At 38.4% G+C, this 72,089-nt stretch overlaps 3 protein-coding genes, 2 long non-coding RNA genes and 1 other non-coding gene across 9 annotated transcripts; 2 read left to right on the top strand and 4 right to left on the bottom strand.

Annotated features, from left to right (window-relative positions):
• Window positions 1–24,691: 24,691 nt before the first annotated feature.
• On the top strand, window positions 24,692–27,234 carry LOC145094518 (uncharacterized). Its single transcript, XR_013703392.1, has 5 exons — window positions 24,692–25,029; window positions 25,253–25,379; window positions 25,576–26,567; window positions 26,669–26,717; window positions 26,814–27,234. It is a non-coding gene; the product is annotated as an uncharacterized LOC145094518 (long non-coding RNA).
• Window positions 27,235–29,596: 2,362 nt separating this feature from the next.
• Window positions 29,597–30,949, bottom strand: LOC145094517 (uncharacterized). The gene is made up of 2 exons (XR_013703391.1): window positions 30,191–30,949; window positions 29,597–29,854 (listed from the first exon to the last, which is right to left on the bottom strand). It is a non-coding gene; the product is annotated as an uncharacterized LOC145094517 (long non-coding RNA).
• Window positions 30,950–33,915: 2,966 nt separating this feature from the next.
• LOC145092642 (putative UDP-3-O-acyl-N-acetylglucosamine deacetylase 1, mitochondrial) lies at window positions 33,916–36,313 on the bottom strand. 2 transcript variants are annotated; one of them, XM_079030603.1, is made up of 7 exons: window positions 36,188–36,313; window positions 35,795–36,100; window positions 35,501–35,707; window positions 35,258–35,365; window positions 35,118–35,182; window positions 34,890–35,031; window positions 33,916–34,652 (listed from the first exon to the last, which is right to left on the bottom strand). In XM_079030603.1, the coding sequence occupies exons 1-7, from the start codon at window positions 36,248–36,250 to the stop codon at window positions 34,578–34,580; spliced, it is 966 nt and encodes a 321-aa protein (XP_078886729.1). In that variant the 5' UTR covers window positions 36,251–36,313; the 3' UTR covers window positions 33,916–34,577. The 2 variants fall into 2 exon arrangements, with proteins under 2 accessions (XP_078886729.1, XP_078886728.1); XM_079030602.1 differs by having other exon boundaries at window positions 33,920–34,652; window positions 34,890–35,034.
• Window positions 36,314–37,411: 1,098 nt separating this feature from the next.
• LOC145092641 (E3 ubiquitin protein ligase RIE1-like) lies at window positions 37,412–39,370 on the bottom strand. Its single transcript, XM_079030601.1, has 5 exons — window positions 38,795–39,370; window positions 38,361–38,480; window positions 38,123–38,255; window positions 37,869–38,033; window positions 37,412–37,770 (listed from the first exon to the last, which is right to left on the bottom strand). The coding sequence occupies exons 1-5, from the start codon at window positions 39,283–39,285 to the stop codon at window positions 37,609–37,611; spliced, it is 1,071 nt and encodes a 356-aa protein (XP_078886727.1). The 5' UTR covers window positions 39,286–39,370; the 3' UTR covers window positions 37,412–37,608.
• A 1,616-nt stretch (window positions 39,371–40,986) lies between these two features.
• Window positions 40,987–44,939, bottom strand: CPSF73-II (cleavage and polyadenylation specificity factor 73 kDa subunit-II). Of its 3 annotated transcripts, none has more exons than XM_079030599.1 (14): window positions 44,659–44,939; window positions 44,180–44,403; window positions 43,917–44,094; window positions 43,752–43,824; window positions 43,559–43,673; window positions 43,405–43,478; window positions 43,184–43,320; window positions 42,772–42,835; window positions 42,615–42,680; window positions 42,467–42,536; window positions 42,273–42,377; window positions 42,047–42,188; window positions 41,875–41,971; window positions 40,987–41,798 (listed from the first exon to the last, which is right to left on the bottom strand). In XM_079030599.1, the coding sequence occupies exons 2-14, from the start codon at window positions 44,202–44,204 to the stop codon at window positions 41,052–41,054; spliced, it is 1,893 nt and encodes a 630-aa protein (XP_078886725.1). In that variant the 5' UTR covers window positions 44,205–44,403; window positions 44,659–44,939; the 3' UTR covers window positions 40,987–41,051. The 3 variants fall into 3 exon arrangements, with proteins under 3 accessions (XP_078886725.1, XP_078886724.1, XP_078886726.1); XM_079030598.1 differs by having other exon boundaries at window positions 44,180–44,327; XM_079030600.1 differs by having other exon boundaries at window positions 44,180–44,238.
• Window positions 44,940–64,947: 20,008 nt separating this feature from the next.
• LOC145096643 (small nucleolar RNA R71) lies at window positions 64,948–65,054 on the top strand. The gene has a single exon (XR_013704016.1). It is a non-coding gene; the product is annotated as a small nucleolar RNA R71 (small nucleolar RNA).
• Window positions 65,055–72,089: the final 7,035 nt, after the last annotated feature.

The following is a 72,089-nucleotide window of genomic DNA, read 5'->3' as shown; positions in this document are numbered from 1 at the left end:
GGCAGCTGCGGTGGCAACAGGCGGTGACGAGTTGGAGGAGATAGTGGTAAAGTTTTGGTATAAGTTCCTCGAAGATTGAAAAAAAGTTTGAGGGAAAAAAATCAACAGATCTTATTTTTATAAATGATGTTATTGTTTAAATGTTAATGCTTTAAAATGACCATAATGTCCCTGTTGTTTTTGGCATTTATAAAAAAAATGTTAAAAGAATAACAAAAATATATCAAAATAGGTGGTTCTTAGAGTTCTTAACTTTTAAGGGTTCTCATTTGAACCTTTACCTATATATATATATATATATATATATATATATATATATATATATATATAGAGAGAGAGAGAGAGAGAGAGAGAGAGAGAGAGAGAATGGAGATCAACAGTTAGAGGAGCAATCCAACGAAACAACTAACTACTTCAATATCGTTTATATTAAAAAAATCGATTTCATAATAAAACAGAAGGCATTGTGATTTGATTTGGGTTTCTTTTGTTTTGTTGTTAAGGCATTGGAGGCACACTACCAATCTTCATTAGCCATCTTTTGTGTAACGTCCCAAAATTCAAGACTAAAAATTTCTTTTAATAAAACATTACTTAAAGCAAAATCATCAATCCAAAACATAATCAGAGTATTAATTTCCAAAACACATGTTTGTTATCAGAGTAAAACATTCTCAGGCTGTCTAATCTATGGTGTGTGCTATGCGATCACCCTGAGCTCTTCCCTCCGCTACCGGAAGTTCCTGAAACCAAAACTGAAAATCGTAAGCACGAAGCTTAGCGAGTTCCCCAAATTACCACATAGCATGCATAACCACATACTGCACATACTGGGCCACGCCCGCTATTCTGGGCCTCGCCCCCTGCCTCGGGTCTCGCTCGCTACAATGGCCCCGCCGGTCCAGGCCTCGCCTGGCTTCGAGCCTCGCTCGGATACAGATCTGTTTCACTTAGGCCTCGCCTGTCATTGGGCCTCGCCCGCCAACAAATACTAACACATAAACATATCGCAACAGATACACACTAAGCATACACTACCGAATCCTGTTCTAAAGGCCTCTCCTATCTCGGGTGTCGCCCATGTCCTGCAACTGGTGAGTCATGGAACCCCATCCACACTCCTACTGGTAGTAAGATACGGGCCCAACCCACACTCACTGTTTCCCTAACTTGGGAGTCGCCCCTGTTCTGCTGCTAATGAGATGTGGAACACCATCCACACGCTGCTTTTGGTGAGGTACGAGACCTCGCCCACACTCACCTCCCTACCAGGCACATACATGTATCACACAGACAACAAGTATAAACTATCATATAAACCATTCCTTGGGCACCCGCCCGCTATCATTGGACCTCGTCCTGAATATCATACTAGCATACTATGCCTAGGGCTAACCCCCGGGTCTTCTACTCATAACTACATGGGCCGGCATTGTGGCCTTAGACCCATTCACACAAAGGGAAACTCACCTGCACTTGCTGAACTTGCTGATAACCCCTCTAGCTGCTGCCCGGCAACTCTCTGAACTCCTGCTCTACTAGCTCCCCGAGCTACCAATATAAATGCAACACTTAGTCTAACTGTCCCTCGAAAGTCAACTAATTCAACTCTGGTCAACATCAAACTCCTGGTCAAAGTCAACCTTCCAGGTCAACCCCACTCACCGAGTCTGCCTACTGACTCGCCGAGTTCATATGCTCAGAGTCCTTCCATTCGCAACTCGACTCGCCGAGTCAGTCCATGACTCACCAAGTCCACCGATTGCTGAGTCCTGACCTGTCCAACTCACCGAGTCCCCACTCAACACACTGATCTGAGTCTTAACTCGAAGGGTTTGGGGTTTCGCGACTTGACTCGTCGAGTCCAAGAACACACTTGCCGAGTCCAAGGCAATCTTCAACAGACTCGCCGAGTAGTTCTTCCAACTCACCGAGTTCCTGCCCAACTTCAACCAACTCGCCGAGTCCACCCATGTAACTCGCCGAGTCGCTCCAGTTCTTAATCCATACAGTGGCTTTTCGAGCCATTCAGGGGCTCCAAATCATAGATCCATACTTCCAAAGCTCAATCCTCACGTAAAGTTGCAAACTTTACGTATAACTAAAGAGATCTAGGCTCAAAACACTCTAGGGCTAGATTTAAGGACAAAAGGGCTTCACCAACCACTCATCTTCTAATGCTTTACGACATATTGGACCATCCCAAAACTAGATCTGAAGTGACAATAACATATCTAATCCCCAAACTCGAATTGGGTCTCAAACAACCATAAAACCCCCAAATCTCAAAACAAAAATAGATCTAGATGCAAAGGAGGGAAGATAGCAACTTATTACCTCCAAGATGAACACAAACTGAAGTAGATCTCGGATCTACACCTCTCCTTTGAAGCAACCTTCTTGATCTTCAAGTTCCTTACCAAATTTTCCTTCCTCCAAAGCTATTTCTCCCAAATGATGGAAGCTCACACGAAATCTAGGGTTTACAGGTTCTCTAGGATGATATGGAGGCTGAGGGAGGGACATAACACCCTTTATATAGGATACAACTCCTGGGATTAGGGTTTTCCTCGTTCAGACCAGACTCGCCGAGTCCCCTTAGCCGACTCGCCGAGTCGGTCACTTACTCCTTGACCCAGATCACGCTCGGACTCGCCGAGTTCCTCCTTGGACTCGACGAGTCAGCCCTTTAACTTAGGGTTTCCTATCCTTTCTTGGCCTTCTTGATTTTGGGTGTTACAACTCTCCCCCACTTAAACTAAACTTCGTCCTCGAAGTTTGCTATGGCCAACCGCCTGCGATCTGCTTCCAATACTCTACTTATTAATCCAACACCCGCTGCCTACCTTTGCTGGCCTTTCGCCCGGTCCTCCTAACGACCATTAATCCTTGCAGATAATAATCTCGGGTCAACCTTGACCCTGAACATTCTGGAAACACAACTTACTCAACCGACAATCCTTCTGGTACTCTCCGAGTACTGTAACTGAACCCATAGGGGTTCACCCCCTCTTTCCTTGTGCGTTTTCTCGCCTTCCCAAGGCGATGCTCCATAACCAACTATTTCCTTTGTCACTGTGAAGATCCTATCCTTCACCAAATCCATTACTCCCGCTACCTCCAGTATGGGTCATTATCGCCAGTATCCACTGGGCATTTCTTTCTATTATAATTTGGTGTCGAGCACCCCACAATCAACTAACTGAATTCCACCATAGACTGCTTAACAGCACTGCTACTGACTGAAAATTTCTGCCGACCCTTATCTGACTTCCGGATGAACCGAGACCACCCTGGTCCCTACCAATCTATCAATATCTAGATTACCGGCTCCCACCGGTCGCTAGCCCCAACACAACTCCTAATCGCTCCCAGCGACTTTCGAAGAAACTTCGACCACCTATAACTGCTCAATCTATTCTGCCATTCAGGCCTTACAATCCTGGGATCCTTGATCCCCTATATTGACACTGAGGTCCCTACCAGGTCCCACCTGTGCTGCTAAAACTCACGGGCCTCGCCCACGGGTCTCACCCGCCTCTATCCTTCTAGTTCCACTTGTCTAACCACTCTTGCTCGGGCCTCGCCCATGGGTCTCACCCAACCATACTACTGAGCAACCCTGCTCTCAGGTCTCACCTATACTGCTACTCTCATACGGGCCTTGCCCACGGGTCTCACCCAATTATATCCAGGAGCGGCCTCTCCCAAGGTCTCACCTCTCTAAGGCTATACAGACAAACTCCCAACCATTCTCGTCCACTACCCATTCCTGATCCCTATCTGATCACTAGGAGATAAGGGCCTCGCCCCAACTCCGCCAATGAAGCTACTATGGAATGCTACGGCTTACCCGCAGTCTTACATCACCTTCCATCACGGACTGCTAGTGGATGCTACGGCTGCCCCGTAGTCTTACAACACTTTCTACCACTGACCGCTAATACGAAAGCACCCCATGCTATCAGTTCTCAAGATCCTCCTTCCGACTCACTCGAGTCCTACATGCGATCCTCCAACCTGAATTCCCAACCCTGTACTAACCATCACCATTACACGCATTAACTGATGGGGAGTTTCTCAAACTCCCAACCCTGAACTCCTCGATCCATCAAACGTTGTACTACTTATTTTCCTTCTCAAAGATCGTGTACTCATTTTGGATCTGCGTGCTCTTACCCTTGTACACTCAGAGGATTCTCCCCCACTTCGATCCTGCTTACACCTCGCTGCTCAATGCTCGAAAAGAAATCCCAATCCTTGCTACCATTCCATAATCAGTCTGCTGAGGAACCCCAAGCTTACCATAGCTAGGGATCTAGCCAGTCCATTTCTAAAACTATACGGCTCCGAACTAGCGAGGCATACCAAGTCCCTCCCAGGCATGCTACAGTTACTGCATCCTAAGTAACCTTCTCCAATAGAGCCCATCCCTTAACTACCATTCAAATATCCAAGGTATGCAGATGGCATATAACTCGATCACAATCAAGCTACACAAAAATAAAATACTCATACCGATAATGATGCAGAACCATAACAATATAATCATGCATAAATAAATGAACTGAAAACGAAAATCGCATACCTGCAACGTCTGATGCTGCTCGCGTCTCCAAGGTAGTCATCTGAAAATCCCTACCTCCTACCGCAGGCGCCTCTGCTCGGCCCTGACGGCCGTCCGTGATCCTCAAAGTTGCAGGGGTAGGTGCCATCACCCGTCCTGCCGGAAGCAAACTGGGGCACTGGGCCTTCTTGTGGCCCCACTGATTGTAGTGAAAACATAGCAGGTCGGATCCCTGAGTGGTGGTAACAGTACAATCCCTGCTAAAATGACCAGTCTAACCGCACTTGAAGCAGCCAGACTCACCACCGCTACCACTCTTGCATGCGCCCCCGTGCGCCATGCCACACTTCCCGCACCGACTGCGGTCCTAATAATCCCTCGATCTGAATCCGATCCCCTGGGCCTTTTGCCCGAGCCCATGGCTGCCTGAACCTCATCCGACTTCCTCTTTCGGATCCGCTCCAAATCAATCTCTCTCTCTAGCTCGCGCGATCATATCCTCCAACGTTTTGCAGCTGGACCTGCTCACAAACTGCCTAATGTCATCCTTCAACATCTCATGGTATCGGGCCTTCTTCATCTCCTCATCCGCAACATACTGCGGTACAAGAAGAGCCCTCTCCCTGAACTTGGCGGTGATCTCCGCCACAGTCTCAGTGGTCTGCGTCAAATCCTGAAACTCCCGTGCCATCTGCTGCACCTCAATAATTGGCGAAAACTCCGCCCTGAACCTGGCCGAGAAATCGCTCCATGTCATCGCGTCCAACGCGACATCATCCCCCAAAGCATGACCGATCTCCTCCCACCAATCCCTCGCTCTGTCCTTCAGAAGACAGGAAGCGAGTCTGACCTTGTCCCTCTCAGGACATCGACTCGTACGGAATGCGTTGGCAACATCAGCCAACTATCTGCTGCTAGCGATGGGGTCCCTAGCCCCATGATAATCTGGTGCCGCGCAAGCCCTGAACTCTCGAAATGTCAAGGTACATTCTCCCATCAAAGCCATCATCTCGGTACGGAAGGCTCCCAACCTCTCATCCAAAATCTCCAATATACCCTCCTTGACCGTGCCAAAGATCACAGGAGTCTGATCTAGAATACTGCGTGTAACCTCCACTGATATCAACTCCCTCATTCGTTCCTCGAGCTGCTCGACTGCCGAACCCGAGCCTGATCCCTCTCCGGTGCCTAATCCGCCCACTGGTCTCTCTCGCAACGTCACCATGATGAAAATATCATACATCCATTATCAGAATACTTATCACTGCTGCGAGACCAAACACACACACTACCAGGTTCCCGGTCTTGTCTCGGCCTTTCCCGAATCGAGTACGGATCCTCTGCTTTTAGTAGTACGAGCCCATACTACCTTCCACATCTATCCGTACTTTCCTCAGGAATTGCTTCGACTCCACCAGGTCCCTTTTCCATTACTACTGCTCCTAGCACTATCTCATCCTAGGCTTACCCTAGGGAACCTCCGACTCAACTCAAACCAGTCCTCAACTGCTGAAGGCCTCCTTGTGATGCCAATTACCATCACCTGAATACCATCACATGTGACGAGGCTCAGATAATCCTTTGAGTAAAAGACTCGTCCCTACAACGGTTGGACTCAGACAAGAGCTGCACAATAGGGCCAAATCCAGTACTCTGAGATTATTCAACCCTGATCACATGTGACGTGACGTATTCACCTAATGGCTAATTCCCATCACTCAGAATCCCACAATGCACAAAGCAAGCAACATTCAGACAAGGGAAAATCTAACCATAACATACTCAAGCAATCATATCCTCATAGCAAGAATTTGTACTAGCATGCAACACAAACTCATAAACTCAGGCATAACCTAAACATACTATCCTACTACTGTCTAATCAGCACTATCATGCAGCTCAAAGCACATATAATAGGCATATAAGGCATCCTCCCTAGATCCTTAGTCCTAATCTAGCATGCTGTTCTACTAACTGATAATCATAACATAAACTTGTATGGGTATTTTGGGGTACTTACTTGAGCTCGGTTGATTGCATGCACCACACCCTTTTTCTCCTTTCAAAATTATTTTCTTTCTGAGTTCTTTTGCTTTTCTAAAACTGTTATCTTTCTCAAACTCTTTTTACAAAACTGACTTTTCATTTTGAAAACTTCCATACCAATTCTTTAGTTTGAGTTCAGACACACCCGAGAGCATGTCCGAATCCCTCAAACCAAGGCTCTGATACCAACAACTTGTAACGTCCCAAAATTCAAGACTAAAAATTTCTTTTAATAAAACATTACTTAAAGCAAAATCATCAATCCAAAACATAATCAGAGTATTAATTTCCAAAACACATGTTCATTATCAGAGTAAAACATTCCCAGGCTGTCTAATCTATGGTGTGTGCCATGCGATCACCCCGAGCTCTTCCCTCCGCTACCGGAAGTACCTGAAACCAAAACTGAAAACCGTAAGCACGAAGCTTAGTGAGTTCCCCAACCTACCACATACCATGCATAACCACATACTGCACATACTGGGCCACGCCCGCTATTCTGGGCCTCGCCCCCTGCCTCGGGTCTCGCCCGCTACAACGACCCCGCCGCTCCAGGCCTCGCCTGGCTTCGAGCCCCACTCAGATACAAATCTGTTTCACTTAGGCCTCGCCTGTCATTGGGCCTCGCCCGCCAACAAATACTAACACATAAACATATCACAATAGATACACACTAAGCATACACTACCGAATCCTGTTCTAAAGGCCTCTCCTATCTCGGGTGTCGCCCATGTCCTGCAACTGGTGAGTCATGGAACCCCATCCACACTCCTACTGGTAGTAAGATACGGGCCCAACCCACACTCACTGTTTCCCTAACTTGGGAGTCGCCCCTGTTCTGCTGCTAATGAGATGTGGAACCCCATCCACACTCTGCTATTGGTGAGGTACGGGACCTCGCCCACACTCACCTCCCTACCAGGCACATACATGTATCACACATACAACAAGTATAAACTATCATTTAAACCTTTCCTTGGGCACCCGCCCGCTATCATTGGACCTCGTCCTAAATATCATACTAGCATATTGTGCCTAGGGCTAACCCCCGGGTCTTTTACTCACAACTACATGGGTCGACATTGTGGCCTTAGACCCATTCACACAAAGGGAAACTCACCTGCACTTGCTGAACTTGCTGATAACCCCTCTAGCTGCTGCCCGGCAACTCTCTGAACTCCTGCTCCACTAGCTCCCCGAGCTACCAATATCAATGCAACACTTGGTCTAACTGTACCCCGAAAGTCAACTAAGTCAACTCTGGTCAACGTCAAAGTCCTGGTCAAAGTCAACCTTCCAGGTCAACCCTACTCGCCGAGTCTGCCTACTGACTCGCCAAGTTCATATGCTCAGAGTCCTTCCATTCGCAACTCGACTCGCCGAGTCAGTCCATGACTCGCCGAGTCCACCGATTGCCAAGTCCTGACCTGTCCAACTTACCGAGTCCCCACTCAACACACTGATCTGAGTCTTAACTCGAAGGGTTTGGGGTTTCGCGACTTGACTCGCCGAGTCCAAGAACAGACTCGCCGAGTCCAAGGCAATCTTCAACAGACTCGCCGAGTTGTTCTTCTAACTCGCCGAGTTTCTACCCAACTTCAACCAACTCGCCGAGTCCACCCATGTGACTCGCCGAGTCGCTCCAGTTCGTAATCCATATAGTGGCTTTTCAAGCCATGTAGGGGCTCCATGTAACAACCGAAAATTCCAACCAATTTAAATTTTTCAAAAACAACCTGATTCCATTTAAGTTATTACAAAAAGGTTTTCAATACAATTTATTTAAGGTATTCCCAGAATCACTTCACAACAAAAACATGAAGAGCGGTACGATCACGCCTTCGCCTTGCCACGGTCTCCTGAAGAACCTGAAAAACATTAAACCACAACTGTAAGTCTGAAAGCTTAGTGAGATATCCCCAAAATACCAATCACATATACCATACACGCATAAGATGCCAACATATCCGATCACAGAACAACCATGCACTTCGGGTCTACTGTGTGACTGGTCCGCCGCACCGGCCAACAGTCCACCTGGTCCACCCTCCGAGTCTAGCCATATACCTCGAGTCTACAGTGTGATTGGTTCGCCCGCACCGGGCCTTCAATCCACATGTTCTACTCTCTGAATCTAACCACATACATCGAGTCTGCAGTGTGATTGGTCTGCCCGCACTGGGCCTTTAATCCACCTGGTCCACTCTCTGTCTACAGTATGACTGGTCCGCCCGCACCGGGCCTTCAGTCGGCCTGGTCCACTCTCCGAGCCTCGGCATGTCTGGTCCGCCCTCTTGGGGCCTACAGCCTATCCGGACCGCTCGTTGGGCCTTCGGGACAACCGGTCTGCCCTGGGTATCTTGGCCTACAACACAAAGCAGGACCCGCCTCAACCCAACTCCAGTCCAACAACCATGTGCACATAAACATACAATCATATAACAATTCACAGTCAACAAACCGATCAAACAGTTCACATAGCATATCATCATCCTAATCAGGATACCGACCTAACCGGTCACTAGTATAGCATCACCCTACATGAACCCATGAAGAAAATAGCTTAAGGAAATGGTTCCTTACCCTTGGAATGAGCCCAACCAACTGTAGTTTGCTGTTTCCCCCAAGCTTCCTGATAGAAGCCTCCAATCTTCAAGCTTAAAACACCAATATCCTTCTCCAAGCTCTAATTCACTCAATAATGGGGTTTCCTCACGAAATTAGGGCTTATGGAACTCAAGGGATGATAAGGAGGCTGGGGAGGAGACATAATGTTCTTTATATAGGGCTCAACCTCCGGATTTAGGGTTTTCTCCACTCAGCACCAACTCGCCGAGTCCACCCATGCTACTCGCCGAGTTGGTCACTTAACACGCGACTAGAGTCGCGACCCTACTCGCCGAGTCCACTCGTGGACTAGCCGAGTCGCTCTTTCCCATTTTACTCTTTTAGCCCTTCAACTTTACTCTTGCTATTTCGGGACGTTACAATTCTCCCCCACTTACATTAGGCTTCATCCTCGAAGCCTGCGGCAATTCAACTCTAGAACCACTCCCGCAATGCACCACCTGGCATTAACCAGGCCAGGCTCCTTAACGCACAACCATCGAAACCAGAACTCACTTTCTCCTTTCTTGCGGTGTCCTGACCACCGTCTCAAGCCGGCCACCAGCTTTACCCTCTGATAACTCCACTTAACAACTGATACTACTCATGATGCAACACTGCTCCAAATTACAACCATCACTCGACCTATATGAGCTAGAAAATAACCATGCACCACCGGATTCCCGATCAGAGTCCAACTCTAACCATTCTGCTGACAGAAAGACACATTCTTCAGAGCAACTCCCATGAGTTCTCCTCTAGCAATCACATACACATGCTGAACTAGCTCTAGCACCCTCAGGTTGGGAAAACCCGATACACTGATGACAACTCCAAACATCCCCCAGGATGAACCACTACTACATACACAATTCCCTGATCAGAATCACACTGAGAGCCCAAGACTCCCTCCCTGCATCCCTTCCGAGCCTCTTGGCTCTACACCCGCGGAATTCCTTCCGCGACCTTAGCAGACATCCCAAACCGGATGTGCTTCCATTCCACTGCTGCAAACACGCTGCTCAATGACCATACTTGGATCACTCTAATCACAACTCTGCTATGCCGCTTTCACTTCCGTGAACTTGCACTCCCTCTCGGAGTTACACTCCTCTTTCTTTCCTTTACCAAGGAAATCCACTTGGCCACCTTGTCACTCCGACAAGTGCCACGGTGCTCGCCCAACGCTACACCACTCCTTCATAGCGTAACCGTTATCCATCCAAAACACATACTCTGACTCTAATCGCAGGGACTCTCAAGCCCATGCACTATCTCAACTAATCAAGATCACTACTCGGGGCCAGACCTTCTAATGCTATCACACTGCAACATACATAATCCATATCCTCAAACTGATCCAACAATACCTGCAGAGTCTTCAGCATGACTGGACTGTCTCACCAGGCCTCCAGCCAATCTGGACCACTCTCAGAACCTTCAGCCAATCTGGACCGCTCTCAGTGCCTTCAGTTTAGCTGGACCGTTCTCCGAGCCTTCGGCCTGACTGGTACGCCTACCGACCTTCACTCTATCCGGACCGCTCAACTAGCATTCATCATTCCGAGCTATCTCTCTGGGAAATCCTCCCATGCATACCATTCTAGCCCTCTAGGGGTTCCGAACTCTATCTCCATCACACATAATCGATCCCGGCCTGATCCCCAGGCCCTCCATAATCAAATGCCCTAGGTCTGAATCCCGCCCCGCAAGCCCGACACTTGCTCCTACCAGCCTACACTCTGGGCTGATAGAACACTGCTGAATCCAAACAGCTAAGCACCCTCAAATGCTCATCGATCTTCCAGAGAATTTTCCAATTCTCCCCCACTTGTAGCACTGACTATCAAACACCGGTGGCCATTACCGACCACCCAAACAACCCTGCACAAAACCAACACTTACACGCGGACTGCTTCCCACAAGCATAAACAACCTTAACAAAATCCCATATCATCACTGATTAACCCGCTCGAAAGAAACTCAATCTGCAGCTAACCACTCCCCAGAAAGCAGATGTTACCCGGCCTTTAGACCAATGCCAGGTTTCCACTAACAACCCCTCATAAATGATAACCACGAAATTCCCAATACTAACCCATAGCCATGCCATAACCCTCAAAAGAACAATGAATACCACACCGAGAACCACACAAAGATACTAGCACATAAACAATACTCCACAATAATCGCAAGATAACAAGACAACAACAAAGAAACATACTCGCAGCTGCATCCGGCACTGCTCTGACCTCCTCTGCTGTAAGCTGAAAAGCATGACCCTGAGCCCTTGGGGGCTCCGCTCCACCCTGACCTCCACCCGTGATCCTCAAAGTGGCCGGTGATGGAGCCTGCACCGGTCCTGCAGCGAGCTGTGGACAGTTGACCCTCAAATATCCAACCTGATGACAATGGTAACAAATCCTCAAATCCCGAACCGACGCTGACTGCCGACAATCCCTCGCATAGTGCCCCTCCTTTCCGCACTTGCGGCATGCACCACCGGACCTACAAACTCCGTTGTGACTCCTCCCACACTTCCCACAAGTGTGGCTGCTCAGATCTCCCACTCTAGCATCAACGGTCTTGGACCGTTTCGGCGCCGGCTGCGACTGCACCGGAGCCTGCCTCAGCTCACACAACTGCAACTCAATCTCTAACTCACGCCGCCTGGCAGCCTCCTGCAACTCCAACAAGGTCTCGCACCTCTGCGTAGACACAAACTGTCTGATGTCCCTCTTGAGCATGCTCAGATATCGAGACATCTGAGCCTACTCCGAAGCGAACTCTGGGCAGAACATCGCCCTCTCAGTGAACATCCTGGTGATCTCAGTCACCGACTCTGAATCCTGCTTCAGCTCAAGGAACTCCTGAGCCAATCTCTCCCTCTCAACTTGCGGGACATAACGAGTGCTGAACATCTCTCTGAACTGATCCCATGAAACTGCAGGCCTCTGCGCATCTGAATATGACCCCGTGGTCAATCACCACCAATCCTTCGCCCCGAGCCTCAATAGGTTCAGAGCACACCTCACCCTCTGATCAACAGGGCATGAACACGTGAAGGAACACCCTTCCACGTCCGATAACCACCTCATAGAAACAATCGGGTCCTGAACTCCATCGAAGGTGGGAGGCTTCGTATTATCGAAGTCCCGATACTAAAAACCCCGACCAGCTCCTCCCCCTTCCGCTGCTACGGCCGCTGTAGCCGCCGCGGCATCCGTCTCTGTGAGAGCTGCATAGCGCTCATCAAAATACTCAACCATGGCGGTCTTGATCGACCCAAACAGTTCCGACAACTCGGCCTGGAACAACGCAGCAACCTCATCATGCAAGATCTCACGAATCCTCGCATCCAACTCGCATGTGCTCATCTGACCAATAACCTCGGGCGGTACTGACCCGCCTGGAACTCCCTCTCTTGCTCCCGATCCTGATCCGGATCCACTCCCAGCATGCCTCAGAATCTCCATACTGAAAAATACTACAAAATCTCAGACACTTCCCACTATCCCGTGAACCAACTCTCTCAACCCCACCCTAGAGGTCATGGTTTCCCTGATACGCGTATGGGTCCTGTACTTTCAGTAGTACGGGCCCATACTACCTTCCACACCTACCCATATTTGTATGAAGTACTATCACAACGCCCTAGAGAAAACATACAAATAAGCGCTCAACCCTCACCACTAGAGGAACACTGGAAATCTCCCACAAGGAACCCTAGGCTACAGGCATCACAATCAGGCAGCATTATCATGAAATCCTGAAGATCCCTAGCCTAACACTAGCATGCTGTTCTATCAAAGCTCAAAAACAAATATCATGTATGGTATTTTGGGGTTATTTACTGGCTCCAGCTGATCGTACCTCCGCGTCCTCATTTACTCATTTTGAAAACCATTTTAAATTCTCTTTTGAAAACTCTCCTTGATTTGAGACTGGAGTCACACGAGTGTTCCTCCAATTCACTCAAACCAAGGCTCTGATACCAACTTGTAACAACCGAAAATTCCAACCAATTTAAATTTTTCAAAAACAACCTGATTCCATTTAAGTTATTACAAAAAGGTTTTCAATACAATTTATTTAAGGTATTCCCAGAATCACTTCACAACAAAAACATGAAGAGCGGTACGATCACGCCTTCGCCTTGCCACAGTCTCCTGAAGAACCTGAAAAACATTAAACCACAACTGTAAGCCCGAAAGCTTAGTGAGATATCCCCAAAATACCAACCACATATACCATACACGCATAACATGCCAACATATCCGATCACAGAACAGCCATGCACTTCGGGTCTACTGTGTGACTGGTCTGCCGCACCGGCCAACAGTCCACCTGGTCCACTCTCCGAGTCTAGCCATATACCTTGAGTCTACAGTGTGATTCATCCGCCCGCACCGGGCCTTCAATCCACTTGGTCCACTCTCTGAATCTAACCACATACATCGAGTCTACAGTGTGATTGGTCCGCCCGCACCGGGCCTTTAATCCATCTGGTCCACTCTCTGTCTACAGTATGACTGGTCCGCCCGCACCGGGCCTTCAGTCGGCCTGGTCCACCCTCCGAGCCTCGGCATGTCTGGTCCGCCCTCTTGGGGCCTACAGCCTATCCGGACCGCTCGCTGGGCCTTCGGGACAACCGGTCTGCCCTGGGTATCTTGGCCTACAGCACAAAGCAGGACCCGCCTCAACCCAACTCCAGTCCAACAACCATGTGCACATAAACATACAATCATATAACAATTCACAGTCAACAAACCGATCAAACAGTTCACATAGCATATCATCATCCTAATCAGGATACCGACCTAACCGGTCACTAGCATAGCATCACCCTACATCTCAGGATACCGATCTCAAACAAGTCTCTAACGTACACCATCCTAGCTACCAGGATGCAACATATCAAAGCAATAACATAAAACAAATACCCGGATCTCAATCCGATAAAGGGCCGGCCTTGGTGCCTTAGACCCTGTTGATATAGTGAGGATAACTCACCTCGAAACTGCCGACTGAACAGATAAGATCCCGCTGCTCCAAACTCCGACACGAACTCCTCCACTGAACAACACCAAAGCACTGAACTCAATAATTACCAAAATACCCTTGGAAGACAACTGGTCAACCCCTGACTGACTCTACTCGCCGAGTCAACCCGATGACTTGCCGAGTCCCCATGCTCAGAACTTTCCCCAATCCGCGACTCAACTCGCCGAGTCACCCCGAGACTCGCCGAGTTCGACAACTCTGAGTCCACTCACACACAACTCACCGAGTCATCCCCTTGACTCACCGATTCACGGCTCAACCAGAAAAGATTGGGACTCTTTGACAAGACTTGCCGAGTCCAAGAACAGACTCGTCGAGTCTAAGGCTATCTTCAACCTACTCGCCGAGTTGTTCTTCCAACTCGTCGAGTTCCAGGCCATCTTCATCCAACTCGCCGAGTTGTTCTTCCAACTCGTCGAGTTCCAGCCTATCTTCATGCAACTCGCCGAGTCCACCCATGTGACTCGCCGATTACCACCGGGTCTGAATCCATACAGAGGCTTTCCAAGCCATGCAGATGATCCAAACCATAGATCTACCCTTCCTAAGGCCATCCATCACGTAAAGTGGCGAACTTTACGTGAATCCAAGGAGATCTAGGAACTTTACACTCTAGGGCTAGGGTTTGGGACAAATTAGCTCCTTCAAACACTCATCAACAGGGACTTTATGACATATAGGACCATCACAAGCTCAGATCTGAAGTAGCATCCTCAGATCCAAGCTTCTATCTCACTTTAGATGCCATACCAACCACCACACATGAACCCATGAAGAAAATAGCTTAAGGAAATGGTTGCTTACCCTTGGAATGAGCCCAACCAACTGTAGTTTGCTGTTTCCCCCAAGCTTCCTGATACAAGCCTCCAATCTTCAAGCTTAAAACACCAATATCCTTCTCCAAGCTCTAATTCACTCAACAATGGGGTTTTCTCACGAAATTAGGGCTTCTGGAACTCAAGGGATGATAAGGAGGTTGGGGAGGAGACATAATGTTCTTTATATAGGGCTCAACCTCCGGATTTAGGGTTTTCTCCACTCAGCACCAACTTGCCGAGTCCACCCATGCTACTCGCCGAGTTGGTCACTTAACACGTGACTAGAGTCGCGACCCTACTCGCCGAGTCCACTCGTGGACTCGCCGAGTCGCTCTTTCCCATTTTACTCTTTTAGCCCTTCAACTTTACTCTTTCTATTCCGGGATGTTACACTCCAAATCATAGATCCATACTTCCAAAGCTCAATCCTCACGTAAAGTTGCAAACTTTACGTATAACTAAAGAGATCTAGGCTCAAAACACTCTAGGGCTAGGTTTAAAGACAAAAGGGCTTCACCAACTACTCATCTTCTAATGCTTTACGACATATTGGACCATCCCAACACTAGATATGAAGTGACAACAACATATCTAAGCCCCAAACTCGAATTTGGTCTCAAACAACCATAAAACCCCCAAATCTCATAACAAAAATAGATCTAGATGCAAAGGAGGGAAGATAGCAACTTATTACCTCCAAGATGAACACCAACTAAAGTAGATCTCGGATCTACACCTCCCTTTTGAAGCAACCTTCTTGATCTTCAAGTTCCTTACCAAAGTTTCCTTCCTCCAAAGCTATTTCTCCTAAATGATGGAAGCTCACACGAAATCTAGGGTTTACAGGTTCTCTCGGATGATATGGAGGCTGAGGGAGGGACATAACACCCTTTATATAGGATACAATTCCCGGGATTAGGGTTTTCCTCGTTCAGACCATACTCGCTGAATCGGTCACTTACTCCTTGAGCCGGATCCCACTCGGACTCGCCGAGTTCCTCCTTGGACTCGACGAGTCGACCCTTTAACTTAGGGTTTCCTATCCTTTCTTGGCCTTCCTGATTTTGGGTGTTACATTTTGTCTTCAACGCACGATAGAGATGAACATGAATAAGTCAAATTTATAGGCTAAAGATCCATTTATCCAACTCCCTGATGATCTGTTCATCTTAATCCTAACAAAATTCCGTCAACAAGATTTCAAATTCTTGTCTCCGTGCTCTCTGATTTCAAAACATTTTGCTTCCTTGATACATCTTATGCCTTTTATTTCTATCTCAATATCCCCGCCAAATACTCCAAATCCCACTTCAAATTTCTCCAAATCATCATATATTTCTCCAAATCATCATTACACGACGTCGTCGATCGGTTTATTGACCGAAAAATAGACTACTTGACCTCCCTCCGGCCTCCCATCCAGAAAGCTCTAATTTTTCTCAAAAATTTCACAATTATATCCTCAAAGGTTTTTCTTTTACTCCTCTACTTCATTTTCCAATTATGGACATTGGGATTGATTACCCCTTTTAATTAACCAAACCTACACGATGTTTGTAATCGATCGATTTCTGGAAACCTTGTTTTGTTAATCTTATATTTAGCTTGTTATTAGTCAATTTTAATAAAATTTTGTTTATTTTACTGCTATAGTATGCCCTAAAATTTATCTGATTTTCACTTCCAGATTAATGTTTAACTTTAGTGACCACTGGCTAGGATTAATTAATTATTCAAGACTCCATGATTTGTTGTGCCTCTACATAACTATTTAGGTGAAATTTGAATTATTTGCATATTTTGTTTATGTTTTCTAGTGATATGATCAAACAAATGTTTAATTGAACACTTATGATTAAATTCGGAAATTTAAAAAACATGATAATGAATCAATATATTTCATATCATAATACTATGTTGTCTTAAGGTAAGTCTTGGCCTTTTGTTGCATGGTTAGCATACCATTCAAGACTTTAGAGTTGCAGCTCTATATAATCAGTAGAATTTTCAACATTCATTCTTTTAGTTCCATTCATGTTGTTTTCCATGGCTGGACATAATAAAGGAGGATAACATTTATCACCCCTAATTAAAACTTGTATAGGCCAAGCATATTCTGCATTAGGAAGAAAAGACGATGATGTAATAGTGTGGGAACAAGGTTATAAACATGTTTTTCATCAATTTGTAGATTTAAAGCAACTGATCGAGCTACTAGAGCTTGTGACAACTGCAAAACAAAGTATGGTTGATGTTAAACATTTATCTAAGTGGTCTGTATCAAAACCTTAGCCTAACAATTCAGTCAAATCAAATGAAACCTTTAATAATCATACAATGTCAAATATTGGTTATGAACCTCGTGGTCATTCAAGGGAGATAAAAAGCAAGCAAAATCATGTCAATTCCAATGGAAATCATTACAAGAAACAAAATGAGACATACAACATATTTGTTGACTTTGGTTCAAGATCTAGTACATATGACAGTCGCAAAATATATGATCTGAGCACTAAAATTTCATTAATTCCTAGTAAGTCGATCGATTGATAATGATAAATCTGACATGAACAGTGAACCAAGTAATGATGCTAAGGGGAATAAAAGTTCTCTGTTACTAGAATCTCAATGGCCAAGTCAATAAATGTAAATTTTCGACTGTCACTGGAAATTGCTCACGCTGCTTAAATATCCATGTTTCTTTATTTATTATTTTTCTAATATCTATATTATTCTTCTTAAAGGATCTAGTATGAAGTGAGCATTCTGTTTTTCTAAGTGAACAAAGGGAAGTATGCTCCTGCAATATCCATCTTTGATCATTTTAACTTCTTTTGAACTTAATTTCAATAAGTTAGTCTTCATACCTATGTGAATATGGAAAGCCATCATACATGTACCGATGATTTTGTTCTTATATCTAATAACGTTTTGCTTTTTTTCTCTTTATCTCTTTCTTTTTTCTTTTCATTTATCTGGTTGCAGATACTGAGAGAAGATCCTACATACCCAATTATAGCAATATTAATTGCTTCCTAAGTATATTTTTCAAAGTGTAATATTTTAATAATAAAAACTGAATTTGTATATTTCATATAATTATTCTTATGCATATATATATATATATATATATATATATATATATATATATATATATATAAGAATATGTCAAATACTTATTCTTATGCATATGCATATATGATGCTTTAATAATTATGAACTAGTTTATCCTACTAATGAAACTAATTATTACCTAAGGTAGTGTACCTTGTTGAAACTATTATATCTCAATAGATAGGTATCGAACACAGGGAACAAAATGCTTAGCTAATTTTTATCTACTACTAACTAAGTTATTAATAAATTTAGAAAAAGGGTTCTCTCTAGTTTTGCAAGACTAGAAACTTAATTAACTAAACTAAATAACTATCAACTATTAAGGCAAATATTAAAACTAAAAACAAGAAGCACAAAAGGCGAATTAAACCAAGGTAATTGAGAGACTTTCGTTTAGCTTCAATTTACTTGCTATTATGGTTGATTTATGGAAGTGCAATGGATTATTGTTTCATAGGTTACCGGTTCCTAAGATGACTAGGTTAATGTTCACTAAACCTAATCCTTTAGCAAACAAGCTCATTCATACGGTGAGCAGGCGGAAAAACTACCAAGTTTCTAGTGTTCAGTTCGAGTTAAATTAGATTTATAATGATTAATTTGGTTTATTAGCTCAATTCAATATATGATTGGTCATCATATATTATCTCCTACGATTATTTACCCACTTTTCTATTTAACCCTGGGTTTTGGTCAAAACTCTAGTCCTACAATTTTGTTATTCACAAATATCATAAAATTCAAGTTCAATTAAGAAGATGGCCATATAAACTGAATTAAACGCAACAGTAAATAGTGAAAGCAGTTATCATAAGCATAAAAGGTTCTTTAATAAGCTAAAGTAAATAACCAATAAAACTTAATCCTAACCATAAATGAAACCATAATAAGTCAAGCAAATCAACACTAAACGAAAGTCATAGGGTTTTAGCCCATGATTCAGCAATCAAACACAGAAAAACGAATTTCATAGTAGTAAACATGATTAAGCTAAAGTAGAAAGATGTAATTAAGAGTTGTATTGCCTTAATGCTCTCAATTCCCAAGCTATGATCGACTTCTTCACTTCCAAGCTTCAAATCAAATACTTGGCCTTCAAAAATCGACAGTAGCTTCCAACAAAAGTTATAATTTCGGAGGAGAATGACTTGTATTTATGCTTTTCCTAAAAACAGACCACCATGACGTGGTTTTCGTGGTTATCCCGTATTCAGCATGTCTTCTAAATCAATCGGGAATGTTCAAAACACCACGTCGTGGGAAAGTTACCACAACGTGGAGAGTGTATTTTTTCTTCATTTTGAAGTCTTGATTCAAACTCCAAGCTTCCAGCTTCCTTTTTGTTCCAAGCATGTCTTTTACCCCTACAACACAATACATAACAAATAAAGTACCTTTTGTTCTATAAAGGACATAAAAAATAATTAGAAATATTAAGATATGATGTAAAATTATACGTATAGATATGCACATATCAATATACTTATTCTTATGCATATACTAATTTATATGTATATTCATATACTTATTCGTATGCATATGTATATACTTATTCATATGCATATGCATATAGTTATTCATATGCATATGCATATAATTATTCATATGTATATGCATATGCATATAGTTATTCATATGTATATGCATATACTTATTTTTATGCATATGCATATGCATTATGCATATTCATATAATATATACTATATTATAAAACATATTTATCATATCTTGAATTTTAAGAGATATAAGTTATAAAGCTTTTTATATAAATCAATTATGCATAATAAATCATTAATACCTGTAAAAAATATAAAGATGTGAATAAGGAAGATTATTAATAAATTCACTTTGTAGCAAAATAAAGTCATGTATAAAATTAATTTATATTTCTTAAACTAGACATTGTTATATCAAATTACATCAATAATATAAATAGGAAATATACATATAAGGTCTAAAAATAAATATTTTACTAAAAAGTGGTAATTTTTTATTACTTAATAACTAATAATAAAATTTAATAATTATTTCTCCGTACGAAACTATTCACCAATAGGGCTATTTGTCGTCACCGCTTTGTTTGGGCACACATCTAGTATGCATTTAATTGTTTTATGTATATATTTATTCTTATGCATATCTGTATTCTAATTCATATGCATATACATATATTTATTCATATGTATATGCATATGCTTATTCCTATGCATATAGAGGCATTATCTTGTTATTTAAATGTGCATGTGCATATGAACATGTTTTTTTTTATTTTAAATATGCATATACACAAAAATATGAATATAAATTAAAAATGCATTTTTTTGAAAAAAAATTAATATTAATTTCGAAATCTAAGGAATATTTTTGTCAATTTAAAAAAAAAATTAAAAAAAAATAGAAAAACAAAAAAAATCGTTTTTTTCAAATAAGCAAAAATATACCTTATATTTCGAAATTAATATTTAAAAAATGATTTTTTTTCAAAAAAAATATATATTTCTATGCATATATTTATTCTTATGTATATCTTATTCATATGCATATACTTATTATTATGCATACGCATATACCTATTATTATGCATATGCATATATGTTATGTATATACATATGCATGTATTTATCTATATGCATATGCATATACTTATGAATCATCATACAATTATTTATATGCATATTTAATATACTTACTCTTATGCATATAAATATACATAACCATAATCATATCTATTTAATTGTTTATGCATATACTTATTCTTATGCATATGCATGTGCATATACATATTCATATGCATATACATATGCCTATTCTATAATTAATTCTGAAGGTCTCTCCCTCAATTTAGTTCTCCATTGATCTTCTCTCTCTCTGCCTATATATATATATATATATATATATATATATATATATATAGAGAGAGAGAGAGAGAGAGAGAGTTAGGTTCAAATGTTTCTACTATCTATTGTGTGCATGTAGGATTGATTATGGACCAATCATTTTAGTTATTTTAAGAAAGTAATTAATGCATATTAAATGCTAAAGATTTAATTAATACTCATTATATTTTCAACATGTAATATGTATTAATTACTTTCTTAAAATAACTGAAATGATTGGTCCATAAATAATCATACATGCGCATAATAGATAGTTAGAACAAAATAACATAACCCTATATATATATATATATATATATATATATATATATATATATATATATATATATATATATGGAAAAGTGAATATACCCTTAAGGGTATATAAACTTAGGTACCCAAACTTATTATAATACGATGTTTTGTTTGTTATATTCATTATAATGTTCTTAAACTTCAACATGTAACTTGATTTACTTTCAAGATTTTCAAAATTTCATTATTATCTTTCTCTCACATCATATTTTTTGTTGAACACCTACTACGCTATATATAATATAGTTGAAAATGAAAATTATATAAGAGGAATATAAATGTGAAATTTATAAAAACCTTGGAAGTAAATCAAGTTAGTAGTTGAATAATAAGAACATTGGAGAGTTACAATGTATATATGATACAAAACGACATAGTATGATGAGTTTGGGTACCTAAGTTTATATACCCTTAAGGGTATATTCGCTTTTCCCATATATATATATATATATATATATATATATATATATATATATATATATATATATATAGGGCTAGGTTATTATATTCATACATCTATTGTGTGTTTGTAAGCACAATTCTGGACCAATGGATGAATATAATTAATGATAATGATCTGAAGGTCTATGATATTATAATGGGATATTATGTACCATATAATCATACAAATTTCAACATAATGATATTTTGGACAATTAACTACATTTAAAAAAGAAATGCTTTTGATTTTTGAGGGATAATTAATTCTCATAATTTTAAAAACCTATTATTTTTAAAACAAATTCAATTTTAATTCTACAGTAATTCTATATAATAACTGAATTTATCCTGATAGAATGACAACCATAAACTAGTAAAGGTGTTTTCGATTTTATTCTTCCATAATATAGTTTCAATTAAGATATTTTTGATAATTAACCTGGTTTAAGATATCTACACGTTCTTCATATATACATCCAAGTCAAAATGACGGTCTATGATTTTATTCTTCATATATATCCGAACTTAAATACAAATTCATACATATTCTTAAAGACTAGTAGCCTTATACATTTCAATATAGTTACACATATTCTAATAAAATATCATCAAAAATAAATAAAATTCTTAAAAAATAACATTCTTAAATATACAATTATTTAACAAATACACTTGTTATTCTTCAATTGTCCAAATAATCCACTTGATTCCAACTATTCTTACAAAATGTAATGTACTATTGTAAGAAAGTAATTCTTCGCAAATATATTTGTTGTTGAACTTGATTCCAAGTCTTTCTTTTGTTTGATCAATATTTGATTACTTCTTCAAGTCATTCTAAAAGAATAACATGCATTACTCATTAGTATTATCAATTAAGCAATTACTTGTTGTTAACATACATTCTTAAAGACATTCTGACAGAATGCATTTATACATTCTATGCTTTAGAATGTTTATACCATATTGATCTCTATGAAAAAAGGACGAAAAATCATGAACAATAGTATATTTGTTTTTTTTTCCGATAAAAACACGGCCTAAAAAATTAAACGAAAAAAAGGAAGTGAATTTTGTTATAATCTTGTGCATGTGCGTCAATTGTAAAAGTCTACAACCCTTTATTTTGTCGTTGACCGCTTTAAATTATGACGTTTTAGATTGGTTTCTTGGTTACGTGAAATTAATTAATGGCAATGCTACATATGTTTTGCATATTGTGTTCATTTGTACCAAAAAGTAAACTCTACTAAATGTGAATGTTTTTTGTTTGTTTACCAAAGCTTTAGATACATCCCCTCTCCTGTACATATCCATAAATATATAGTAGCCCGTCTAAAATCCAGATTCTTCTTATTTATTATTAAACTTGTTCGTTTCCCTTTAAGAGATCAATTGGAGCTGTCACCGTAGATGAAGAAAGAAATAAAATTTAAACAAAAAACCTAAATTAGAGGGGAAGAAAAGATTAGTAATACCTTAGTACTCCAGACAACTCCATCAACTGGTCTTTGGCGACTACAGAGACTAACCATCATGCGAGTGAGTAAAGCAGTGGAAATACAATTGCAATATAAACGGCAAAAGCATACCGGAAGAAACTTACGGTTGACGCAACTGAGAGACGAATGAACGTTACCTGCAATCACCAAACGAAAACAGAAAATGCATCTATAACAAAAGAATCGAACGACAATAGAAACTAAGGGTGCGTTTGGTTGTAGAAAATTTTCCAGTTTTCTTGGAAAATTTTCCAAGAAAAACAGAAATTTTGAAAATATGTTTGGTTTATTCAATTTCCCAAAGTTTTATAAGAAAATGAAAATTTTCAGTTTTCCAAATTGTATGTAAATTAGAAAAGTGATTTTTACAGTTTTCCAAACTCTTTCAAATTCGAATATGGAAAATGAAAACTCCACCGGTTCCAACGAAACGCGTTTTCTAAATTTTTTATTGAAAACTGAAAATGAAAAGTTAACTCTATTTTCTGAAAACATTTTCTTAAAAAATGAAAACAATTTTCCACAACCAAACGCACCCTAAGAAACCCACAAAACAATAACAAAACTGAAAACGTATAAATGTAGGAAGAAAACCCTAGAGAATTTTAACGTACCAACCGAGAGCGGAACAATGGCGAAATAAAGAAAGCAAAAGGAACGTTAGGGAGGCTTTGAAAGACATGAACGACGAACAAAAGTTACAAAAGACACATATAGAACCAAAACCAGTCTTTGGAAACAAAAACCCCCCAACAAAGCCGACTATTAACAAAGAGTGACTCCCTCCAACAGGGTGGTAACAGATCGACTTCAAACTTGATCTTGTTCATAAGCTGCAGCCCTTTGTAATATGTAAAAGAATTTTGGGGATTTTTAGACTTTGGTTGTCTAGAATTCCTAGTTTGCTTGATATTTTAAAGAAACTAAGAACAAGAAAGAATGGGGAATTTTTCATTTTCATAATTTTGTTAAAGACAATTAACACTTACTAATCTTGAACAAACCTATAACAAATAATTATCACGTGTTAATATAAGTCCACCAAGAATTTAGATTGTTTAGATATTGATTTTTATTTTACTAATATATATATATATATATATATATATATATATATATATATATGAACAGTGAACTTCCGTTTTTTTGGCAGAAATGGTCCCTCTATTATGCTTTTGGATGTAAGGGGTGTTTTTTGACATTATGTATATTCTTTCTCTATACGTGTTAGCAATCCACCGCGTCTTTGTCTTCCCCCACTGTCTCTCTCATCCGGTATCTTCTACAACCTTCTCGATTTTCTTTCCCTCCTCTCCAATGAACTAGTTGCCTCCCACCAACATCCGACATTTCTACTTCTTCTGATAATCATCAACCTCTACCAAGTCCTACCCTAGAAAGCGAGAATTTGCTATAGCCAATGCCAGCGACTTCGCTTCCATTACAGAGGGCTCTGAGTCTTTCTCTATATATCTTTTTTCATGGATGTTTGCTGATTGGTTCCACTTCCCAATCCGAATGACCGTCAGCTACTCGATTTCTTGTCGTCGACGTTATGTTCCGTTCATATGTTTAGATGTTTTCGTTCTGATTGTCGTTCATCTTTTCTGTTTCCCAGTTGTTCATCATCGTAGTTAGCCCTCCTCTGGAAATCGTCGTCGCCTCCATCTTGTCAGGTAGCTTAATGGCTTTTAAACCCTAATTATCAAAATCAGCTTTTCGAAATGGTTGTTGATCTGTGTCTTACCCACCAATCATATATGTCTAACTGTGCGTGTGAGAGAACACATGTAAAACGGTACAAATGGTCTGTTCATTTCTATATTTTTTCTTGAGATTTGGCCACATCTCAACGTCGTTCAGTACAACGTTTTAATTTGTGTTGGATTTTGCTTACAGATTGCAAGAGGAGGAATGTCAGGAAGGAGAAATATAGGGCTTCTTCCCGACAGAGTTTAAAAGGGTGCGATTAAAGCAGGAGAACACATCTGCACTTACAGAGCTTAGTTTTCTTACTCTCCCCATGGTATCAATTCTCCCTCGCTCTCTTTCCCTGTATATGTTTGTACGTCAAATATGTTGTTGATCCATACCATAGTTGACAAATTTTTACAATTTCTCATCCATTTCGATTTGGAATGTAGGATTTGTTATAACTTTTGATGACACGAGTTTCCATTGTGTACTTTATTAGTTATTCACTTATGGTAGTGAATGTGCAGATGCTTTTAAAAAGAATAGGATGTGGTTCAATCGAGTTGGCAGTCCAGGTGTTCGTTGAAATGTAGTACAAATGCATTTCTCTTTTTCCTGCCATTGAACATTCTGGTAACCAGTAAGTTTCCGTTCGTTTTCTAGGTATTTTGAAATATGAAGTTTGTGTTCTAGATTGCCTTTTAATTGATAAGTTTTTTATGAAATCTCTCTTTCTTTAATGTAAATATGGGGTATCTTGTATAAATAACCATCATGAAACTGATGTATAAATAGGTATGACGATTGATACCAACAGTAGTTTCTAAGGTGTTCTTTTTTTTCAATAATTTTCATCATAATGTGTGCCTTTTATTATTCATCTAATCTTTTTATTTGTAGGGTTCCGGCGAAGCAGTAACAACAGGTATAATTGTTGGTTTCTTGGGTTATGAAAAGCTTAAAGAGCTCTTTAATTGTTATAAAATGTTTTTGAACATTTCAACACACTTCCATTCTTAAAGATTATACTTTTTATTGGGATGTAGGTATGTGAAGCACTTTTCACAATTTTGTTCTTAAAAATTACCATTTTACCCCTATCTCTATGTGTCCACTATGTAGACCTGCCGCCTTACCTCCCCCATCAGGCAACATATGAAGTTTAAATGATTTCTCTTCAATTTACCGAAATCGCATAATTGTTATTCCTGTTCTTTAAATCAATGTTTGTGATTTTTAGCCTTTTTTCCCCAAAACTTACCATCTCTATTATCTTTTTTACTGGTCATTCACAACTCACCAGATTTTAGGGTTTTTTTACAGCTAAGGAATTTAATTAATCCCTGCCAAGGTAATGCATATTTTTGCATTTTGTGAAGGTTGTTATTGACTTTTTTATGTAATAGATATGAATGAAATTTGTTTTAACATATTGGCACAGGCTGCAACTCTTAACTTTGAGGATTTCTACAATATGCAATATGTAAACATGTATAACATATTCATGGTCCAATTGCAGGTATATGCAAATGTTGGATGAATTTATCTACATTAACTAATTCTTTTATGTCATTATTGTGCATATGTTTATGTATAGTCATTTTTCTGATGTATTCTCAGACAACTCTCTTCGTGATTATCAGATTACATCTTCTTCCAATAGTGATGGGTAATGTTTTTTTCCTTTGTTCTTACATTGTTAAATAATATGAAGAAAGGCATTATCGGATAGATCATTGAAGCTGGTTTCTGTTTTTTTTTCCAGTTTATTTCTTAGGTGGGAGAATCCATTAATGGGGTGGACATTGACTGGAGACCCGTATGCTAATTTTGGTGAAGCAGGACTCAGTTTTGAAAGTGAGGATGCAGCCAAAGCATTTGTTGAGAAGCATGGCTGGGAATATGTGGTACATATGCTCCTACCATTCTTCATTTATTCAAAATAGCAAAAAATAAAAGTATAATTGACTGATAAATGTAAAAAAATAGCAAGTTGCTTTTGTTGACATGTTTGTTACAACATAACACTTTCTAAAATCCATCTAATTATAGCAATGTCAATTTTAATGTCCTAATAAGAAGAAATTAGGAAATACAATGTATGCTTGAACCAAGTTTTTCAATATTTATTTGGAACCTTTTAGATCATTTAAAACCTCATAAGGATGGAAACAACTCAAATCTGTCTTTTGGTCCATTTTTTACACAAACACCCGAAGATATGTTGGGGGTTGATTTTGAAATTAATAACCATGCCCTCAAAATTTCCAAAGTTCACCTTCACTACAAAACACTTATGCTTGAAAATTCTAATTATACGCTTTTAATTATCATCTTTTATAGTTAGTAAATCATATAGATCATTCCATGAATTTAATTTATAGTTTATATTGAGGAAAACTTAGTGTTCATGTTGCAGAAACACAACATTTAATGAATGGTCTTCACTGGGCAGTCATTGACTTAAACCCTGGTCGTAACCGAACCCTGCGGAGCGGGGTGCCCCAGCTAGTTAGTTTTATATTTTTATAAAATTGCACTATGCTACACAACTAGGCAAGTGTGCCTATTCGTATAGTAGTATAGGAATGACAAGTGTGGGTTGTCGTATGGGTCACCTCCAATGCTCCCATTCATAGAAAAGTAAAGTGTCGCCTTCTAGAGACCTCACAACAACTTCCATCGTTTCTTCATCCTCATATGATAAGAACGACCTTTCCACATTACAAATCCACTCATTTGTGTTAGTTCCATCAAACAAGAGCATCTCACAATTTTGAAATTTATGGTTGGTCCCTCCCCCCTTAAGAATTGTTTCTCTTTTCCCTGTTTCAACTTCCGATAGTGGTGGCGGCAGCGGCAATCTATAGTTGTTGTCTTTACCACTTTTCTCTGAAAAAATAGAACAAGCCCTCTTGTTCTTACTGGTCATCTGATTCATTTTCTCCACAAGTAGAGAACATTGATTGTTCATAAATCGGTTAGAGCTGATTTCACTCCTTCCCATCCTTCTTTTGTTGCATCTATTGTTTGATCCACAGTAACAAGGTTCATTGCTTTGATACTAATTGTTATGAACTGGATTCTAAGAACAGATTCAATAACATAAAATAACCAAATGATTTTAATATTGATTGAAAATGGTCAATAATACCCAAAATGGTTACAAAAACTAAGGATAGATTAGCTGATTCGAGATAGCCACTCTCCCATAGGAAATAATTCCAGATTTCACACAAAAGATAGATACCTCTCTCTACGGGGCACGGTGCGGTTCAGTGCGGTTATTAGCCAAAACCTCACCACTAATTGCAAATGCGGTTAATCCATTTTCAAAACCGCTTGGTGCGGTTATTTTTGCGGTACGGTTTTGTCTTTTTTTTGTGTGTATGGATTTGGTGTGGTTATTTTGTGTGGTTTTTAACCAAATTTTAGAGCTCAAACGGTTTTAAGAGTTCAAACATATTACCTCTCTCTAGGGGTGCGGTGTGGTTCAGTGCGGTTATTAACCAAAACCTCACCACTAACTGCAAATGCGGTTAATCCATTTTCAAAACCGTTTGGTGCGGTTATTTTTGCGGTGCGTTTTTTTTGTATGGATTTGGTGTGGTTATTTTGTGTGGTTTTTAACCATAGTTTAGAACTCAAACGGTTTTAAGAGTTCAAACATATTACTTGTAATAATAATAAAAAACCATAAGGTATAACACAATTAACTTAAATCACAAACAATTAATATCTTAAAAACATCAAATCAATAGTAATTAACAATAAATATCTTAAAATTGTCTAATTTCACCATTTTTCAAAGTTAAACATAACAAAAAACCAACACTTGTATATAATATATTAACAATTAATAAAAAAAAATTGTATATAATATATGCGGTGTGGTGCGGTTTTTTTTGCGGTTTTTGAAAACTAATAACCGCACCGCACTGCAAATTTGCAATTTTTTAAAAACAGAAAACCTCACCATCGGTTTTTATTGCGGTTGCGGTTTTTGCGGTTAATTTTAGTTGCAGTGCGGTTTTTGTTAACCCCTACCTCTCTCCCTTTCCCACTACCCTCTTACACTATTTGACATAACAAACTAAATACTATAAAATGCCTAAAATGCCCCCTTAACCCTTGCAATAATAAGACTCTCTTTATTATGTTGATTAATGCATAACAGTTATCTAATGGATAACATACAATAATGCCTTATAAAAAAATCCATTTACTCTTCTTTAAAACTCTATATAAGCATAATCATCGAAGAGACTTGTTTTTAAATTTTTTTTTTACTAAAAACCACTCTAAAAGAGTATTTCAAGGTCATAATGTACGCAGTAACAGATAAGGCTGCAAAAATATTAAATTTCATGTTGCTTCAAGGGGATGAGTTGTATGCATTGTTTCCCCACAGGCTATCTATCCCATATACCAGAAGGTGCACCTATTGATGTGATTTTGTTGGAACCATTTAGATCGATGTTATGAAAACACAAAGCATTCTTCATAGCTAAGCTAGGCAATGTCATTGAAACACAAATCACATTTCACTGCTAGAATATCAACATACTTTTCATCTATTTGTTTATTATAACATCCATTCCTGTTACAACATTACACTTAAAAAAAATTAAATTACATGTAATTAAGAGAAAAGAAAGTAGAATGCTGAATTATCGCATGCCAACACAAATCATCTGGTATTATCTCAATCTCCAAGTGTATTTCATCTTGATCTTCATTCTACATGTAAGAGATAAACCAACAATAATGAGACATCTCCTTAGCCATTCCTAGAACTCCTAGAATCTGTTATATTAAAGACCAAAATTAATTAGGAGGTGAAGCATAAACGGACAAAACTTATTTAAGAGTCTACTTCAAGTTCAACACAAACATTATCCACATCGCAGCATCCTTTATGACTTGTAATATAATATTCTAAAGTTTATTAAAATTCCAATTCACTTTGAAAGGCAAAAGTTCTACCGCAACCAGTTTTAGCAAAGAAAACAACATAACCCCAACATAGGGAGATCATCGTACTCTATGTCCATCGTCTCTCATAGCCCCAACAGTACCATCCCTTCAAAAACTAAGGCCAATTAGGGTTTAGGAATAAAGACGGCGATAATATTTGATTACCTTTGGATGGCTGCTTTAATCGGACACAGTTGCCTTAGTTAATAAATAGCAGATCTGCTTGATTCAATATTGTGAGCGGGATTGGCATGGGAAAGTGAAACGATGGCCATCGTCCCCATCTTCTGCCGAAAGACATTGAGACAGGCGAGGTGGCGAAGCTTAGTAGAATGACGACAAGAAGATCGATTGAAACGAGTGTGAAATCTTGATGCCATCTGTAGTATTGACTCAGAAATTGGAAACGGAAAGAGATGAATCAACAATTGAATAATCTTGAAATCGACTGACGAAGACTATCGATTCAAATTTGAAAGAAGATAATTCCTGATTTATTGGATTACATTGCTGATTTTATAATCAAAGGGAACTAAGAATAAATCGGAGAAGAAGGGCAGTTTAGGCATTTCAAGTAGAAAAAAAAAGGAGCGGGAAAAGATGTTGGAGGGGCGTAGAAATTAACACGTGGATAATAGGTACTCTTTTATTGTTGGTGGATCGAGTCTTGAGTCATCCTTACTTTCCGAGGTCTTCTCAACAAATTGCACGTGAGACATATCCATATCCAAATTACTACTCACTCCATTTCACCGATTGCAACCCACATTAATCTTATGCGCCGATGGATTTCCACACAATGCATTTCCGTATAGAGCTCTACAACACCGCTGGCGACATTACTAGCGACCTCATATCAGTAATTTTCTCCCTCATTTATCTATGTTTTCTAGGGTTGTGGGTCTTCACTTGCCACAAGAACTAGGCATATGTTCACCGAATTCATATATTGATGGGTGCGTTGATTGCTATAGTGACTCTTGACATGATATTTGGGCCCACGGATTCACAGTGTGCGAAGCTGACAAGTACTGCTCATAGTTGTAGTGTGGTAGTTGTAATTTACATATTTAATTTACATATTCACAGTGTGCGAAGCTGACAAGTACTGCTCATAGTTGTAGTGTGGTAGTTGTAATTTACATATTTAAGTTTATGAGGGTTGTGCTTTTCTATACCGTGATCGTGTTGATGTGTGCGGGATGGTCTTTTTTTAGGCCAATTATACAAGTAAAAGAAATGATGATTTTGATACTGCTTAATGTAGCTTCTATATTAATAAGGGAAACCAACCCATTTCATATAGACATAAGGACTTGGTGGGGTTGGTTTTTTGTGGTGGAAAACATCGGCTTGTGTACATTTCTCATTACCGCTATGGGCACGGGTAAATGGTTAGATAAAGTTTGTAAGGTCGATGATGGCGGGAAGGTTGCCAGGAGTTTTGCAAAGATTGCACAAGCTACATGGATAGATGATGCTCCTAATTTGGCTTTAGTGTACTTTCATTTTTGGAGATATGCTGTCTTCTGTGTGAAGACCCTTCCAGATATAAAGTACACGCATAAGCTGGCTAATATGACGGAGGAAATATTCTATCTTATGTTTTGTATGGTATTGTTTTACATGTTTAGGCCAGCTGTTGAACATCAATATTGTTTTCTAAACGTTCAAGATGAAGTAGAGGTAGTAGTGACTCAATGGGATTTAGGTCCGACCCTAAACCGATGTAAAAGGAGAAAAACAAACCGAGGTCAGGCAATGATGTTGAACCATCCATCCCAAATAAATACCATGAGCCTTTGCGAATAGATGCTAGTACTTATGCTACATTGACAGCCTACAAGCTTTAAGTAGTTTGAGTTTTATTAGTTTTTGTTTGGTGTAGCTTCCATCAGAAATTTAAAACATTCAAGATTTGTCTTGAAAATATTAGGAGACATGATTGAAAATCTCATAAGTACTTGTGAATAATGCTACATTTTCATATTGATACTATTCATCAAAAATAACATTGTACTAACCGGTGTTATAAAAGATGTGTTATGACAACAAGACTAGTGGCGTAGCCAGGATTTTGTTTAGGGGTAGGCCAAATAATTTACAAAATATGAACGGTAATAAAATATTTCAAATGATGACAAAATATAACAATATATGCAGCAAAAGGTATTCTATTTATGTATAATTTGAAATTTTTAATAAGTAGGCCATATAGCAATTCACTTCCTCTAGTCTTTGGTAATTAACAAAATATAACAAAATACCCACATTAGTACAAGGGTGGGCCTTGGCCCACCCAAATAAATTTAAGGTTATATATATATAATCTTAAATTTATTTGGGTGGGCCTTGTACTAATGTGGGTACGCCACTGAACAAGACATTTCTCCACCATCATGTTATACTCCATCATGAGTTCACGGCTTTATAAGGAAAGGTGTACAACATGGTTTCTCATGGTGCTAAATTTTTGAGGCATTTGTTTTTTTAGTGGTTTTAATCGTGGTTTTTATTTTAATTATTTATTTAGGTTTTTTTTAGAGGGATTTGAACATTTTTTAGAAGTTAATAGAGTTTTTTTTAAGGTTTCTAAATGGAATTTTTAAAGGTTTTTTAGATGCTTTTTCAAGTATAGTTTCTAATATTTCTTTCATTTCATACATCTAATCTAGTTTAACATGTTTTTGTAATGTTCTATCGGTTGTATTAGAAGAGAACACTAGAGTTTTGGTATCTGTATATGTTGATTGTCAATAAGTTACTAAGTTTTAAAAAAAATATACATATATGACACCAATAAAATTTTGTTAACTTTTTGTTATTACTTTTCGTTGTTGATTTAACATATTTATCAACTTGATGTATTTGATATAGATATATAATCACATGATTTTTTTATGCATTAAAATTGTTGAGTATAACTTATACTATAACTAATAATAATAATAATAATAATAAATTTAAACAAAACTCAACACTTTAAGTTACACCTTAAAAAACAACGTTGATGGTCGTTTAATTTATAACTCCTACACAAAAGTTCATATACACCAAATGTGCAAAAATGCTTACACCTACGTCCGCTTAAGTCAAATTTTAAGCTTAGGGCAAAAACAAGAAGAAGACCATCTTAAATTACCAATATATATAGTCAAATTCTCAAAATCCCATCCATTCCTTTTTGAATCATTTCTCTTTCATATTGAATATAAATAAAGATGATCTGGTAGTACTACAGATGAGTATTTGTTGAACCTTGTAGCTATATTACATATTTTATGCTTCATACTCTAAACAAGACTACAAACAACCAAGCACCAATATAATAGTTTAATACTCAAGAAACTGTCAATTTTTTTTGTAAAATTATCAAAAATTATTTACAGCTGAAATGGTAAAATCACAAGCATTAAAAATGCAAGATTCAAGCAACTATCAATCCATATCATATGCATCTTCTCTATCGAATGTAAACATTAGTTATGTAAGTGGGTGTTTTAGGAAAAAGTACATGGCAAACTTGAACATAAAATAGCATGATAGTTAGAGAGAAATTACAAGAAGATATTACTTCCAAGAAATGACCTTGATTTCCATCTCAACCCGTTCTTTTACTATCATACAATGCAATACTTGAAATTCGTTAGAAACTTTGAACAAACACTCATACTAAATTATAAAATGATAATTTGTTTCCTATAACCAAAATACCAAAGTCAAACAAACCAAAAAGATAATCCTACAAACTTTGGCTATGTTTGACGAGCCACAATTAGCTTATTTTTCAAGTTATTTTATTTTGTCATGTTTGGAAAACCAAAAAACAGCTTAAGAGCCAACTTTTTCAAAAAGTTACTTGAACTAGTTTTAAATTTTTTTTTTCAAAAAATACCCTTAATTAATTATAAACATCATATTTTTCTAAATGATATTTTATGTCATCTTATATATTTCAGCTATCTTATCAACTAGTTCTTACCAAACCTCTTTTTTTATCAACTAGCTCTTCAGCTAACAGCTAGTTTTTCAACTTTCAGCTAACAACTAGCTTTTCAGATAGGATGCTAAACGTAGCCTTTATCTACACAAAAAAACTAATCCAAGATAACTCTTTCATGATTTTATTGGTAAAGTAGCTAAAAGGCTAAATAAAATGTGCAACTTAAAATAAACATCATCATAATATATACAAAAGTTATTTGTGCTCTTCTCTTTAATTTACACATATAAATGTGGCAAACTGGCAAAGAAAGTATATGATTATGGTGAACGAGCTAGACAGGTTGTTCCTTACTAGAAATTAATCAATTGAGTACAAAATCTATCTTACTACAACAATGATATAAGTTATTTGATAGTTATATGGATAATCTTGTAAATTTTTATAATCAGGTAGAAGTTTTTTGTTAAACACTATTTGAAATAACTTTTTGATTATGAATTTTTTGTTTAAATTAAAAGCTAAAAACTACTACTTCCAAAAGAAAAAAAAATTGAGCTTTTTCTTAAAAGCTAAAAATATCAAGCAATTCTCTATCATTCAACTGTCTTATCTTACACTGTTGGAGATACTCCTGAATCCAGATAGTTGACGAACAAATTCGGCATGTAGTGCATGTCCTCCCTGCATTGTGTATAAAGTCAGTGTAATTTCACAAAAGGATACAAGCTTTATAAGGCTATTTTGAATGACATAAGGGCATTTATGTCTTTTGCACAGACATAGATCGACAGCGAGTCCCTATCCCACATTGTTCTATATTTGTTGATGCATTTTTTGTCTCATTGAGATCAGTCTTTCAGTTCCAGGCTAATGTAAGTCAAACACAGTACAACCTGACCTGACATGACACAGACATACCTTATAAGCTATGATATTTGCAACAGGGAGGCCTTGACTACCATTGCGAGCAAAAAGAGAAACATCGCCAATAAGATCTAAAATCTTGTGCCTGCATGGCTCTTCAGGTGAACGCAAACCTGGATTCATCAACCCTTTACTTCTACTAAGAAACAAAACATTAAACTTCATCATTCATCATTCACAAAACATACTTCAAAATCTTTAACGAGTCTTATGATATCTCACCTAAAAACAACGGCATTCTCTAAAGAACCACCCTTGATGAGTCCTGCATTCCGCATCTTCTCCACCTGAAAATGCAATATAATTCTTCTATTTAGGAAATGTAAATAAAGGCAACATGAACCCATTCAAATGTATAATACCTCTTCATAAATGCAGAAGGTTCTTGAAGGAGCTATTTGCTTAGAATAGAAGGAATCATCGGTGGTGGAAAAGACTGAAGAAAACCATTGGAGGCTTAGATCTGGTACCTGAAATGAACCCTAAGGGGTGAATATATATATATATATATATATATATATATATATATATATATATATATATATATATATATATATATATATATAGTGATGTTAAATGTAAAGGATCAAGAGGTTTAGGTTTACCTGTGGAAAATTGATTCCATAACTGATACTAATTTGCTTAGAAGGGAATGCTGATATTACAGAATCTCCTTTTGAGACATGAACAGGTTGAGTAAGATATGGTGCTAGTTTCTCACAATTTCTGCCATTGGAATCCATAGCAACTGTAACCCCAACTTGCTCAATAGCTTCCACCCATTCCCTTGCTGATCCATCGAAAATAGGAACCTGTAATTTCATATGAAACCTATCAATCTGGCTGAAGATTTACGTCCAAAGTTGAAATCACGAATTAGTTATGTTTTCTGATCATACTTCGGCTGAAGGATCATTATCAGAGTTCACGATCTCGATTCGACAATTATCGACGCCTGTTCCCTCCAAAGCCGAAAGCAAGTGCTCGACAGTTCGAACAGTGTGCCCATCTTTACGAAGCGTAGTACAGAGCGGCGATTCTTCAGCAAAATCAATGGACGCGGGGATTAAATTGGAACTAAAATCGAAGTACCTCCCTTTTCCGGCGAGCTCAGGCCAAATCCTGACAGTCGATTGGTTTCCGGAATGAAGCGTTCTCCCTGTCTTTTCTATACAACCACCAATCGTCTGCTGCAACTTACCAGTCTGCATTCATCAAGTATTTACAGGTATTATATATATGTTATAAATCATCAAACTTAGAGATAGAGATGGACAGGGAATGAAGCATACTGGTCTCCATGAAATCAGAGCAGAGGATTTAAAAGCTTCGACGGCGGCGCCACGGAGTGTCATTTGAGTTTTGACGATGACTTCGAAGTGCAAATATTTTGCGTTTGGTTCATTTGAATTTAACGTTGTGCACCAAACTTAATGTTTTTACGGTTTACCCTCAAAACTTTATATATTCCCATTCCTATTACTATTAGAGTGAAAATGTAAAATGCGCTAGTTGGTTTGGAAACCATTTCTATTTCTATAGTAGAACTCGCAACTTTTGGGATGTGTTTTGAATCATGTAAATTGTTATGGCCTATGGGACTGAATATTGAACTAAAATTTTGCACGTGTTCATATGTTCGTGAGTTTTTTAGGAAAAAAAAATAGAAGAGAAAATTATTTTCAAGTTTTGTCAAGCAAAGAAAAGATGGAATTATAAGAAAAAACGTTTATTCGAGTTTTTTTTTAAGGAAGAAAAAAGAAAGAATCGTTAGGGATAATTTTTCCTTTTCGCCTCCTGAAAACAAATTTTCGTTCCATTTCTTTTTTTTTTTGCCCGAGAACACAAGTACTTTTTTCCTTCCTTTCTGTTCTCTTTAATGCCCTTATTTGTAAAACTCAAGAACAGCAAGTTGATATAATAAATTAATAATACAGGTTGACAAACTTCATACCCGACCTCAAATCATTTATAGTTTTAAAATACTTATATGCTAATACTTTTTGTTTCAAAATTATATATTAGTATTATGTGATACTAAAAATAAGATATTCGTTTTTATTAATTATGTTGTGATTTCTATTAGCTTATAACGAATTTCAGATATTTCAAACTTTATATGGTGATAACTGAATTTGTGTAATTTTTATTAGATATTAAACTTGTTAGACATTGAAATAAGTAGAAAATTTAAGCAATTCTTTGAATGAGATAACAATTAGGTTTTAGATAATACTAGAAATTACAACGAATAAACTTTATCCTATTATCCTATTAAAATTATAAACTGTGATACCCAATTCTCTTCTCATCGCTACCCCTACATATACATCGGTTTGTGTAATGATTATGTTTGGCCTAAAACTAAAACAAAACCAAACTAGAATAGTTTCAGCTTTTTGGGTTCTAACAAATCGAAATATAACCAAAGAATTTTTCAAGAACAACAATAAATTAAATCAAGAATCAGTGGAAGTGATGTCAACAACATAATAGTAATAGTTTAGACATCAACATGACAAAATACACTTGAAATTAATTAATGGCAATGCTACATATGTTTTGCATTATTTTGTTCATTTGTACCAAAAAGTAAACTCTACTAAATGTGAAAATTTGTTTGTTTACCAAAGCTTTAGCTACATCCCCTCTCCTGTACATATCCATAAATACATAGTAGCCTGTGTGAATTCCAGATTCTTCTGATTTATTATTAAACTTGTTCGTTTCCCTTTAAGATATTGTATTTGCAAAGAGGACAGGTGGCATTCATCTTCAACCATTTCACTATGCATGATGCATGAAAATGATGGTTGCATTGTAGCGAATGAAGCTCTGTTCCATCTTCATATTGGCTTAAACATATGCAACACTCCTAAAAAGTAAAAAACACAAAACATTTCTTTCATATATCAAAATCAAAATTGCAACATTATATCTATTTGGAATTATGAGATTATTAATTAAACTTACAGCATCCTCGGGTAGAAGAACACGTTCAACAGCTAAATATCCAACATTTGATTCAACAGGAACCATTCTACCTGCTCCCACATGAATATCAGGTTTGTTTTCATCATTGGACACCTGAAATCTGTATTTTGGAAGGACACTTAAGTCTGTTTCTGATGCACCTTCCTGGATATTATTAAGCATATAATATGTTAAAAAACTTAATGAAACAAAATATAAATTGTAAAATCTTGAAAAGAGAGTCATATAATCACCTGGCCAGCAACTGCATACAATATTGCAATGATGCAGGGCAAGCAACAACAAAGAGCAATTCCTATCAGACATGCTAAAACAACACAGAAGATAGCAAAGAACACATCGAATGCCAAAAACACCACACTCAACCTGCAATCATTCATATAAAACAGAAAACAAAGAATTGTAGGTGAATTGAGTAAGAAATGTTAGTTCATTCCACATGGAGAATATGACATATGGTTCAAGACATACCAGTATAAACGTGGAGCATTATGCAGAAGAATCTCTCCACCAGAAACCATCCAGTAAAAGCCAACTAGCCACCAGACAAATGATACCATCGTATTAAGATTCTCACATCTTTTGGTGTAACTGAAAATCCCAAAATGTTATGCATCAGTGAAAGAATCAATCATGTATACAGTATACAGAAGGTAGAAATGAAACCACTTTCTAGCATATACTAATTTTGATCCCATAACAAGTCTATTGTGATTTACCCGTTTTTAGATGATAAGGCAAATGCATTTGATCTAATTATACAAATGGGAACATATCATTGAGCATTCAAGCAACCAGTGATGCTAAAGCTACAATGAAGTCTCCTATGGAAATGGAAAACAATAAGATTCATAATTTTAAGCTAAATGAATTCAAGTTCAAGTGTATGAAACATTGAAACGGACCTGATTCTGTTAGAAGTCAAGAAAGCCCCAATCCTTCCATCATCATCCTCACTGTCGTTGAAACTCAAATCATTTCCCCCTGTCATTTCGTCTTCCTGTATTCTCCGGCTTCTCCGACTATATTCCAACCACACAAGCACCGCATGCACCGCGCACTGCAACGCATATCCGCAGATCCAAACCCTAATTGGAACGTTCGGTTTCTCCTCTACCGTGCAAATCAATAAAACCACCGAAACCGCTACGAAGGCGAGGTTCCATGTCATGTCTAGGGCAACAACTGGTTTTGAGTAGCCCCAGTCGGCTCGCCGCTCCTCCAGTTGTCGCGCTGCAGTCTCGCGCACCAACATAGACGCTCCACGCCGTCCCGAAGCACGGCCCAGGAGAAGGGCGAGTGTAGTCGGCCTTGCTCCTTCTCCTGATTGGGATTCGACGGTGTCCTGTCGTGGTCTGAGTAACGGCGCTGTCGTCTCCGTTGACATCTCCGCCATATTGAAACTTCCACAGGTGGATGGGAGGAGTGTGACGAGTTGTTCTTGATACTTGATAGGCTAACAAAACACAGTCGTCTCCTTTTTTATTATTACTATTTTCTTTATGGCAACTGCAACACGTAGCGATATGCTTTTTTAACTTTTTATTCCTTTTTTATATTATAATACTTTATTTTTCAATTATTTTTTGATGACTTGACTTTATACATTAATGAATTATCATTTTTTATATTTTATATAATTTCAATATTTGTATACGATTTATTTTGTATTGTTGTTTAATAATGTCAATTTGATTTGCTAGTCTATTATTAAGAAACCATTAAAATCATATTTTTATGGAGTATGATTTACAATTAAACTAAATTTTATATACTTTTGTAATTTTCATTATTTCGACAATAATTAATTTTCCGACCCTTCTCCTTGGACAACACAAATCCAAAAAAAGAAAAAAAAAACACCATTTCACATGTTAGATTTTTAAAAAAGATTGCAAAACATATAGTTTTTTTTCTATTCCTTTCCGACGACCCCACCATCTCTTTGTTATTGTCTGCATTTATCATGTCGTCACTCACACATTTACCTTCTTATCTCCCTCTTGTTATTTTATGAAAACCACGGTTCTCACTCACACGGTTTGAATCGACATGAAAGCCTTTAGGTTTGTCAAGTTTTTCTGTTTTGTCCATGTGACGATTTCTTGTTCATTTATGTCCTTATGTTTTCCAAAAAAAAAATCATTTTTGCCTTTTTTTTACATACAATAGTAGATTTCCATATTATCATGAAATTTTAATTTGCAAAAAAACCTTAAATTTATAAATATTTTATGCTTTTTTACCCTAAGTATGTTTTTTTGTCATATTATAAATATTCATACAAAAAAAATGTTTATACACAAAAAGGATTTTAACCAAGCAACATATAAATATGTTTTTTAGAATTATAAATACATAATTTCACCTTTTTAGAAGTATAAATACTACTAATATTATTATTATTACTAATATGTATTTTTTTTTTATGTTTTTAGAACTATAGATACACTTTTAGAAGCATAAACACATGTTTTACGTTTTTTTAGAAGTAAGGTTTTTTTGCAAATTAGATTTAATGGTAACATGTGAGATACATTTGGGTGGGTGTGGGGTGGTGGAACCTGCTTATTTTATTAATATTTACATTTAATAAAATAATAATAATAAAATAGTTAAAGAAATTTAGCAATTACAAATTAATCATTTTATATCGATTTGGAACTAAAACCGCAACAAAAACGAACAACGATATCAGAATGAAAAAAAAATGACTTTTGACATGAAAGTCTTTTCTTGTCGATCGCCACTAGACCACTCAGCCTCTCGATCAATCTCTTCTCTTTCCCTATCATACTTGGACTGTTGCCGGTCAATGGCTTCTCAAATTCGAAGCCAACTACTACGTTTTTTGTTCACCTCCTTCAGAATATGTATGTTTATGGTTTGCATTTTTATGACTTCCATTAATTGATTTTGGGTTTGTGACTGATTTGTGAAGAGGAACAAATAATTGAGTTTTTTTTTCCGTAATTGACAGCTTTTAACCTTGGGAGGCTTACTTCATAGGTTTGGGGAACATTAAGGTGTTAGGACTTGGATTTCAATGCCTTATGTAACCCATTGCAATTGGTTTTTTGTAAGGTTTGGGCTTAAATGGGTGAAATTGTTGTTACATCACTAAATTCCACAAACTTGTCTCCAAAAATACACACGTCCACATTACAAATCCATGTTCTTCATTACACTTATAACTCTCCAAGCAATACTCTTATCTAAAATCGACCAATTACAACAAAAAAACACACATTCAAGCCTCTCACTTAACTCATCACTATCAACTCTATGAGGACAATCATCATTCTTACATACCCGAACACGAAAAGAGTTCACCTCAAGACTTCCTTTACAATCCCTCACTCCCAATTCCCCAAATTCATCCGAAAGTTTCATATTCAAAACACCAAGCAACGAGTCATCATCATTAGAAACCCTAACCTCTTTGCTAATATTCTTTAAACTGCTTAAATTTAACCCAAAACAATACCCAAATTCCACTTCTGTTTTTCCACCTCCAACCATTGTTACAAGCTCATCTTGATGTATAACCTTGACTTTTTGACCTTTCCCCATTGTCAAAATCCCTTCACTCACTCTCTCATCGCAAACATGCAGTGAGGGCGTATCCGTAATTTCATCTTTTGGGAATTTAAAGTTGGGCGTCAATGAACTACGGATAAATGCGTTTGAAGCATCGGATTTTATAAAATGGGTTGAAGGGAAAGATACGGTTTCGGTATTTGCTGGATCAAAACATTCTATTCCTAATTCTGATTTGATTCTTGATTTAAGCAAATCCATTTTAGGTTTCTCACCATGTACAAGTATTACGTGTTTTGGGGACAGAAATTTCACAAGATCCATTATTCCTTTTGCATCCGTATGTGGGCTAAATGACAATTGATGAATCTGTAAAAGAAACAACTTTATACATATTAGTAAAAAAAAACATATTAATTATATAATAAAACGGATAGAAAGATACCTGGCAACGAACATCAATCTGTGTATCTTTATCCAAATCAACTTTTGTAGGCTTACCAGACATCAATTTGTGTCCTACGGTTCCAGCAACACAATACCTATGAAGAAAATAGAAAAAAGATAATTAATAAAAAAAGGAAAAAGATAATTACAAAAAGAAGTGATAAAAATACCCTGGAAGTGTGATGAGATTTGATTCACATGGAGCCCAATGTTTAAAAACTTCAAGTGAAAAACCACCACTAATCATTCCTGGTGTGGCAAAAAGAACACAAGGTCCAGGAGCATCAAGTAAAGTCCGGTCAAACTGGTGAACTGCATCAAGTCAAGATAAACATAAATAAATAATAATAACAATTGTAGAGAAAAAGTTATCAGAAAATGATTTTTGTGAGATACCATTTTTAAAATCGAATGCGTTTCTAGTAGCATATGTATCTTTCACCTTCTGGCTAGTCCAATTAATTAGCACTTTGTAATACAAATTAGCTTGGATTGTTAAACCTGAAAGAAACAAATAATAACTCTTTATCTGAAAAAAAAAACACATTTAGTTTATAGGTGATAAAAGAAAAAGAATAAAAGATGAGAACCTGCTGAAAAGTAGATAGGAACCTTAAGATTCATCCGCTCCCAGTAATCATCCAACAATATACAGAGTTCCTATTGAATAATTCATAAATAACCATAAGGTATATTTTTTATAATAATAATAATAATAAAAATAGGACAGATAAAAACCTGAGCTCGTCCAAGAGCAAATGTAGGAATCAGCACCTTTCCTCCATTGGAAACACATTTATGAACCTGTAATCACATTTCATCACTTGCATGTAATAAATATTCGTTAATAATTTTTAAAAGAAAAAAAAAATGGGAATTAATGAAGCTTACATACAGCCTTAAGGAATTCTCTCTCTCGAGCATATTTTGAGTCACGAATAGTTGTCGCATATGTCGACCTATAAAAAGTCAGCTGTTACTTAAGATACAATAATCTAATATACACAAAATTTTCAGTATTTAAATAATCACGAGTGCAAGTCATCCATTTAGCTAATTAAAATAATTTTATTGCAGACATTACCATGGTTTCAAAGCAAGTTGAAGCTAAATTTTTGATTCTCAACTTCTCATTGAGAATCATCACAGAGGTAACAACCAAAACAAGGTTACTACAACGACAACCAAAACCAAAGTAAATGTGGCTTTGACTTGCTTTGAAACCATTGTAATTTTTGCAATAATTTTATTTCCATTAGCTAAATTGAAGGCGTGCACTCTCATTTACTAATGGAAATGTGTGTTACTCAGTTATAAGAAGGTCTAATTGCAATCGATCGATTTGAGCAGCTCCAAGATGCCTATCAGGTGTCATGTTATAATCTCCTGTATATACCATAGCACTATCCCCCACACACGCATAAAACATTGCAGCTCCAAGAACCTTAAAAACACAATCCAAAGTACAATTTAAAAACAAGTTATTAAGATTTTTAAAGTATTCAGTCAATCAATTCTAGAAGCATACATGTCCAGCATAGTAAGCACGAATTTGAAGGTCTTTATCAACTTGCACATTTTGCTTAAGATCCACTGCAGTAACTGAAGAAAAAGTAGAAAAGGAGTGAGTTTGAATGTTTGATCATATCACTATTATGGCTGTTGTGAATTGAATTTCATACCTTTTTTCATACAATCAATGATGTTTTCATAAGTGAACTGCTGTTCTTCCCCCCTTCCAACCATTACTTTCCTGTAATCTTCTAACATAAGTGGAGCCAAGGCTTTGGTAGGATACTGTAAAGAATAAATAAGTTAATTGCAGTTGAATTCTCAGATATGAAATCACCATTAAAGACAAGTTGATGGATATACCGTCATGTAAATTGGTCCATTGTAACCACAAACTTCAGTGAAATATGGAAGAGCCCCAATATGATCCAAGTGACTGCAAAAATAGAGCCCATACTAATATCAGTTTTAAAAATTTTCTTTCTTATTTGTAAAAACTTCGGAGATATCAGGGTATTACAAGCTTACAAGTGAGTAATAATGATGCAAGAAAGGGCGTTATTGAAATCTCCAGATTTTGAAATCAGAGAGAAATCAGGGTAACGGTTGTGATCAGTGTAACCCATGTGCATCCCACAATCAAACATGATCCTTTTTCCATTTATAGATACAACCACGCAGCTCTTTCCTACCTCCTGTCCTGCGCCTGATTGTTTTATATTCTAATCAGATAACTAAGAAACAATTCCGATATGGACTAAAAAAATCAAAGATACGGAAGAAAACAGTACCTAGAACAAGACAATCAATCGCCATGAACTTTCTTCTGTAATAACTTGAAAACGAAAACCTAAAATGGAGAGTTCAAGTATCTAATTCTGGGAGCAACAATGGTGTGATTGCTAGTGGCAGCTTGAAGAGGCAAGTAGTGGCATTTAACTGAGCACATGGTATGCATTTCGTTAAATGCCAAGTATAACACACACTCATCAATTATTTCTTTCCGATATACAAACTACTAGAATGATATGAATTAGAAGTCAAATCGCAGCATAGAAAGAAATAAGAAAAAAAAATGCATACTTCAATCAAATTGCAACAAAGAAATTCATAAACACTCAAATGTTTAATAACCAAACATCATGGAACAATCGAATTGTGTTGACCAAACAACAGGAAGAAGAATTTCTTTGAAGTTTTTCTTGGCCGAAAAAAAACACACAGTTTTCGTCTGCATCGCTTCAGTTTCGTGAAAAAAAAAATTGCTTACCTGAGGAAGACGACAGCGAGGCGGAGACAGTGGCGTCGGCAGAGGAAGGAAACGGTGAAGGGAGCGACGGCCGGAGGAGAGTGTTCCTTCGATGGAGGCGTGCGTGTGTGCGTGCGTTCCTTCCTCCTCTGTGTGGGATTTCCAGAATCGCTACAGAGCAAAGGCAAAGACGGGAAATAACATTCCAAAGGACCCAGCTAAATTTTGATTGGATCGGATGGAATTGATGTTTTCGTTGGACCGGTCACACAGAAATCAAACGGGCCCTTCTCCCACTCGAGATCCTTTGATATCTCCCACTCGAGGAGATATCAAATATTTTTCGTCTTGAGTCTTTGTAAGTTAGCATGTTTCCAAACGGGTCTTGAAATAATCCGGTCTTGAAACATTTCAGTTTTTTTTCAGGCCGGTTTCAGACAGTATTAGGACGGTATTTTTTTGAAATGTTCTTTTTCGGTTCAGTTTTCGCGGTTTTTGTGTGCGGCTTTTTCAGTACAAGGTTTTTTCGACTCAGTTTCGGTCTCGTTTTAGACTGGTTTGGTCACGGTCCTTTTCCAAGATCAATCCAAGACCAGTCTTTTTGTTCATGGACCTACCCAATAACATGTATGCGTTGTGGATTTGTGCTTATTGTGGAAGGTTGGCCCAATGTTCCATTTGGGTTTTGGTTATCAAAATTTCAAAATTACAAAAATGTTTCTAAATGAAAAATTCCTTTTGGTTTACAACATAATTAATAATTTGCCAATTTTAACATGAATATTACATAAAATTTTTGGTTGTTACGAACAATTCGTTTTATTTCATTTGTTGGATTTCACTGGAATTACGATTCAAGCTCATAATCTCCAGAAGAAGATGTATTGGGATCACTTTGACAAATCGATCATAACCATCAACAATTAAACAATTCTCAATCTAGTGATCAATGATTTGGATCCTTAATTAAGGATTTAAGCTCATGTACAAGTTTGCATAGCTAGTGTATAAGTTCTCACGAATTAGGGCTCCAAGTCTTCAATTCCATCCTTAGGAATAGAATCACCTATTTTAATGATGTTATGGTATTACATCAATTCTTCAATTCCATCATTCGGAATCGAATCACATGTTTCAATGATGTTATGGTATTACATCAATGAATACTAACAAACAATTATCATCGAAACACACACAAAGCTTAGAATTGTAACACCGAAAATTTCAAAACAATTTTTCATTTAAAAATAATCGTTTATTTCTTAAAAACACTCTGCTTAAAATCTCATTCATAATCGAATTACAAAACATAACTCCATTTTCACTTGCATAATAAACCAGGATTCTCAAAACATGACTCTTTCTTTGGTGTGTACAATCGAGCCGGTGCCGTCCCGTGATCCTGACAGAAACCTGAAACACATAACACCAAAACACTGTAAGCACGAAGCTTAGTGAGTTCCCCAAAATACCACATACAACACACATTAGCCACTCGAGGCTATAACTCTGTTTGACCCTCTGGTCAATGTGTCTCAGTGAGACCCTCTGGTCCTAAGCTCGTTGGACCCTCCGGTCCGGTCTGCTTGAGCCTTCAGGCTCATGAATCGTTGGACCCTCCGGTCCGGTCTATAAACTCCGCATAGCATAAATCACAAAGACATAATGCATAGCATGTCACATACAATAGGATAACATAATACTCAATGTAAGCACATACGACCTTCCGGTCACACATAACTACCACTCAAGGTAACGTAGAGTGAGAGGACTCACCTCGCGTATCTCGGTAACTCGTAAATCTCTTAACCACTAGTGCTTGATCTCCTGAGCTATCGTCCTCCTACAACACAAGCATATTTCTACTTAATACTACCTTGACTCTGGCTGACTAATACCACGAAGTCAAACCAGTCAACTCTGGTCAACGGTCAACGGTCGACCTGACTCGCCGAGTCTGGCGTGGACTCGCCGAGTCCCTACTGGAACCCGATCCCTCTGAATCTCTTCCGACTCACTGAGTCACTCACCCGACTTGGTTACTCAACCCCTGGTTCGTAATCACTGAACAACCCGCACCAACTCGCCGAGTCTGGGAATGGACTCGGCGAGTGCATTGCATGCACAACCCCAAACGACCTTCTGAGGTCAGATCCGCTTCACTAACTCATAGATCCAGTCTCCTTAAGCTTATTGACCACGCAAAGTCCAAGTCTTGGTGCTCATTAAGCATCGAATAGCTCATGAATGGTGTTTTAGCCTCAAATACATTGATCCCAAGCCAAAACCTCCATGGATGCATATAAAGCTTTGGTAAAGAGGTTCTCTGGACCTCTATGGGTCCAGATCCAGGACCTTAACTCGCTAAGGGACCATGAGGACACTAGATCTAGCCACAAATGGGTTCAAAAGCCCTAAATCTACATGAACATCACAATAACAGAGAATAATTCGGAATTGTACCTCAGTTGTGATGTCTTGGACTTCAGTTCTTTAGGAATCCACCCCTCTCTTGCTTCCTCTTGGCTAGATCTCCTCTTTCCTTGCTAAGGCAATAACTTCAAGATTAATAATGGCTCCTTCCCTCACTTGAATCGCTCAAATGCTCTAGGGTTTCACTCTGGGGACTGATGAGCGCAAATGACGGCCATAAGGCCCTTTAAATATGCCTCAAACCCGAGAAATTAGGGTTTCATTTAACAGCACAGACTCGCCGAGTCTACCAAGGCGACTCGCCGAGTCCGGGCATCAATCCGGGTGAGAAATCGCGTCTCAACTCGGCGAGTCTACGCACCAACTCGCCGAGTTCTTCCACAAAACTCAAAATAAAAAGAATAATTAATATACCTGAAATGCCGGATGTTACAAGATTAATGATTAAATTCAGATTTCCACTCCATAATTAAAGTTTATGGATTAGCTAAGTTCATAAATCCATCATAATCAATAATATGTAGATTAGAGCTTAGATTCATGAATTAGTGATGAATTAGAGCTAGAGAATCTATAAAAACTCATCAATATTCTAAAGTAAATCTCAAATTTGATTTGGAACCAAAATTATAGATTTTATAATGTCCATATAAAAAAATAATAATAACATAGACTCTTTATAAAACTTGATAAACAACTACTTTCACAAAACTTGATATATAAGATATCATTCTGACAATTGTTCGACATTAAAATATAACCAAAATCTTCAAATTCATTAAGTTTTTCAGTTGAAGTCTTATAACGTAAAACAACAAAAGAAAACGGTTCGCAAGAAAGTGTGAAGTGTCGTTAATTTAGCTAATTGAAACTTTTTCTATGGTTTCAAAGCAAGTCAAAGCCATAATTACCTTAGTTACGGTGGTCGTGGTTGTAGCCATGGCTATAACCTCTATGGTGATTGTCCAAGCTCTTTTTTGATTGTGAGGGATGATAAACATTCTATTGGGCAGGCTAACATAACCGTGCCAATTTCAAGCTTTTATTGTTCTCGTTAGTGTATCATTGTTTTTATACCTCATAGTTGGTACACTCTACACCATGGCAGATATTATTAACGAAGATTCCTAGATCATGACAATGGTCGCGATATAGGCAGTATGTATAGTTTTTTTTTTTTTGCATTTGATTGACCAAATGTGACACATAGGAACAAGGATGTTGTATTGAGAACAATAAAAGCTTCAAATTGGTGCGCACTAGTCGAGCTAGCCTGCCCAATGCAATGTTTATCATCTTTCGCGAGCGGAAATGAGCATGGGACAACTAGCACAGAGGTAAAAACTAAGGTTACAATAACAACAACCAGAACATAGGTAAATGTGGCTTTGAATTGCTTTGAAACCATGGAAATTTTTGTAATTAAAAAATTTCTATTAGCTAGATTGATGACTTGCACTCTCATTTATTAATGAAAATGTGTGTTACTCGGTTACAAGAATGTCTAACTACAACCGATCAATTTGAGCAGCTCCAAGATGCCTATCAGGTGTCATGTTATAATCTTATGTATATATCGTAGCACTACCCTCCATATACACACACACATAAAATATTGTAGCTCCAAGAACCTTAAAAACAGAATGTCAAGTATAATTTAAAAAACATGTTATAAGATTTTTGAAGTATTCAATCAATCAGTTCTAAATGCATGCATAAATGTGTGCATAGTAAGCATGATTTTGAGGGTCTTTATCAACTTGCACATTTTGCTTAAGATCCACTACAGTAACCGAAGAAAAAGTAGAAAACGAGTGAGTCTGATCATAGCACTATTATGACCGTTGTTATGATTTCATACCTTTCTTCAGTATAGTCTTTAAACCTAGATATATGAGTTGTTGTTTACGAGTTGGTTGTGCAATGATAATGCGTAACGCATCAGTAAATTGATGTTATAAAACATATTGTTGTGTACGATTTGATGAGAAAATAGTACAAGCACATAAGTCGAAGTTTATCTATTCCTTTTATCCTACGAGAGTAAAAGCAATATCTTGGGCCCTTCGATGATTTTGTTTTGACTTATGTGTCGGACCCGGTCATGACTGAATTGATGTGTTCAATTAAGTTCTATGTCAGACAAATCAGAGATCGAGAAACAAACTGTTGGACAATAAGTATGACTATGTTCCATGTAATTGTCCACACGATATATTGAGAACGGAGGACTATACGATCCCTTATCTAAAGGACGTGTCAAAGTTCGACAGTAGCTTTTGAGAGCTACGATTGCTAATCGGATTTTGAATTCTTACTTGCATTTATAGTTATTAGACTTATCCAAGTGGGAGACTGTTGGATTAGGCATCTAAGTCATAACTATATTTGATATGTACTTGACCCGATTGTAGTATGGTCCTTTTAGGTTGCCTTCACCAAAGCAACTTGACTGGAAGAATAATGGAGAAAGAGGATAAATATGATTTATTAATATATTATTTGAATAATATATTAAAAGAGAAATCATATTATTTAATTAACATTGGTCAAGAATTAATTTAGAATTAATTTTATGGTCAAAAGAGGTTAATTGAATTAAAGGGATTGATATTGTAATTATGTGATAATTGCAATATGGGTTGAGGAACCCTAAAGATAGGGGTGGACGAAATCCTTGTGGAAGCCTACTGGATTTCGTCCATGGTAGGGATTCTAGAAAGATTCATTTGGGCTGCTTAAGGACTTAGCAACTGGATTAGGGTTTTGACTGAAACCCTAATTGCTCAACTATATAAAGAACCCTTGGGATAGCCAAAATCGACCACTAAACCCTAAGAAGGACAACCAACCGATTTTTGAGCCTCCTCCTCCTCTCCCCCCCCCCTCTCTCTCTAATATTCTCCAATTGCTTTGGTGTTTGTGATATATTAGAGGCATCATATTTGAGGTGCTAAGTTCTAAAAAGCTCAAGGTTATCAAGCTATAATCAAAGGTAACATTCTAACTTGTTTATTAGATGTACTTTTTGATTTTTGTATGCTAGTGTTAGGGTTTACAAGTGTTGGATAATTATTGCATGTACAATTAGAAAAACCTAGATCCAAAGCTTTAGGGTTTGCATGTGCACCATATGATTGATGTTTTGCTCACAACCCAACAGTTCTTCGTGTTAATCGGAAACTCTAGATATATTCTTCTAATTCATCGGGATTAGATTTGGACTATCATCATTTAAATCATGAGATTTATGGGATATTGATATGTTCTTAAAATAACTAATCAAGGTTTTCGGTGGTTATCTGATCAAGTTTTGGAGTTCACGGTCAACAAATTCTTGGAGTTTTTGGTCAACTCATTGGTTGATTTTCCTAGTTTATGGTCAACAAATTCTTGGAGTTTTTGGTCAACTCATTTGTTGACGTCAACAAATTCTTGGAGTTTTTGGTCAACTCGTCTATTGACTTTCCTAGTTTTTGGCCAAACTTTAAATTCTTTTTGACGTTCTCGGTGTTACTAATTTAAAATGGAATCTCAGTCCAACACTTCAATGCATTAGGACTTGGATTCTATTATGGGGACAATCACTCGCGTTCCTCGACTTTTGTCAGCTGATGGGTTTCCACAATGGAAATTCAGAATGGAGAACTACATTAAAATGAAGGATTCCAAGATATGGAGGAGCATTCTTAAAGGTCCTGTCAGAATTACAACAAATCTGAATGATGAAGCTAAGACAGTTGTTGTAAAATGATAGAGAATTACACGGAGGAAGACTTTGAAAAGGTTGAAGAACATGACAGAGCTCTTGCCACTCTTAACATGGCCCTGTCTCCTGAAATTGCCCAAGGCTTTAGGGAATACACAATTGCAAAAGATTTATGGGAAGCCTTGATTGAGGTTTATGAGGGAAATGAGGACATGAGGTGTCACAACTAGAAATTTTGTGTCTTGTAATCACTACACTCAAGTAAAATGTAGAATCAAAAACTTAAGAGCATGTATGATGCTTACTCTATGACAACAAAACTTCAATCCAATACACCATACAAGTACTACAAATAGTCAACAAGCAATTGGAAACCCTAGAAGTTCTTGTTAGGTCCATTTTGGGCTAGGACTTCCTTATTGGACTCATTGGACCAATAAGCTTCCAATTTGACTATCATGGGATTAGAACCTTTAAATGGGCTCTAATTGGACCCACATTCATTTATTTCAACATTTTGGGCCTAGAATGAAATAGAGGTTCAATTTGTTTAATCACGTCCTAGGGGAGTCTCTTGAAGCTCAACTGCAAAGGTTTATTACTCTCACGACTGAAATAAGTACAACTGGAATAAATCTATTACGCTCAGAGGTTAACAAGAAGCTACTAAATTCTCTTCCGCGTAGCTGGGATATGAACGTGCCCATGATCAAGAAGACTAAAGATCTGAGCAAGCTTACCCTTTCCGAAGTGATGGCCATAATCAAGGCATGTGACATGGATGTTAAGCAATGTGAAATCAACCATGTGAATTCCTACTCTACTGCCAATATAGGAATCTCATCAAATAATGCCTTCTCTACTCAACAAACATATTCTGCTCATTGTGTTGTGCCTTATCAACATCCGACACCCTCAAGTTCTTCTAGCTCAAGCTCTAAAACCACAACCACAATTCAGCCTCCATCAATTCCAAAAGAAGCTGAAGAAAACATTACTTTAATGGCTAGGTTTATGAATTGTTACAACGTACTCGTGGTAGGAGATTTGGGCCTTCCAATCATGGTTGGAGAACTGGATCGGATTCATCCTATGGACGTGGAAGAGATGGACATCAATATGAGTTATTAATTAGGGAAATTGAATATCTTAAATATGAAAGATATACTTTAAAAAAGGCTAAAAAAACCCTTAAAAGAACAATTAGAGGCCAAAATCAAGGACTTTAGAAAACTTCAAGCAGAATATAGCGATAAATGTGAACACTATCACTATGCTCAAGAAAAGATTGTTAGTCTAACTGTCGAGCTTGACACATTGAAGAATAAGTTTGAAAATGCATATTTTAATTTTAAGAAATTTGATGTGTCAAGTAAGAAAGTTGAGACAATGATTGAAAAACAACTTAGGTGGAACGACAAAAGGGCCTAGGGTATGACAGTGTTCCTCCTCCATTTAATGATAACTACACCTTTAATCCTCTGATTGAGGAAGAAATTGCAAAAGAAGCACACCTACAGTATGGCAAATCTGCTATAGTTGAGCCAGTGAATGATGATAGGGTGAACGATACTAACGTTTCTATCTCATATGCAGATGAATCTCTAGTGCAAGACAGGAAAGAGGATAGGGAGAGTGTTTTTGTTTTGAAAAATGACACTACTTTTAAAAATAATGCTTTGAAAACTGATACTGTTATTTTTGTTAATTCGGTTGATTGTTCAAACAATGTTGCTTTGAAAACTGATACTTCTTTTGCTTCAAATATTTTTGATGATGTGGTTGTGAATTCTAATACTAATAGACATGTTGTCAGTAAACATAGTCCACCAAAACAAGTCAAACAGACTGTCAACTGTAAGTGTACTTGTGGACACAATCTGGACATGCAACTAGGGATAAGCGGTAACAGTCCTTATATGAAGAAACAAACTTGTTTCCACTGTGGAACACCAGGACACATTGCCATAAATTGCCTAAATCGTGCATATATTCCCTACTACGCACAAGGTAGGCAAAACATATCACGAAGAAGATATCTCAAAAGAAATTCCTCGAGGTCACGTTTCAGTGATGGTGATTGGAATGAAAATAAAGACTGAAATCGAAATCAAGTCGTCAAGGAAAGTAAAGACAAAAAAATTTCGAAACAAAATTAAACCTGATTATAGATGGGTCATCATCTAACCAAAGATGGATACCCAAGAAGTCAAACATAAAGGACAAAAAGGTTTCACAATCAAATGTCAAAGCTACCATCTATGTCCGTAATAAAATTCTTAAACCTAATTATAGATGGGTACCCAAAGGCCTTGCGGCCCAATCAAATCACCGTCCTTTAAATTTGTCAAGTACATTATTAGATTCACAGGATATGGTATGACAAGAAGTTAAATGTGTAGATGGAAATGGTTAACCCAGTGTCTCTATGGACTGGGTTCCCAAATCTAACTAATCTTGCACATTGTGCAAGAACAGCTATGGAGGAATATCATCAGACCTTGGTATGTTGATAGTGGTTATTCCATGCACATGACAGGAGACATCTCTCAGCTACATGACATTCAAAAATTTAATGGAGGGTATGTTTCCTTTGCGGGAGGAGAAGGAGGAAAAATCACTCAAAAGGCCACGGTTGCTAATGGAGTTTTGAGTTTTGAAAATGTTAATTATGCTCTAGAGTTGAAACACAGTTTGTTGAGTGTCTCTCAGATCTGTGACAAAGGTTTTTCAACTCATTTTACAAACAAGGAATGCTAAATTTTGAAGCCTGGTATCTTCAGACCAGAGGATTGGATCTTGGTGAGATTTGAGCATGAAGGGAATGCATACATCATCAACATGAACCATAATGTTCCCGAACAAGTAACATGTCTATTCCCAAAAGTCTCAGAACATAATGCTATGCTTTGGCATCGCCGTCTCGGTCATGCAAACGCTAAGAAGTTAAATCATCTTGGTAAGAATAACATTGTACGAGATCTTCCAATAAAGGATTTCATTACTTTTGAGAAATGTGTGGCCTTATGCTCAAGACAAACATCATCGCAAGCCATACAAGCCCAAACTGGTTAACACAATCAACAAAACTCTCTAACTACTTCATATGGATTTATTTGGTCGCGTGAACGTTCTGAGCATCAACAAAAACTCTTATTTCTTGGTTAAAATCGATGATTACTCACGCTTTACATGGGTATTCTTCTTGTCTAATAAGAGTGAAACTACTGAACTTATCAAAAGGTTTATTGTGCTCATTGAAAATCAAACCAACGAGAAGATAAAGGGGATTCGAAGTGATAATGGCACAAAATTCAAGAATGCTGTCGTGGATCAATTTTGTGTCGAAAAGGGTATATTGCGTCAGTACAGTGCTGCTCGGACACCTCAACAAAATGGTGTAGTGGAGCGGCGAAATTGAACTTTGATCGATGCATCAAGGACCATGCTTTGTGACTCCAAATCCTGAATGAAAGATATCCCCAGATCGAGAGATCTTCTGATACTTTAGACATGAAAGCTTTAGGTCCTAATACCTTTGGTATCATGAAGCAATCAAGACAATCTGCCAAAGTCGCTTTTCAAGGATTGAAAGAGTTGGTTCAATTTGGAAAATTTGCAGAGACAGAAGGTGTCTAAGCTTCTAGTACTCCAATTGCTATAGTGACAGAAGAACATATGACACAGTCAAGGTCAAATATCAGTAGTTCGGTTGATGTCTCTGATGATGATGATGACGATGATGATGATGACTCCGATGATACTGATGATATGGATTTTCGTTTGTTTGTTCCACCGAAGGAGCCAGTCAATGAAGCCGTTATCACCCCGGCTGAGACAGAGACTGAAATCAATATTTCCAGGCAACCAAATATTCCAACGCCTGAACAGATGGACGCACTTATCAAAGAACTGTAGTCTACTACAAGGAAGCCTCCCTAAACAGTTCCTGTTACTATTGAATCTCTATCTGAGAGTGATAGAGACGAACCAAATTCCTCCAGGATGCCAAAGAAGCGAAGACAGAGAAATCCAAGGCTGGGAGTGCTTATCACTGAGCCAGTACAATAATCAGTTTCTACAAGCATTGAGCCAGCCCAGGTTCATGAAGATGTTCAAAACCCAATCATTGAACAAGCACAGGTTCAAGAAAATGTTCAAGGTCCAATTGCTGAAACAACCCAGATTCATCAAGACGCTCATAGTCCCAATTTTGACGAAGATTTTAATTTCGTAGCAAATGTGGAAAGCTTTGCTTCAGGAAGTTCTTCTGCTCCACCACCTCCAGAGCACGATGTTGCATCCATTAAGATGGCTAAGGCTCTTGCTTTTCAAGATTCTATTCCTCAGTCGAGAGGAAAGGGTATATGTATTGGTACAGGGCAAGGAGGTGATGAGGACTCACAACATACTATCTCTGAGCTTAGACAAGAGATACTGATTTTGAAGCAGGAATCCATTAAAAAGGATATGCTAATCGGGAAGTTGGATGTGAGAGTTTTGGAGCTAGAACAACAAAATTCTCAAAAGAATAAACAGATCTCAGAACTCCAAGCTAATCTTGGTGGACTAACAACTTTCTACTTTGATCTCAAAGACAAACTGATTGGAAAGTTTGGTGATGAATTCAAGTTATCTAGTTTTGAGAGTGGAAAAGCACCTAAGACTTCTGAGAGGGTGGTGGTTAGACCTGCCCCAAATTTCAACATTGATCAATATCTATCTTGTAGTCCTGCTACAACTGAAGAGAGAAGGGAGAAACAGAAGAAAGTAAGTGTGTTGAGGAAAAATAAAATGCTTCTGATGAAGAATTCTGATTAGAATGCAACTGGTGATCAACCTCATATATTCATCAAAGAAGTTGGGAAAAGAAAATTTGCTGACAGATACGACGACCATTCAGGTATTTGCATGTGGGGATTTGAAGCTGACAAGAACATGTGGGTTGTGAAACGGAGGAGTGGAAATATTAAATACTATGAGAAGAAGGTTGATTTTTTTCTTGGACTAAGGTTGATCTTGCAGAGCTAATCCATGCTCCCTTTCACAATCCTACAAATAATCCCAATGCCTGGGCATTTAAAAAAATTTTAGAAGACAAAGTGAGGCATAACTTTGCAGGCGTGCGGACATCGTCCTCATTCATTAGAAAGGTCAAAGGTGTTATCGATCCGCGCACCAACAGAACCATGGTAAACGTTATGTGGCCGCCTACAAAGAAAACGAAAAAAACTCCTCTCTTTCTGCCTATACCTGATGGTTCTCTAAATGATCTTCAATACTGGGTATATGATGAGGCAATAACAACTGTGGTGATCAAGACTGAAATGGATCGGTTCCGTCTTGTTGATCCTATAGGTTTGCTGAGACTTGGTCAGCGCGCCATTCACACTTTATCCACGAAACAGCTTATGGTGGAAAATGAAATGTTTGAGGCTGTTGTGAAAGAATTTACCAGCATGATCGCGAAGATTATTGATCAGAAGTTGTAGGCAGGAGCTTTTGCTGGTTCTGACGTTCATCTTATCGAGAAACCATAAAGCTAGCCAACAATAAACCAATGGGGAGATTGTTAGGTTATATTTTTGTGGTTTATGCTGGGCTTATTATTTTATTTGTTCTTAGGCTTAGATTAGTATTCTATTATTGGGTTTATTGTGTTCACGGTTGTAAGGACCGAAATTACTATGGTGATTTTGGTCATAATGGGCTTGGACATTTTTACGACATTGTATTTGGCTCATATATATATATATATATATATATATATATATATATATATATATATATAGGTGTATACACCCGTTTAGGGGTTCGTAGTTCCATTATTTTGTTCACGGCTGCTTTAAGTTCTTATGTACCAGACGATTTATTGATAATAGATTCGTGTGCATTTGAAGCTATTTTGTGTTCTTGAATCATTGCTTATTTAACATTCCGCATTCTTTAAGCAGTTAAGATTGATATTGCATAAGATCCATTGATTTGAGACTTACATACTCCGTCAGAATGGGATTTGTGTGTTTGGGCTATATTTTGGGATTGTATTGCTTGGGGCATTGTTGGGTCATCGGTAAACAAGTGTTTGGATTGGGGAAATTTTAATGGGCCTTAGGGTAAGGCCCATATTAGGGTTTGGGACATAAAAGGGCTTTGGATGATTATTGGTTGGTTAGCCTTTATGATGAGGAGTTTGGGCCTTAGTCTTGGACTAAAATAGGTGAGAGGTAAAATAGTCTTTTTACCTTATATTTGGATTATTGGATGCAGTTTAGAACCCAATTGTTAATTGGGTGTTAATTGTTTGATAGCGCGGAGATTTTAGCTGATCAACAATCAGAAAGTAAATCGTGGGTTTAGCTATCGGGGTGAGTCTTCTCACTATGTCCATGGGTCGAAGGCACCAATGCCGGCCCATTACCTATGATGTGGAATGCTAGTTGTTCCTGTGATGCTTGCATGAAAGACCATGGGGGTAGCCCATGTCACTTAGATATCAGACCATGGGGGAGCCCATAACATTCTAGGTAAAGACCAGGGGGAGCCTATGGCATTCCAGGTAAAGACCATGGAGGTAGCCCATGGCAACTATATGTATGTTGCATGATATTATGTGGTATTTTTGGGGAACTCACTAAGTTTCGTGCTTACAGTTTTCAGTTTATGTTTCAGGTACTCTAGTTTTCAAATGGAGGGGATCGGGATGATTGCAGATCACGCACCACATGTTTTCGCATTCTATGTATTACTCTGATTTGATGATGTTTTGCTAAAACTTGTTTACCTTGGTTTTATGGGAAATATATGTATTAGCGATTAGGAGGCCAGCAGGGTTGGGGTCATTGAGGCATGTGCTGGAAATTGCATGATGGAGCTTGTCGTTCCAGGGGTATGGGTTGCTACAAGTGTAGCGGGATTGATCATGTAAGCATGGATTGTCCTCTGGGGGGGGGGGTTATGTTTTCTCTGCGACCAAGTGGGCCACAAGAGGGTCATATGTCCGATAAGGAGGGGATGAGCAGTGAGTGAACCTGCTCTGACTATTTTGTGGATCTCTGATAGTCGTGAGGGTAGGGCAGGAGCCCCAACAGAGAGGATCTGGTCATTGCAGTGTCAGTCAGGGGAGGCTCATGCTCCAGCAGGTGATTTTACAGGTATGTTATCTTTTGTGTTCCTTTCGGTTGTTATCAGTATTCATGTTGCTTGGAATTTTATATTGGTTTGGGTAAGCGTTATCTTTGGTTTAATTCTCTGTTATTATTGGGATATATCTTCGAGAATTGTTTTAAGTCTTTTGTATGCCTTGAATCATTAGTGGGTTATTAAGGGGTTGTATCTCATGTAGCGGGTTCCATTGTGTTCGGTTGTTATTATAGGTTTGGTCGAGATCGATTCAGGGGTATTATGTGGAAGATCTTTGGTCAGGATTCAGCAGGATAGTTCATTAGTATCGTCAGGGATCAATGGTTTTTGTATTTGTTCTGGTAGGAGTGGCAGTTGCCTATGGAATAGCTATAGGGTTCAAACACTACCGTTGCTAGGAACGGAGCGGTAGCAGAGAGATGGTGGTGTCATTTGTGTGAGTTGTTGGTCATGGAAATGTCAGGGGAGTTTTATATTCACTCAAGTTGCAGTTGATTAGGATTCAATGATTCTTTGAGAATGGAAACTGGGGTGAATATTTGTCAGTTCAGGGCAAGGGTTATGGTTTTTAGCCGCCAACACAAAAACTCGGGGAATTGGTATAGTATCATGAGTGGTGATTTGGATTTTCAGATTCGCTAAGATTTCAAGAGCATTCTTCAGGATTTCAGGAGTTGGGTTATCTTTGAGTTTGGATAGTAATGGAATGTTGGTATTGATTAGCATAGGTTTAGGTGGTTCATGCTATTTGTGGTAGACGGGTCGGAGATCCAACATAATTAAGAGGTTAGAGAGAGATTCGTCGAATCCAAGTGGGGGAGGATCGATCCAGATCTCCGAAAGTTAGGAAGGGTGTGGAGCTAGGGAAAGTTTCACATCCTGGCCAGGGGGAGAGGTATAACCCAAGTGGCTGTTCAGATGGAGGTTGTGTAGGAGAGAGTTCAAGAAACTCCCAACCGCTGGTTCGTGTCTCCTTTATTATGCATAGCAGATTTGTGATTGAGTCCAAGTTGAGGGCTTTGGAATTCGAGGTATGTCCCAAACATCTATCGGGATGCAGTTGGATGCAGGTTGCGGGTCAAGATGTGTGGAGTTGTGATGATTTGGGTGTGTCAAGGTCATGGGTGGTAACCATGGTTGGTTGATGTGTTGTAAGATTGCGATAGGATCGTAGCACTCACTAGTTCGAGGTAGACTATTGTTAGAGGTGGTCACGAGTGTAGAGGGGGAATTAGTTCGTGCCTTGTGCGCACCAGTCAGGATTGTCGAGGAGTATTGCTCTGTTCTAGATTGAGGACCATTGGGGCCCGAGGCGGAATCGGGCCCATGTAGCTGTTGATGAGTGGGACCCGTGGGCGAGGCCCGTGTGATTATGGCAATATAGGTGGGATCTGGTGGAGATCGTTGGGTCAATGTTATGGATCTTGAGTTTCAGGGTTAAGTGGGTGTTCATTATATGGTGCAGAGGGGTTTATAGGCTGGGTAGCCTTGTTATTTGGTCTCTTGGGCACCTGGTGGTTGGACTAGGTGCGAGACTGGTAGTCTCAACGATGTTTGGGAACCATTATATGTCGTTCAAGTGAGGGGTCGTCAGGAATCAAAAGGTTTTGGTGTGAAATGCAAGTGCAGATCCATGGATCTCAAGTTATGAGTGAGTATCGGGTTGGTTTTTGGGTGAGTTATCGGGTTGGGAACTGCGAGTGTTTATGAGTGGGATTTTCTTTTTAGTGGAATAAGAATTGGGGTATCCATATGTTAAGGGAATTAATTGAAGGATTTAGGGGTAAAGGAACAAATTTAGTTTTGATGTTAGATCAAGCCATTGTGTTTGTGTCTTGGGATGGTTCTATCTGTGGGAGGGCCACAACATGTTTGGAATCAGGAAATGGTAGGTCGTTGGAGACCGGGTATGATATAAGACTACAGTTGGGCATGTAGCATTCTTTTAGCAGTCGATTTGGTGGCGAGATGGTTAGGGCAATTATCAAAAGATAAGGTTTCTCTTGGGAGTCACGTGGGACGATTGTGTATGTGTGTCTTTTGACTTAGCAACCGGGCAGGAGTCCGGTGTCTCAGATAGTTGGTAGACAAGTTGGGACAAGGGAGGTCTCGGCTACTTTTGGAAAGCAACTATGGGGTAGCAAGAGGAGTCGAAGTGGTTTCAGTGATTTGGGATTCGTGTGTGGAGTCACTTGTTATTCGGGGCATATGCTAAGCCGCTTGCGGTTGGATTAAATAATCTCAGAGTGGTTGATTGGACTCTGTCGTGCAACTCTCATTTCACTCTAAATGTTGCAGGGAGGAATCTTCTACTCAAAGGATTATCTGAGCCTTTTGGCAAGTATAGGTGGTCTGCAACAATATTTGGGAAGTGATTTTGGGATTCCCCATGGAAGCCTCAAAGGTTGGAAGTTTTTTGTTTTGCCTGGAATTCAATGTGGAATTAGGATGGTAGTGGTTCAGTGTGGGCGGTTTGTCAGGGAGTTAGATAAATTTGAGATTTAGGGCTTCAGGAAAGGTAGAAGTGGTGTTCTACGAGGGTTTAAGGTTTGTTCTTCTTAAGGTTTGTTAGGTACTGCTAAGGTTGGTTTCGGTTGTCTTGGGAAGGCTGTGGTATTCTCAGGATTGTGGTCGAGTTGCTCAGGATATTGGCATGATGGGAAAGGTAAGGAATGATTTCGAGGATGAAATTTAAGTGGGGGAGAGTTGTAACGCCATGTTTTGAATCGTTACCCATTTGGGCGTGGGTGATGATATGTAGAGGGTTCGGGCATTCGGTTTGTGTTTTGGAGTTAAAGGGAATTTCAGTAATTTGGCAGCTTGGACTTTTATGGAAAGTGGATGTTCTTTCGGGATATCTTATGGAAAGTATGAGTTGATAATAGTGTAGAGCTTCTCGATACCTTTTCATTGATATAAGGATGGTCGGAATCAGAGTTGTATCGAGAAAGCTATGGCCTTCGGAATGAATTAGGGTTTGGGGAAGACCCTAGTACGTGGGGCGTACCAAGGTGGTACGTGGGGCGTACTGATGCGAGGAAGACTACGTCGTGTGCAATGGAGAGTACGTGTAGCGTAGTGCGAGGCTGGGATCAAGGTGTGAGACCTTGTACGCAGGGCATACGAGGAGTATGTTGGGCGTACGAGGGCCAGATTAAAACCCTAAATTTCGTATTTCTACCATATATAAGCTTAATGTTAGCCCCTTTCCTTCATTTCGAAGTCAGTCTCCACACTCTAAAAACCCTAAATCGACCTTAGAGCCTCTTGGAGGTGTTCTTGAGCTATTGGGTGGCTTTGATGCTCATTTTTGCCCTTGGGAAGGAAAGAAGAGAATTTGGAAGTTGTTTGGCTTGGTGGGAAAGCTTTAGATCCAGAATCATCACCTTGTGGGGAAGCTTTTTGAGGTAACAAGTTTGCATCTTGGGTTATGCATGATTAGATCTCTTTCTGGCTAGTTTATTATGATTTTGGTATTCTTTTTGAGATTATGGATGAGTTAGGTTGTTTAAGGGTTCATCCTTTTAGATCTGAGTTTGTTTTGGTATCTTTGAGCATAAAGGTGCAAGATTTATGTGTATTATGGAGTCATGCATGCATTAAGTCAACCATTAAGTCCCTTTTAAGCTTAAGAGCTTCTTTTAGCCATGTCTGAACGTAAAATTGGCAACTTTACGTGGTATTCTAGCTCAAGGAAGTCAGATATATGTTTTGGAAGCTTTATCTTAATGGATTAAGTGAAAATCGAGTTTAGGCTGAATAAGGGTGAGTACGCTGACCGTTTCCTGAAATGTCACCGTTGCGAAAAACTCGACACAAAACTCCTTGTAGACCCGCTCTTGCACCCGAAACAGATCCTGCCAACCAGAACAGGTAAACGAATACCCATCTCCAATGAATATCTTTGTCAAGAACGGGCCCACCCGGTCTACGATCCCTACTTCCCTCAATCTTGTCCAATTGACTGTTGGAGCAACTGCAATTTCCCTATTGTAAAGCCACCCCAATCTGTTGTTCCAACGGGTCAAAACATCACGGGCCGTTGTTGCGGGAAAACTGTAAAACGGGTGCAAACCCGCAACCCCAGCTGGAACCTCTCTTCTTGGAGCCATTCCTGCAAAAAACACGGAAAAAACAGCCAAAACAAATATCCACAAATTAATCATAGAAGAAAAATGAATTTTGTTCAGCCCCAGATTTCACGTCGTGAATCATGTAAGATTCACGTCGTGAGTTCGCAACCGCAGAAGGCAGAATCGTACCCATCGGGGAGAAATCCAGTCAAAATATCCTTGGGTTTTACTCCTATACTACTTCCAAACACTTAGCATGAACATTCAAAGGTTATTACGAACTGTAAAGAATTAATTTCGTCATTTAACAAACCCTAACCCTAAGTTCCTCTACTAGAGCAAAAATTAAACTTAATAATCAATAATTGGTACCTTTGTTGGAAGTATTACGTAAGCACAAGGAAGATTAGTGGATTTGTCGGCTAAAATCGCAGCAATGGGGACCAAGGGGGGACCAATTTCTGCTTCCACTTTGTGAACAATAAACAATTGAAAGGGTTTACTGGTTTCCAGGGACTTATTATGTGGTCCCGTACTTTTAAAAATTCACGTCATGAATTCTGTAAGATTCACGTCGTGAATAGTGTCTGGGCTTAAGTTTGGGCCATGTACTCACGGACTGATCTTGGGCTTGCCAGTCTAATGGGTTAAGCCATATCATGGATTATGTGTCCGGTTCATTCACAATTCACGTCGTGAACGACTAACTATTCACGTCGTGAATTAAGTCTGGAAAATCAACTTTTGACTTTGAACTAAGTTCTCAATTATTACTACTTCCGTTTTAAGGTCCCTACATTTTGTTCTAATAGAGTTGGATGACTTGATCTAAGTTTTTAAAACTAAAATGCAAAAAGAAAAAGAAAAAATTTTCAAACCAAACTCGGGTTGCCTCCCGAGAAGCGCTTCTTTTTCTTGGAGTCTTGAGCTGGACTCCGTGCCTCCTACGTTGAGTCCTCGGAAGAATCCACCACTAGGATCTTTTGTTCCTTGAATCGCCTCTTGTAAGCTTGAACTCGCCTTTTATATGCCTTCTTTGAATTTTCTTTTTTAACTTTCTCCTCTTCTTCAAGCTTGCGTTTTGTGCCCTTAGTTTCTTCCTTGCACCTCATCGCATCCTCCTCTTCTTTCACCACCGGCTTTGTCACTCTTGAAGTGACCTCCTCTTCATCACTTGTCATCTCCTCATCCTCTTTACTCACCCAAGAAGGTGGACTTTTGTAAGCTATGACTTCAACCAAAAATGGAACAGATGCTCTAGGTTTTGTTCTTTTGACTTGATGAACTGCCTTGATCTCTTCTTCCATAAGCTTCTCCAGTTCTTCTAGTTCATTGTCTTTGTTAATTGTGAACACCTCTTCTTGAACATGTTCCTTTGAGAAGCCATCTTCTATCCAAAAAACTTCTTTTTCATCTCCAACTCTCAAGGTGAGCTTAGACTCGCGGATATCAACAAGGACTCCGACAGTGTTAAGCAATGGCCGACCAAGGATTATTGGAACATCCAGATCTTCTTTCATGTCTAAGACTACAAAGTCTATTGGAAAAACAAAATTTCCAATTTTCACCAAAATATCCTCCACGATGCCGCAGGGTTGTGTCGCCGAACGATTCGACATGTGAATCTTCATTTTTGTAGCCTTCATCTTCTGAATCTCTAATTTTTGATAAAATGAAAAAGGCATTAGATTAATGCTAGCCCCAGAATCGGCTAAAGCATTAACCTTCATTTTATTCCCAAACTCACATGGAAGAGTGAGGCGTCCAGGATCCCCCATCTTTTCTGGTGTTTCTCCTAACACAGCTTTTGAAGTTTGTTCACTTAGAATCACTATAGACTGCTTCTTTAATTGCCTTCGAGTGTCTATCAAGTCTTGCAGTAATTTTTTATGCTCGGGAGTTTTGGATAAAGACTCGACAAAGGGAGTATTAATCGGGATCCCCTTCACATGCTTGACAAACTCTCTATGCTCTCTCTCAAGTGGACTAAGGGTAGCTTGGGAAGGAAAAGGCAAAGGCGGCTGATAAACCGAACTAACTGCAGAATTTTGCTGTTCATGACGGGCCCACGTCGTGAACATATAAGGTTCACGTCGTGAATTCTGGAACTCAGCAGCTTCATGATTTTCGAGCTTGATCTTCTTCATCTTTTGATCGGGCTTCTGTGGTTCTTCTTCCAATGCTTCCAGGAACTCCGAGATGGCTTCTTCTTCGGTGTCTATGGCCATTACATGAGATTGGGTCTTCGTTTCGGTATTTTTCGGGGATAACTTCTCATGAACTAGAGTGGCTAGTTGACCAAATTGTATTTCAAGGTTATGGATGGAGGCTTGTTGATTCTTTATCAAAGTTTGTTGTTCCAGAATGGCAGAATCAGTGGCATCGTGTCTCTTTTCCGAAGCTTCCATAAACTTCATTAAAATGGTCTCTAGGTCGGGTTTCTTCTCGGCTGGTGGCTGCTCCTTTTGATAAAGTCCTCGACCTGTCTGCCTATACTTCTCTTCTTTTTGCTTCTTATACTCCTCATATGGCAGCCACTCCTTCTTCGGTTTCCTCCAGTCCTCATCAAACTTATCCCAACTAGAGTAGCACACTTGAACCTTTCTGTTCCCATATTCATCTGCATTGCAGTCCTTTGTCAAGTGTGGACCACTGCATCTCTCGCAACCCACTCTTATGGCATGTATCGACTGGTCCATCTGTGTTATCCTGCGGTCCATATTATTCAGCATGGCCATGACCGCTACTATTTCTTCAGTTTGGGCCCCTCCTCCGCCTTTGATTCCTTCTTGCCTCATGTTGTGGTATTCGCGAGAATGCTTCGCGAATTCTTCAATTAGCTCATTGACCTCCCTTGGATTTTTCTTTGTCAAAGGTCCTTGAGAATCAAGGAATTGTCTTGTCATCACGTTGACCCCATCATAAAAGATTGACATCTCTTGCTGCACATTTAGATCATGCTGAGGGCAATTTCTAAGCAAGCCCTTGTACCGCTCCCATGCTTCGTATAGTGACTCCCCCGGCTGTTGCTCAAAGTTGGCTATTGCCTTCTTGATTTTGGCTATCTTGGATGGCGGGAAAAACTGGTCCAGGAATTTCTCATGCATTTGTGCCCAAGTGGTGATTGTACCCGGTAGGAGTGCTTTTAACCACTCCTTAGCAGCTCCTTTGAAAGTGATGGGAAGCATCCTAAGCAAGACTGTGTTTCTGTTGACATTTGGGACATTGAAGTAGTCCGCAATGTCATTGACTTCATCTAGATGCTTAAAAGCATCCTCATGATCTTTCCCGAAAAATGGGATGTCCTTCAGGGCAATCAATATGTGTCCCTTCAGCTCGAATGTGGCAGTGACAGGTATTGCGGGTTGGACTAAACCGGGACCCACATCTTCTCGGATCCGCTTCTTGTAAGCTCCCATGGACATTTCTTCAATTGCTGCCATCTCGTTCCTTGGCTCGTTCTCGGGTTCGCTCGTGTGTTCTTCAAATTCCGGCTCGGTATCGTATTCGGACTCGGTTTGGACGGGTGTCTGATCCAAGTACTCAATATTGCTCTTGTGCCTCGCGGATGAACTTGACTCTCCTATCTTCTTTCCCGACTTCCTTGAAAAGGCTGACTTCAATTCTTGCAAGGGCGTCTTTTTCTTGTGAATCGCAGACTCGGGATCTTCAAGTGGTGGCACCAAGGGTGTGTTTGAGTCTCTGGTCATGAACTCCTGCAACTTGCTAAACTAAAAACGTAAAAATGGACTAAAATAAGAAAAACTAAAAACTGAAATCTCAGCTTTCACGTCGTGAGTTTATTAAAACTCACGTCGTGAACTCTGTGACAGAAACAGAAAAAATAAACTAAGCTAAGCTAGCAAAAATAAATAACCAATTAACCTTTTTGCAGATTTTATTCCACAAAAGGGGCGATTAATATGATGCAACTAAATAAACTAATAATCTAAGCCGTTCCCCGGCAACGGTGCCAAAAACTTGATGTGCACAGAAGTACTCACTAATTTTAATATTTATAACCTAACAAACTTAACTAACTATGCACTTATAGGCAGTGTACCTAGTCAGATTACAGTATAGCTTGGGTAAGTCGGGTGTCGATCACAGGGAACGGTGTTACTAATTAATTTACTTACTATTAAATTAACCTAATTTTTAACAAGTTTAAAGGGGGTTTTACCTGATTTTACAAGATCAGATGAACTTAAATTCAAATTCAATAATTAAAAACACACACTCTTGTTTAGTTTGAATCCACTTCTCCCTTATGGCTAGCTAATGATTACGGATTATTAAGTTGGTTTTTTAGCTGTATTAGTAATTTAGTTCTAACTTTACCAATAATTAACTAATTCATGTCAAACCATGTATGTTCACACATAATTAACACAGAACTAATTATGAATGTAAATATGATATGTAAGATTTGTTATATAAACGCAATTATGATCACAATACACGTTCTCTAGCACTGCTAAGCTTATTTATTCTAATTACTAACTAAGATTGGTCAATCCTAGCTCTAACAATTCAATGTTCACTAAATCATTAGGTAAACAGGTTCATGCAGTTTAATGGTCACTAAGCTACACAGAACATGCAATCAAGCAATTAGATCAACAAACAGTAGCATGCTAGGTTATACAAATCAAACACAAGCAATTTTTACCAACTAAACTTAATCCATAAACATATAACTATTCATAAGTTTAAAGCTTCATCTAGCTAAACAAGAGTAACTAGATTCAGCTGCTCATCATAGCAACTAAACCAACACAACTAAAAATAATGAAAGACATGTTCTTATTTAACCAAAATATAAACCTTTATTCTTTTTGATGTTGAAAACCTTCTTCCAGAACCTTTCTTTCGCTCCAAATCGTCTTCTAGAACTCCTTCCTTCTGCCCAAGGTTGACTTTATTCGTAATGGTCAAGGATTTATATAGTTGCTGATATCCATAAATTCACGTCGTGAATAGTAAGAAATTCACGTCGTGAATTGTAGATAACCGTGCCCGTCAAGGATTCCTTCACCCGCGTACATATCTTCTAGAACCAACGATTCACGTCGTGAATCCTTTAAGTCTCACGTCGTGAATAGTCTTTTTCCAGATTTACTTCACTTTTACTCTTTTAATTCCCAAAGTTTCCTTCTTTAACGCTTTCAGTCCCCTTTTCTTCAAAATGTCTTCTTTTTGGCTGTAAATAACATTTAAGCTCATAAGTACCATTATTCTAAACAAATTACCGACTTTTTAATAAAAATGTACTTAAATATTGCCTAAAAATAAGTATAAATATGACAATATCAAAATACCCCACACTTAGGCCTTGCTTGCCCTCAAGCAAATTTAAACTTAATCCTTGATTACTAACATCACATGGAACAATCCGACTCTAGCTCAACCATTATGCCAAGACCTCAACGCATGCATTTGTGTCTAAAATTTTCCTAAAGTACCCCCATACTTTAAATACTCACAATCTTCATAAACACTCGCCCACTTTTTCCGAACAATGCTCATTTTATGCAACCCTCCGAATCCATCCGTAGAAAACCTCCTTGTCCTCAAGGTATCTTTAGTTGAGCAACCTAAGCATACATAATCTAGAATTACAATCATTGATACCACTATGGAGCTCTTTCGGAATTCTTCACTTCTTTGACATTTGATCTTTGATTTCTTTGAATTCACCACCTTATTTAATTTGATTTATGGTAACTTCAACTTTTGAATTTCTTGGAATTTTGATCTTTTGATCTTCACTTTATTTGCTCCAAAATTCTTCACTTTTTTCTCGTAATTCTTTTTTTTTTTATATATTTTTTTTAACATGTACCTCTCTTTTTTCACTCAAAACTTACATGCTTAAGCAGAGACGCTCAACCTCAACCTTTATTGGTTAATGATAATAATTTTTCTGGATACATTTCAGGTTTAGGCTGCTAAACATATTGCATCCCTCAAACCAAGCGGGGTCATGTTTTTGTGCCATGATTTCACTAAAATAAGGGAGGCCACAAATGCAGTATAACGTATATTGGCTCAACTAAACATTTGAACTTTCATCGGATCATCCCACATAATACTAGCAATTATAGCTCAAATTATTATTACTAGATTCAATTATTAAAAATTCAAAATTTTCAAAATTTTCAATTTTGACTATCAAATTCTATGGTTATCTAGAAATTTACTTTTTCTACCCCACACTTATTTCATACAATGCCCTCATTGTATGATTTAAAGATACTTAAAGAAAAGGGAGAAAAAGGAACAGACTCCCCTGAGATAGTGGCGTGAACATCTCCAAAAGTGTGGAAAACGTGCATCTTGAATATGGACTCCAAAAATAGAAACTTGGTTCTTGAACTCAAAAAATAAGGAGTGTACCGGGAAAACACGAAATCGAGCCTTCAATCGTCTTCAAATATGGTGTAAGTCTTCAAAAGTAGAATGACCAATGTGGGAAAGCATATGCCACATTGCATGGTGGTAAAAAAAATTAGTCAAAATAATCTTGAATATATTGACAAGAAGAATAGCATCAACCCATAGAAGACTAAAATGTCAAGGGCCTTGAATCTTGTAAAAATCTAATATTCACGACGTGAGATCGAAACTTAGCGTATTCTGAAAACCTCCTGATAACTAACTCACGACGTGAATAATAAACGTTCACGTCGTGAAAACTGGACAAGCAGAAAACATTGCTCAATTCTTCTTCTAATGTCTTAATGTATTAAGACTCTTCCAAAGTCATCAGTTTATGACTCTTTCACTGACGCTCCACTCTCTTAACTCACCCCACACTTATTTTGAAAATATGGGTCTCGACTCTCGGCATTAAACACTCCCGGCTAAAAACGTACGCATTCATAACTCGCTATCCCTCCTAGGCGCTCCTTAGCAATTTCTGAGAAACAATCAACAACGAAGAATAAAAGTAACATAATATTCAAAGTAGTTCTTACAATCCCATAAAAACAAACTAAAAACAAACTAAAAACAAACTAAAAACAACTCAAACAAAATAACGATCAATCATCTTCCTCATTTTCATGCGTTCCACTGGTACCAGCTCCATCACCTCCACGACCACCATACTCCGACCATCGTGGGCAAATCGGGTAATGATACCCTAAATGAGGCGGCTGCTCCACCCCAAGATGCCGAACAACATTCTCCATCATGCCGCCTATCCAATTCACACTCAATGATAACTGGTCAAAGTAACCAGCCATATCACCCCCAAAAGGCGCACCAACCATGGAAGCAGGTGGGTGTATCGGCTGCCCGCGGTCTCCCCTTCCTCTCACGTTCCTGAGCCTCGGTCTCGGCTCTGGCACAAGTTGATCGGCTGGCTGATCATCCTCATCATCACCCTCAACATCTGATGGAACTATGCCCCAATGCGATCCAAAATTTCTGACCACCCGCATAGTTTCCAAATATCCCATACCAAAGTCATGGTCGTCCACACACGTCATGGATCTAGTAATATCGGGAACAACCAAATGATACGAACGGGCCAAACGAGTAACAAAATGCCCCCCACAAATGGGGCTCCCAGGGCGCGAACTCGCGGCAGACCCGGCCAGAAAACGAGCTAGAAAATACGGAATGTTGCAACAGACACCAGGCTGTAAGATGCACCATAAGAAAAATAAGTTCTGCTTAGTCACTTTGTCACCATGCCTCTTATGGTTGATGGAAAAGGTAATGAACCGGTGGAGTAAACGATGGATCGGGGACCGAATACTGCTCTCGGGAGATACTCCGGAATTAAACATCCCGGAGGCAATGTTATGCCAAAAAGAATACCCGTGACACCCTCCACATATCCTCTAGCAGCCCCACTCAAAAACATGCCAAACTCGGGAGTCATAGCCTCCTGTCGATCATACAGTCCTACTCTCCAAGCAAACTCAACCAGGCTGCACTCCTGGTACTCTCCCCCCAATCAAAATACCAACGCCTGTGGCCAATGTGGATCTTGGACCGTTTCCTGAAATGTCACCGTTGCGAAAAACTCGACACAAAACTCCTTGTAGACCCGCTCTTGCACCCAGAACAGATTCTGCCAACCAGAACAGGTAAACGAATACCCATCTCCAATGAATATCTTTGTCAAGAACGGGCCCACCCGGTCTATGAGCCCTACTTCCCTCAATCTTGTCCAATTGACTGTTGGAGCAACTACAATTTCCCTATTGTAAAGCCACCCCAATCTGTTGTTCCAACAGGTCAAAATCTTCTTACTAACTCTCGATCCTCATGTTAGTTGCTGAAGACCACCGACGATTAGCTTCAACGCCGATGATTCTAACTACCGGCTTCATTTCACCTCCTGTTACAAATTCTAAAGAATACAAGCCCCACTCCAGCGACCTAGGTTAGTGTTCAATTATTGGGAGCCTCTTCATTTCATCCTCTACAAATCAGGCTTTCAGACTTGGGAGTACAAGTATTCTCCTTTCATTTCAGACATTCGTAATGATTCTGTAAACGTGGAACAGTTGTGAATTTACATTTAATTCAAATGAAGAGTATGCCTTTTGATTTTATGTTTTTGTTTACAGGTACTCTAATTTTATAGTCAATGAGGTGGATTTGGATGGAAATGTTGTTCATTTGACTTCCTTAGATGCACCAATGGAGGTCTGTTACCATCTCTTATCATCTAATTCACAATCATATCCATTCATCCTTACATCTGAGTTTAACGATGTACATTTTTTCGATTCAGACAACAGAGGAACATGAATCAAAGACTACAAATCAACCAAATGGTAACCATTTTAGTGAAATTGAATCGTTTAGAGCCCTAGTTGGTGACTCTGATGCCAACTCCCTGAAGGGGTTTATAGATAAGATAAATTCAAATGATGAAGATGGAGTTATAGTTACCAATACCTCCATTGTTCTTTCTCCAAGTTCTGATAAAGTTCATCGTACAGTAGGAATCTCTTTTATCAATGTTTCTTTTCATCAATTATAGCTAATCAATAGTATGTGTATGTGTAATTTACTAATAATTTGCTCCCTTTAGGCAGTTCATAATTTTTTTTAAAGAGAAACTCAAGTTCTTGGTTACAGACACAGTAGATGGACCTAAATCCTCATCATTGGCCTGAGCATCTTGGAAAGTTCCTCAGGTAGTGTCTATTATAGCAACATACTATCATATATTTGTTTATTATAACATCCTATTTCCTTTCATTAATGACAATATTTTACTTTTGAAGCTTTATATTCTTTATTAATGGCAATGTTTTCAAATATTCATCTCCAGATTTCATCTTTGTAAGGAAAACAAGGATACACAAGAGGCATTAGGGGTGATTGGAAAGATGCTTGGCGTTCAGGTTATTGTGCTTACACATCATTTTGAGTAATTCAATCGAATTGGTATTTTTTTTGTAGGAGATTAAATGTGCTTTTATGCAATAATGTTTCACATTCTTCCCGATTTATACAACAAAGTGGCTTTTTATACGGAATATGCAATGACATTTCTTTTAAGGCCCAAAGATGCAATATTTTACCTGATTATTAATTTTACTTTTTACAGCCAAGGGCATTCGGATTTTCTGGTACAAAAGATAAGCGTGCTGTAACAACTCAAAGGATAAATATTCTTTTTGTATCATTTGAGTTGTTACAACACGCTTATCGTCCTCTTCCTCCAAAGATGCAAGTGTTCTACATTTTCTCTCTATCTATGAAGTCTAACATTTTGGCATACTTGAAATCTCAGGTCATTCTAGTTAAACAGCGTGCAAACAAAGTGGCTAGTCTAAATAAAAGATTAATTGGAATTAAAGTTGGCGAATTTTCGTAAGTGCACTGAATTTTATTTATTAGTTTGTTTATTTTTGTTTATAAACAACGTGCAAACAAAGTGGCTAATCTAAATGTCTCTTTTGGAAGGAGGTATAGAAGGTTCACTGCCAACATCGCATAGAAGATCTCTTTATACATTGTCAATCTCCATGATAATCATCTCTTCTAAAGCTTTTGGTATTGTCCCACTTGTCCCACTGGCTAAGGCTACACTTTCTAATATGGTAAGAATTTGTCTATAA

This window comes from Lactuca serriola, chromosome 3, assembly GCF_051521515.1.
Source record: "Lactuca serriola cultivar US96UC23 chromosome 3, Lser_US96UC23_V15, whole genome shotgun sequence".
In the NCBI taxonomy this organism is placed as follows: Eukaryota; Viridiplantae; Streptophyta; class Magnoliopsida; order Asterales; family Asteraceae; genus Lactuca; species Lactuca serriola.
This window is presented reverse-complemented; position numbering and strand designations above follow the sequence as displayed.

Excerpts from the sequence above, each read along its gene's own strand:
- LOC145092641 (XM_079030601.1), bottom strand. The coding sequence starts at position 39,285 with ATGGCGGAGATGTCAACGGAGACGACAGCGCCGTTACTCAGACCACGA. Across the intron at positions 38,481-38,794 it reads TTGACTTCTAACAGAATCAG|TTACACCAAAAGATGTGAGA; the intron begins GTCCGTTTCAAT and ends TGGGATTTTCAG. Across the intron at positions 38,034-38,122 it reads TGTATGCAGTTGCTGGCCAG|GAAGGTGCATCAGAAACAGA; the intron begins GTGATTATATGA and ends AATAATATCCAG.
- LOC145092642 (XM_079030602.1), bottom strand. The coding sequence starts at position 36,250 with ATGACACTCCGTGGCGCCGCCGTCGAAGCTTTTAAATCCTCTGCTCTG. Across the intron at positions 35,183-35,257 it reads CCTTCTGCATTTATGAAGAG|GTGGAGAAGATGCGGAATGC; the intron begins GTATTATACATT and ends TTGCATTTTCAG. Across the intron at positions 34,653-34,889 it reads CAAATATCATAGCTTATAAG|GGAGGACATGCACTACATGC; the intron begins GTATGTCTGTGT and ends TACACAATGCAG.
- CPSF73-II (XM_079030599.1), bottom strand. The coding sequence starts at position 44,204 with ATGGCGATTGATTGTCTTGTTCTAG. Across the intron at positions 42,378-42,466 it reads TCCTATCTACTTTTCAGCAG|GTTTAACAATCCAAGCTAAT; the intron begins GTTCTCATCTTT and ends TGTTTCTTTCAG. Across the intron at positions 41,799-41,874 it reads AGATTGATGTTCGTTGCCAG|ATTCATCAATTGTCATTTAG; the intron begins GTATCTTTCTAT and ends TTTCTTTTACAG.